Source organism: Zingiber officinale, chromosome 10A (genome assembly GCF_018446385.1).
Source record: "Zingiber officinale cultivar Zhangliang chromosome 10A, Zo_v1.1, whole genome shotgun sequence".
NCBI lineage: Eukaryota > Viridiplantae > Streptophyta > Magnoliopsida > Zingiberales > Zingiberaceae > Zingiber > Zingiber officinale.
Window position 1 is genome coordinate 95,785,348 of NC_056004.1, and position 72,089 is coordinate 95,857,436.

At 38.2% G+C, this 72,089-nt stretch overlaps 3 protein-coding genes and 1 long non-coding RNA gene across 8 annotated transcripts; 3 read left to right on the forward strand and 1 right to left on the reverse strand.

Annotated features, from left to right (window-relative positions):
- Positions 1–20,185: 20,185 nt before the first annotated feature.
- Positions 20,186–26,011, forward strand: LOC122027851 (ERAD-associated E3 ubiquitin-protein ligase HRD1-like). 4 transcript variants are annotated; one of them, XM_042586863.1, is made up of 8 exons: positions 20,186–20,353; positions 21,121–21,663; positions 22,771–22,947; positions 23,057–23,206; positions 23,286–23,488; positions 24,272–24,422; positions 25,213–25,399; positions 25,667–26,011. In XM_042586863.1, the coding sequence occupies exons 2-8, from the start codon at positions 21,131–21,133 to the stop codon at positions 25,793–25,795; spliced, it is 1,530 nt and encodes a 509-aa protein (XP_042442797.1). In that variant the 5' UTR covers positions 20,186–20,353; positions 21,121–21,130; the 3' UTR covers positions 25,796–26,011. The 4 variants fall into 4 exon arrangements, with proteins under 4 accessions (XP_042442797.1, XP_042442796.1, XP_042442794.1 ...); XM_042586862.1 differs by having other exon boundaries at positions 20,187–20,349; positions 24,269–24,422; XM_042586860.1 differs by having other exon boundaries at positions 20,190–20,353; positions 24,269–24,422.
- An 852-nt stretch (positions 26,012–26,863) lies between these two features.
- LOC122026269 (ADP-ribosylation factor-like) lies at positions 26,864–33,001 on the forward strand. Its single transcript, XM_042584936.1, has 6 exons — positions 26,864–27,094; positions 27,700–27,790; positions 28,787–28,902; positions 30,679–30,738; positions 30,827–30,892; positions 32,679–33,001. The coding sequence occupies exons 1-6, from the start codon at positions 27,038–27,040 to the stop codon at positions 32,853–32,855; spliced, it is 567 nt and encodes a 188-aa protein (XP_042440870.1). The 5' UTR covers positions 26,864–27,037; the 3' UTR covers positions 32,856–33,001.
- On the reverse strand, positions 32,523–33,370 carry LOC122026270. Of its 2 annotated transcripts, none has more exons than XR_006124088.1 (2): positions 33,228–33,370; positions 32,523–33,060 (listed from the first exon to the last, which is right to left on the reverse strand). It is a non-coding gene; the product is annotated as an uncharacterized LOC122026270 (long non-coding RNA). The 2 variants fall into 2 exon arrangements; XR_006124089.1 differs by having other exon boundaries at positions 32,932–33,060; positions 33,200–33,342.
- Positions 33,371–33,629: 259 nt separating this feature from the next.
- On the forward strand, positions 33,630–38,338 carry LOC122026268 (MOB kinase activator-like 1A). Its single transcript, XM_042584935.1, has 8 exons — positions 33,630–33,771; positions 33,899–34,268; positions 34,905–34,953; positions 36,117–36,225; positions 36,417–36,510; positions 37,623–37,756; positions 37,864–38,027; positions 38,123–38,338. The coding sequence occupies exons 2-8, from the start codon at positions 34,246–34,248 to the stop codon at positions 38,189–38,191; spliced, it is 642 nt and encodes a 213-aa protein (XP_042440869.1). The 5' UTR covers positions 33,630–33,771; positions 33,899–34,245; the 3' UTR covers positions 38,192–38,338.
- Positions 38,339–72,089: the final 33,751 nt, after the last annotated feature.

Consider the following 72,089-nt stretch of genomic DNA (forward strand, 5'->3'; position numbering starts at 1 on the left):
ATACCTTTTAGAAAGACCTCTTGATCTTCTACCGTATTCCTCTTCTAACCTCGGACGTTGTGTGGGCAACGATCTTCCGAGATGAGAACCACCAAGCACCTTCTTCTTCCTTACAAGTTTCGGCCATCAAAACTTCTCCTAGGATAAAGAGGTTCGGCCACCACCACCATGCTCCAAGGGATGCTAGAAAAGAGGCTTCTTTTCTCTCCTTCTTCTCCTTCTTAGATCCGGCCACCAAAGCTATCTCCACCATGAGAAGGTTTCGGCCACACAAAGGAGAGGAGAGGAAAGAAAGGGCCGGCCACACCCAAGGAGAAAAGAGAGGAAAATAGAATAGAGTCGTTAGCCTTGAAGCCTCCTCTACCCCCTCTTTTATAATCCTTGATCCTGGCAAATAAGGAAAATTTAATAAAAACTTCCTTAATTCTTTTGCCATTGAAAAGGAAAATTTATTAATTAAAATAATTTTCTCTTTTCAAATTATAATGGCCGGCCACTCTTCTCCCCAAAACAAGGAGAGTTTTAATTAAAACAAAAATTAAAACTTCCTAATTTATTTCTAGAAATTTATAAAAATTTCTCCAATAATTTTAATCCCTTTATGATTGGTTAATAAAAAGAAATTTTATAAATTAAAATCTTTCTTTTAAACATGTGGATAATTTCCAAAAAGGAAAGTTATCTCTAAAAATTAAAATCTCCTTTCAATCTACAAATAAGGAAAGATATTAAATCTTTTCTTAATCTTTTGTAGAAACTAATAAAAGAGAATTTTTAATTTTTAAACTTTCTTTTAAATCATGAATATAATTAAAAGGAAAGTTTTTACCAAAATTAAAATCAACCTTTTAATCTACAAATAAGGAAAGAGATTTTAACTCTTCTCTTAATCTTTTGTAGAATCTTATAAAAAGAATGATTTAAATTTTTAAACTCTCTTTTAAATTATATTATCCACATAAGAAAAATTTTAAAATTAAAATTCCTTTTTATTTAATAGGGTCGGCCACATGAATTCACCCATGAACATACCCATGGCCCTAGCTTGGTCTCCAAGCTAGCTTGGTGACCCCTATAGGATGGGTAAGAAGGTGGGTATAGGTGGGTATAGTACTTATAATTAAGAGACTACGATAGGGACCGAGAGGAGGAATTGGTTTTGGTCTCCCGATAAAATTAAGCATCCATGCTCGCCCGAACACACAACTTAATTTTATCAATAATAATTCATTCCACTTGAGAACTATTATTGAACTATCGCACCAATCCCAAATTACATTTTGGGCTCCTTCTTATCATGAGTGTGTTAGTCTCCGTGTTTAAGATAACAAATGTCCACTAATTAAGTAAGTTATTGACAACTCACTTAATTAATATCTAGCTCCAAGAGTAGTACCACTCAACTTCATCGTCATGTCGGACTAAGTCCACCTGCAGGGTTTAACATGACAATCCTTATGAGCTCCTTTTGGGGACATTCTCAACCTAGATCACTAGGACACGGTTTCCTTCTATAATCAACAACACACTATAAGTGATATCATTTCCCAACTTATCGGGCTTATTGATTCATCGAACTAAATCTCACCCATTGATAAATTAAAGAAATAAATATCAAATATATGTGCTTGTTATTATATTAGGATTAAGAGCACACACTTCTATAATAACTGAGGTCTTTGTTTTTTTATAAAGTCAGTATAAAAGAAACGACCTCTAATGGTCCTACTCAATACACTCTAAGTGTACTAGTGTAATTATATAGTTAAGATAAACTAAAACCTAATTACACTACGACCTTCCAATGGTTTGTTCCTTTCCATTATGGTCGTGAGCTACTGTTTATAATTTATAAGGTACTGATAACATGATCCTCTGTATGTGACACCACACACCATGTTATTTACAATATAAATTAATTGAACAACTTCATTTATCATAAATGTAGATATTTGACCAATGTGATTCTTATTTCTAGATAAATATTTATACCAAAAGCTAGGCTTTTAGTATACACTCTAACAGCATCTTCAATTTATTATCCTTTAAGTAAATATAACCTTAAATTATATTAATACTAAGTGAAAAAAATAAATTGTTTCTAGCCTCATTAAAGTGAGTTTTAAATATGCCTAAATTATGTTTTAAATTTATAAAAAAAATCATTTACTTTCAGAATTAATTAACCAAAACTCAAACACTTAGATTGTAAAAAAAAATAATAATCATAGTTTGTATACATGCTTAGGTTATTAATATTTATAAATAATATTCATGAACAATATTTATGAATAATATTCATGAACAATGTTCGTGAATAATATTCATGAACATTCACAAATAATATTTACGAACTATTTTTATTAATAAAGCTCTTATCAACACCTAAATAAACAAAAAAAAAAAATTAAAATGAACAAATAAGTTTAAATTATTAACCTCAATAATCGATCAAATAAATAAAAGATTCAATAATCAAACAATCTTAATTGAGAGCTCGATAACATCTAAATGAATCAAGCTCAAATCAAGATTAAACCAAACTAAAGCTCATAAAAAAAAACAATTCAAGCTTGATTCATTTTAGGTTCGGTTTGGTTTTACTCGATTATCTTATTAAAAAAATTTGAACTTTCTAAATCTTAGATCGGCTTAGTTTATTTACAACCCTATATTTAAGTACTTGTAGGAGAGATAACCATGATGTATGCAATAAAAGATAGGGAGAGAGATTCAGAGAAACTTATTGAACCTACAAAGTAGTGTGGGGATGAAGTTGAAGAAGCAGGCATGCCTTTTGATGGTGGGCTCATGAAACTCTCCCCTCTCGCTCTTCTCACTATGTAATATCAAGTGGGAGTACAAAGTTATATTATTCTAACACTGCCCATCTGTGACTGTGACCACCATCAAGGTTTAGGGTGTACCCCCACAATGTATATCAAACACCTATAGGTCTTGGACCACAGTACTTGCAAACCCTATCTATCTATACCTTTTTTCACCCATCCCTTTCTTTGTTTTGCTCAACACCTCCCCTTTGAATCTCTTAATTATTGCTCTTTCTCTATAATTTAAGTGGGCAAAAAATTATTAAAAAGATTAAAAAAACAACAAAAGCACACATATCAATTTCTCATATAGAAGATATCCTTATTCCAGGGTTACTACTAGCAGTTATGAACTCACTGATATACCATGTAAAAGTAAGTTAATTCAATTTGCTAAAAAATTATAAATAGAGGTCTTTTATAATATATATATATATATATATATATATTAAAATTTAATTACTCGAACTTTATTAAAATCATTTCTAACTATAATATTAGTAATGTTATAACATTATTGTAGCCAAGTAATAGATGTTAAATTAATGGCTAGTACAATAATATCTACTATATAACATTTTTAAAATGAATTTGACTATATTGAAGAAATTTTATTAATTTTAACTAAAATAAAAACTCCTTTTTATTATTGTTGTCCCATTTGATCCCCACAGGGATCACTGAGTTACTGCAGTGAACTAGCTAGGAAAATGCCATTCTCTGTACCGGCTGACTGCTGTGGGAGTGGGACTAGAACGGAAGGTTACTGCAAACAGAAGCGGACAAACAAAGGAGGTTCCTCTTTCTCTTCACCAGTGGCTAGCTTTTGCCTGTGTCATCGAAATCCAATGATTCTGGAGAGAAGAAATAAGAGACAGATTTTTCGTAGGTGCTGAGGTAATGATGTTGTACTCTTTTTACCAATGGAAAAAGGGAGATCCCAAATTATTCAATCCTATGAAATTCTATGGAGATCATGTGGTAAAGGTGATTCATTCGTCCCAATATTTCTATTAATTCGTCCCTAAATCGACATAAAAGAAGTAAATTATAAGTGACTACTAGTTATTAGTACAAGTAGTCAAGGTATGGAAGAGGACATACACAGACACGTCGAATTTTGACTCTAAGGGGGCGTTTGGTTCTTTCCTAGGAATAGAAATCGGAATGAGAATCATTGTATTGTGGAATGAGAATGGGTATGAGCATGGATATCACTCTTAAAAGTAATGTTTGGTTAGTTGTATATTTTCTATCGGAATAAATCAAAATTTCCCTTTTTACCCTTAAAAGAAAATAAGAGAAAAAATTAGATGTGAGAGAAAGTTGAATGTGAGAAAAAAATATGATGAAAGAGAATGATGAGAGAGAAAGTCTCATGAGAGAGAAAATGTGATGAGAAAGAATGAAGAGAGAAAGTGTGCTGAGAGAAAATGATAAAAGAGAGTGTGATAGGAAAGAGCATGATGAGAGAAGATGAGAGAGAAAGTATGATGTGAGAGGATGAAGAGAGAGAAAATGTAATGAGAAAAATGAGAAGAGAGTGTGTGATGAGAGAGATTGAGGAGAGAAAAAGTATGGTGAGAGAGAGAGTATGATGAGAGAGAAAGTGTGATAAGAAAAAAAGAGAACAGTGAGTGTGATGAGAGAGATTGAAGAGAGAGAAAGTGTGATGAGAGAGAAAGTGTGTTGAGGAAAAAAAAGGAGGGACTGTGACAAGAGAGATTGAGGAGAGAGAAAATATGATGAGAGAAAAAGAAGGAAGAGAGTGCGATGGAAGAGATTGAAGATAGAGAAAGCATGATGAGAGAGAAAGTGTGATGAGAAAAAAAGAGGAAAGAGAGTGTGATAGGAGAGATTAAGGAGAAAGAAAGTGTGTGATAAAATGATGAGAGAGAAAATACGATGAGAGAGAACAAGGAGAGAGAAGTGATATGAAAGAAAAAATAAATAAATATATTTTGATATTTGATATTAAGGGAGAAAATTTTAGTTTTAGGTTAAAGGTATTTTTGGAATAAGGAAATATTTTGATTGATGAAAATAGGGTAATGACTCATTGAAAGGGAGGTACATGGGAATGAGTTATTACCCAATTTCAAAGATTCATTTCCTTATTTGCATTCCTATTCCTATAATTTAAACATTAACAATGACAATCAATGATTCTCATTCTCATTCCCCACTCCTATTCCCCTAAACCAAACACCCCCTAAAATTTCATATAATAGCATCCCATGTCTCAACCACTATACCATCCTGAAAGGACGAATTCTATGAAAATCATGCTCTATGTATAACAGTAGGACCAATTCTATTATCAACCCATCGTAATTAATAACATAATAAAATTAACACATTTGGTATATAAACTCACATCCAATAATATCAATCTACAATCAACATGAATTAGAATTTATCGGTAATGACATAAAAATATGTGTTTCAAAACATCATGCAAATCCACGGAATAGTAAGATTAATGGGGAGTTTGGTTAAATGATGGGAATGACTATGGGTATGGATTTGATAGTAGGATGGAATGAGAATAGGAATGGAAATGAAACCCATCAAGTTATATGGGTTTGGTTGATTCCCATAAATCTAGTAATCATTCCCAAAATGTCATTCCCAAACCCACAATCCAAACATTATTTTTTACTATCATTCCATTCCCTCATTCCCAAACCCATCAACCAAACACCCCCTAAATCTAACATGTTTTGCATACACAGATTGCATTTTCTCCTCTGAAATTTATAGAACGAGAAGCCGAGGCACATTTATGAAGACCCAAATCGTATTCTATGTTCATTCATCGATGTTAGGATGATAAATAAATTAAGCGTTCATGAATAAATTTAGTATTTGATTTAGTAAAAGTTTATTTATGCTCGTTTAATATATACAAGATTAATTAAATAAACAAGTTTAAACAGCTCGTTGAACTAAACAAATAAACTTGAACATATATGTGTTCAGCTCGTTAACGTTCGTGAACAATGTTCACAAACTATATTCATTAATAAAACTCTTTTTAATATACTAAATAAATAATAAAATAAATAAATAAATAAATTTAAATTATCAAGCTCAATATCCAATCAAACAACTAAAAGTTTCAAACAATCAAACAAGCTTGAATTGAGAATTCTATAACATCTAAACAAACAAAGCTCGAACCAAACTTAAATCAAGCTTGAATATAATTGAGAGTTCGATAATATCTAAACGAACTAATTGTTCAACCTAAATTTCAAATAAGCTCAAGCTCATAAAAAATAAACTAAGTCAAACTTGAACAATTATTTTAAAAACTTAGTTCATTTTAAACTCGACTCATTCGGTTCGATTACCTTATCAAATAAATTTGAACACCTTAAAACTCGATTCAGCTGGACTTATTTACAACCCTAACCAAGGTTGAGGAACAAATGAGCATTTGGAAAGCCAAACAACGAGCTCGACTCAACTTGTCCTAACTCACGGTCAAATTGAGTTATGTTGGATCAGCCCCATTCAAGACATAGCTCGAGTCAAATTGGCCTAGCTCATGGTGAGTTCGGGTTATCTCTAGTCTGCCCGACACTCATCCAAATTTATTTGGCTCAACTCAACAAGGCATCCAAGCTCAAGGCGAGTCAATCCGAGTCATGTCTGAGTAAAATCGGACTAGTCAAATTTATGACTGGGCTCAACCCATGCTTCGCCCGAGCTCTGATGCAATGAGGCAGTTACAAAGAAACCGTCAGCTACAAAGGAGAGGTTAATTACGAAGAAAGTGTCTGTCAAGAAGATGTTTTTTACAAAGAAAGGTCTGTAAAAAAAAATGAACGTCGCATATAAGTGGTGACGAATATAATTTTTTTTATTTGATAATTTAGATATTTAATTCTTCCCACTGATTAATTTTAGAAATGATATTAAAAAATAGTTATAGAGCCCATTATTGTTAGATTCACTTTTTCTGAGAGAAAAAATTATATACAGTGTGCTATAGCTTAACTTGGACCTATCCTCCATTTGGTATGTATGATAGAATAGAATTATATTTTTAAAAAAAATTTAACCAAGTGTTTGCTAAAGTTGATTAAAGGTAGGATTATAGATGATTAAAAATAGGATTCATAATACCTTGACCTCAAGAAGGATTATTTATCCTACCTTTAATCCTATTCTAATCAATCAAATCCTATCCTATCATGCATACCAAACATAGCCTTAAAATTTTTAATTATCTATAGGATAACTTAACCATTGCACTATTATTATAGGATGTGGTGATGATTATAATTGTAGCAAAAGATGATTATACTCACGCTATGTGCTCCTCGCAGTACAACCACTAAATTGGCTAAGAGGCGAGAGAGATTTTTTTTCATTGAGGGTATGTATCCATCAGGAATTGATCTTGATCCTGTCCGAAAATCATGGAGTTGAAAAGTTGAGGATGTGACTGCTATGTTGACTGGATGTAGATCACGCTCCGACCTGCAAGCACAAGAGCAGTCAGTACCGAGCCAGGGAAGGGGGTCATTGGCGTTGGCTCTCCGACGTTCAAGTCAGACACTGGAAAGAGGAAAAAGGTGGAGCAATAGTAGATACAGACATGAATAGTGAATAAGTGAAAGAGCTCTCAGTCACCAACACTTGGTCTAGAGACAGAAGCTCTCCCTTCTCTCTATAATTTCTAGAGAAAAGTTGATTGGAGGTTGGTAGGAACAACGGAGTCACTCTCCAGCGACCTGTGTGGACGCTTTCATCCCCCCTACTCTTCCTCCTCTTTCTCTTTTTCATCACCGGTAGGGATGTAAATGAGTCGAACAGTATTAGGCTCGAGCTCGGCTCGTTTAAGTTATATTCGGACTCGAGCTCGGCTCGAGCTCGAATCGAGCTTTTATCACAAGACTCGAGCTCGGCTCGTTTTAGAATTATCAAGCTCGCGAACAGTTCGAGCTCGGCTCGTTATTAGCTCGATTATCAAAGTTAACGAGCCTAACTCGTTAAGCGAGCTTGGGCTCATTTTTGGGCTCGTTTAGAGTTCGTTTTTGGCTCGTTTTAGAGCTCATTTTTTTGGCTCATTTTAAGGCTCGTTTTAGAGCTCGTTTTTTTGCTCATTTTAGAGCTCATTTTTTTTGCTCGGTTTAAGGTTCGTTTTAAGACTTATTTTTTTTGGCTCGCGAGCCTATAAACAAACATGTTCGCGAGCTCACGAGCCGAATATCCTTAAGCTCGAGCTCGGCTCGATAAAACTGTCGAGCTCAAAATTGAGTTCGAGCTCAGCTCGATAAGATAAACGAACGAACTCGAACGAGCTTTTTACCGAATCGAGCTCTGAATAGCTCGCGAACGTTTGGTTCATTTACATCCCTAATCACCGGTGCAAGATGGAGGTTTTTCCATTCGTTGGGTTTCGGTTGTCTTGTCCGGCCAAGTTTTGCCAAAGAAGGAAAGTATTCAACGACAAATATTTTCATTAATTTGCATTCATTGCATTAATTAATTGCCAAATATCTTCCCATTGATTGGCAAATCTTGGATGGGGCCACTTTCCTAGTTTCAACGGCAAATCTTTATTCGGTGGCTTTTATTTGAGAAGCTAATTTTTTTGAAGTGTGCTTAGATGTCAACTTTCCCCAATGGGAAAAAAGAAAAAGAGACTCAAGTACTCTCCCTTGAGTCAAGCACGTGAATTGCAAATTGCCTCATATGAAGAGCAAAGATTTAGCCACATTGAAGCAGTCAACTTGGCAGCCAATGGATTTCATGAAGTGGCCTAGGAGTTTGAAGTGGACCCTCGTTCTGGTGAGGTGGACCAATCTGTGAAGGACTTTTTTGATGGCAAGTCTTCTAATCTCAAAAATGGTGCTGAGGTGGATGAACATGGAAAGTCGGAGGTTGTTGGTGAGACTATCAACGTAAATGAAGCTGCACCAATGGAGGGGGTCACGCCGAATTCGGTACCAGGGGTTGGAGATGGTGATAATCAGAAGGATGTTGTTCCACCTACCCAACCGGCACAGGCGACACAAAAGAAGAAGACTTGGGCAAGCTTATTCAGAAACAAGCGGAAGGCAACATCAGGCGTGTCTCTGGAGCAATATGAAGCTAAAGGCGAGAGACTATCTTTCGATTTTGATGATATTGATGACATTGAAGACACCATGAGTTTTTGTCTTGTTGGTTGTTTCATGGGCCAACATCCGGAAAGAAATGGAGTCTATGCAATTGCCAATCAGTGGAGGGTTTCCTATAAATTTTTTATGCACAAAAGTGGATGGGTGGTCTACCGTTTTGATACAAAAGAGGATCGAGATGTTGTATTGCAAGGTGAGCCTTATTTTGCTTTTGGAGTTTCCATTTTCTTAAAGCTTATGCCAAAGTATTTTCTCTTCCATGAGGATAGTCGACTGGTTCTAGTTTGGATTCAAATCCATGTGTTATCACCAGATTGTTGGTCACGGAAAGAACTGAGTATGATTGGTTCAGAGATAGGGAAGCCTCTATACATTGATAACTTGACGTGATCAAGGGAGCGGCTGGAGTATACTCGTCTCTTGGTGGAGGTTCTGATCATTGGCGATAGAATTTATGAGGCACCAATCACGTTACCTACTGGAGCATAGGTTGATCTCAGGATTGTTTATGAAATGTTGCCCGAATATTGTGAAGTTTGTAAGAAGATTGGTCATCGAAAGGAGGACTGTCAGCGTGCATCTCAATCAAATATGAATGTGCCTCGTGCAGGAAGGCCGAGGTCCAAATCAGCGGGTCACTGGGGGAGAAGGAGATCACAACCGAGATATAGAAGTCGGGCAAGACAAATCAACCAACAACCGCAGAATGTGGAGGAACTGGCGACACAGAATGAATTGGCAATTATAGTGGTTCATAGTCGGGTCCATGCCTCTTATTTTATTTCAGGTATAATTAAAAAAATGGGCCCTTTATTGAGTTGGGCCTTGAGATGGCTGTCTCTCTGGCCTCATGGAAATTACAACTCTTATAGTAAATAGGAAAAGACAAAGACAGATACTCAGTTAATAATCAAGATTTAACTCCAAATTTTATGATGACGATACTACTACACATGAGTCAATTGTACGTCCAAGGTGAAAAAAAAATAAATGCAAAAGATGGTGACGATTATAATGATGCTAAAGGAAGGGGTGCATGTTAGATATTATTACTTTTCATTTCACTATTTTCGTTAACATTTGTTTCCTAATCAGACTTAATGTCGGATCTTGTTAAATTGTGCCTTGACAGCTTGACCCTTCTAACTGGGTTTTATCAACCCTCAATAAAGGAAATGTTGACGATAAAATTCATATACTTTATTAATGATAATATGTAGTATATAAATATAAAATATTATAAAGTAAAAAATAGAAAAATACATAAAATAGGAAAACATATAAAATACTATAAAACAAATAAGTATTTCCTAATAATAATTATTCTCTAATAATTAGGAAACAAATAAGTATTTCCTAATAATAATTATTCTCTAATAACTAGTAAACAAATAAGTATTTACTAATAATAATTATTTCCTAATACACCCCCTCAAGATGGTGCCCTAGAAATGACACCAATCTTGCTGCAAATAGCAAACATGTGAGGTCGAGAAAGTGACTTGGTAAGTGCATCAGCCAACTGATCCTCAACAAGAATATGAGCTCATAGTTCGGAGGCATGCACCAAATCACGAACAAAGTGATAGTCAATAGCCAGATGCTTCATCCAAGAGTGAAAAACAGGATTAGCTGAAAGATATGTGACACCCAAATTATCAGTGAAGAGCACAGCAGGCGTGGTAACCAGAAGAAGTAGGTCTGTCAAAAGTGACGTAATCCATTGAATCTTAGATGTAGTAGAAGAAATGACATGATATTCAACCTCAGTCAAAGAGTGTGTAACCTTGCGTTGTTTGGTAGATTTCCAGAAAACCGGATTAGCACCCAGAAAAATAATAAATGCACCCGTAGAACACTGATCATCTGGATCTCCTGCCCAGTCTGTATCGGAAAACCATGAAGAGTAAGAGGTGTATCCGCAAGAAGATGAATGTCCAGATCCCTAGTACCATTAAGATATCGAAGTAGACACTTCACAACGCTCTAATGCGTCTCTGAAGGAGCATGCATAAATTGTGAGAGCTTATTGACCGCAAAGGAAATATCAGGATGAGTCATACGGAGATGTTGTAAGCTCCCAACCACTTGTCGAAACTTAGTCACATAAAAAACATAGACTCATCATGTAAAGTAAGACGAGAGCTAGCAACAATAGGAGTGGAGACCGGCTTAGAGTCAAGCATGTGGTGTTTGGAGAGAAGATCAATGGCATATTTTGCTTAGACAAGAGAAGACCATTTGAGGTTGGACAAATCTCAACACTGCAAAAGAGGGAAAGAGCTCCAAAATCCTTAATCGCAAATTTTACATGAAGTTTACATACTATGACATTAACAAAAGAAGCATCACTCAATGTAATGATTAGATCATCAACATATACAAAGAAGTAGATAAGAGTATCATCCCGAAAATAAACAAATAAGGAGGTGTCAACCCGAGATGCGATAAAGCCAAAAGAGACCAAGAAAGTGCGGAGCTCCAAATACCAAGCAGGCGGAGCCTGCTTCAGGCCATAAAGTGCCTTATGCAAACGACATGCATGATCCGGAAACTCAGCACTGCACATACCTGAAGGTTGCACCATATAAACCTCCTCTTCAAGGCGATCATTAAGAAACACATTGTTGACATCAAGTTGGTGAAGACACCACCCTCGATTCACATCCAGACTAAGAACAATGTACATTGTTACTGGATTAATAATAGGGCTGAATGTATCATGAAAATCAACACTAGGACGCTGATGAAAACTCTTAGCAACAAGGCGAGCCTTATACCGATCAATTGAGCCATCAGAATTACGCTTAATACAAAACACCCACTTGTTTCCCACAAGATTTTGGTTTGGCGAAGGTGGGACAAAAGTCCAAGTCTAATTACGAAGAAAAACATCATACTCTTCATGCATGGCCTGCACCCAATTTGGATTTTGGAGCACCTGCGTGACAGAGGAGGGTGCACAGGGTTGTGGAAGTCTAGTATGAAGAATATACTTTGGATTGGGTTTGTAGATGACATTTTTGGAGCGAGTTTGCATGGGATGTTGGTTTTGAGAAGCGAGAGGGAGATAGAGAGGTGGTGGGTTAGAGAGTCGGTCGCCACCAGGCAGCGTGGATGGCTCGACAACAAGAGGCGGTGATGGTGGCGACAATGATAGCGGTGAAGAAGTCGTTGCGGGCGACTACAGCTAGTGACAGGTTACGAAACCGGTACCGGAGGGTCCCATGAGAGGACTGGTGCAGCAGAGAACTCAGAATCAATGTCTATTACTGTGAAATCCAAGGAGGAGGTGATGAAAAATAGAAAAACATGCTCCACAAACTTAATATGACGAGATACAAAAACTCTTTTGAGAGTGACATCATAGCACATGAAAGCACTCTAGGTGAGAGAATAGCCCCGGAAGGCACAAGAGGTTGACTTGGGATCAAGCTTCTGGTGAGAGTAGGGGCGCAACCATGGAAAGTATAGACACCCGAAAACTCGAAACTTAAAAAGATCAGGAACGGTGGTCATGAACTATTTTTCAAAAGAGGATATGTAAAATACGGCAACAAAATAATAATAAAAAATAGGGTTATTTGACAAATAATCTTATTGGAATTTTTAGAAATTTTGTGAAATTTTTCTAGAATTAATCGGAGCTTGTATGATGTATTTAGAGGGGATGTACTAACGGACCTGATAAAAGCCTGTTTGGAAAACCCAAACATGAGAGTTGATTGAGGAATAAACTTAGGTCTTGATTTATCAAAACCTAAGTTCTAAATATAAATATCTCTCCTCCCCTAAGCTCTCGGCGCAAAAACCCTTGCCTTTGCCCGTGCCCTAGCTTCCCCTCCTCCCCCTCGCGGTGCCGAACTCCCCTTTTCCTCCTCACTGCCGCCCGACGCCGCTCCCTCCTCAATCGCCGACCCCTCCATCCTTCCTTTTCTCCTCAGCCGACGACACCCTTGCAATCTTGAAGTCGCAGCGCCGCCGCCTCCTTTTCTCATCGCGGATGCCAAGTACTCACCGGAAGCCGAAGCCGCCACCATCTCCCTCTTCCGTGCCCTAGTATCGTCTCCTCTGCTCTAGGATTGGTCTTCACTCTCGACCTACCCTTCCTTCAATGGATCGCCGCCGAGCAGTAGAGATTCGGCTTGGGACCGAGTTCACCTACAAAAATTCCCTTCTCCGCTTGATCTGAGCCGCGTGAGGTGGTTCTGTCATCGAGTGCCTCACCATAAAGGTTCGGCTGCAAATTTCCAGCAGCAGGTATCACCGGCGGGGAGCCTCAGCAGTTGTTTTCCGGCCATGAATTAGTAGAAACTCCGGTTGTGGATCTGTGGCAGAGGGCAACACCACTGTGCTTGTGCCGGCAATAACACCTCCTGGCAGTGGGTCAACCGAGGATTTTAATCGAGGCTGGTGTCGTGACGAAGTTGATATTTGATTCGATCTACATATAAGGCGGGTATTTCTTGCTTTGTCTCTTTAGTCCTTTGAACTTGGTGCATGAGCTATTTTTGGATAAGAACTGCCTTATCTTGACTCCACTCATAATTTTTCCTATGCTTGATACTTCCACTCAAAATCTTTGAGTTACTCGTTTTTATATCTATACAGTCTCTTTTGTTATCCATGATCAGTAGCAGATACTAGATACCATGTTTGTATGCTTTGACTGTTATTTATTTATATATTATGTTGAGCATGCTGGCTTCATGTAGCATACCTGTTTCTGCTTATATATATATATGATGACTGTTGCATTGTTCGCATCATGTCATTGCATGCATGCCGCATCCTCGGCCACTCGAGAGAGTGGTAGCTGGAGTTGATGCCGCTTGTCCTGTCGTGCCACACTCGGCCATTCGTGTGAGTGGTAGCTGGAGTATGAGCAGCAGGGACCCCACCGCAGATGTAGCTAGTTAGCTACTATGCAACTGTCCCCTCGGCCATTCGTGTGAGTGGTAGCTGGAGTGGTGTACAGTCTGTCACTGACCCGGCCTCTCGACCATACAGGGGTCATGGTGCAGAGAGGTGGGCGGGAGTGACCATCCGTGCATACGCTGTTGTTATTATATTTGTTTTGGCTGCTGCTGTCTATATATGCTGTTATTGCTTACTTACTGCTGTTGTATACATACGCTGTTATTGCTTGTATATACCTTGCTTGTTGTCTATGTAGTTATGAGTAGTACTGTAGCAGATTAGTACCAGTTCTGTCCTACTATACCTAGCCTAGGATATGGTTTCAGGTATGGGTAATTATTTTGGTTCTATTGTAGTATCTGCTATCTTGTATGAGACTGTATACTCTTGGCTCGCTTTCTACTTATATGTTATGTTCATGCACTATCTCTCTCCTTACCCGCTGAGTTCCAATACTCACCACCCCGCAAAATGGTTTTTCTTTCGCCAGGTAACCGGTAGATGAGTCATGGATGCTTGGAGAGTCCTAGCTGTCAGTCCCACGACGCACTCGAGGATAGTTTCTTTTCTTTTGGTTTTGGTTGCTAACGCTATTTATGTTTTGGTTTTGTGAACTTGGTATTGTATGCTTCGATATGGATTTTGGAGTCTAGTCCGGTGGTTGTAGGTAATTTAGTTAGTGACTTTGTCGGTCATACATTTGTTTTCTTTTTTGTGTTTTCCGCTGCGTTTACATCCAGCCGTGTAGGCTGAGTATTTATCGTTCTGTCTTCCGCTGTGTGTGTTTCTATTTTGTTCCAGCCGGTTAGGCTGATGGTTATAGATGGTGGTTGTGTTATTTCATTTTGTCCAGCCGGTTAGGCTGAGTATATTAAATTGCATGATCTGTTATTTATATTTTGTATATATATTCCAGCCGAGTGTGGCTGATGTATATTTTGCATGTAGAAATGTTTCAGATTGTCACCCGTACAGGGGAGATGTTGTCGAAATTTCTTCGGACAGAGACTCCTCTGGGGGCGTGACAATTTAGTGGTATCAGAGCCATAGGTTTACGAGTCTTATTTTCAGTGTTTTGGATTTCATATTTTGGATTTCCGAATGTTAGGTTGTGTTTTTCGGATTTCGATCTTGTTCGATTTATGATTTTTGGTGTTCCGATTATTTTATTCTCCCTTTGTAAGTTGATACCTCGATATGATTCTCGAGTTGTGGGACCAGGCAGCGGTAGGAATCTCCAAGCTATAGAAGGTATGTTTGTCTAATGTCATCGTACATATTTATTATTACTTGACCAGTGGTTTATACCATGTATGATTTGTGTTGTGTCAGTCATTGGTTAAATCAGATATGGTGATATATTGTCTTTTGATGATCTATTAGTGGATATTAGACTTGATGGTTTATTATTTAGCCTTTGATGTTGATAGTAACTTAACGAGTATAATGCCTTAATATTTTTGGAGTTGGTGATTTTAGTTGAAGATTAGATTACAGACTTTGTGCTAGTGATCTTATTTTTGGGTATGTTTGTTATACGGACATGAGGTGTCCTTGATATTGCTATTTAGGTTTACAGTGCCCTAGATATTTCTATGAACCTGATGTATAGAGTATAGATTTATTCGCGTTAGTTTGATTAATGGAGGACTAATTTACTCTTATTAACTTGATCAGTAGGAGACCGACGTACTCTTGCATAGGTCTTAGGCTCCCTGTATATATATCAATTATGGAAAGGGAAAATACAAAGGACAATATTGTGAACTTTGAAGTCTGATTCTGTGTGTGTCAACAAGTGAAGGTAGAATATTAGAGTGGCGCAGTGGAAGCAAGATGAGTCCATAACCCATATAAGCATCCTTTTCGGTTAAGGATTTGATCATGACACTATAATGGATTAGTATATGAATATGTTGCTTGGTTATTTCCTTTAGGTGAGGATCCTTAAGTGAGAAGTAAATTTGGGGACCAAATTTTTATTAGTGGGGGAGAATGTAAAATACGGCAACAAAATAATAATAAAAAATAGGGTTATTTGACAAATAATCTTATTGGAATTTTTAGAAATTTTGTGAAATTTTTCTAGAATTAATCGGAGCTTGTATGATGTATTTAGAGGGGATGTACTAACGGACCCGATAAAAGCCTGTTTGGAAAACCCAAACATGAGAGTTGATTGAGGAATAAACTTAGGTCTTGATTTATCAAAACCTAAGTTCTAAATATAAATATCTCTCCTCCCCTAAGCTCTCGGCGCAAAAACCCTTGCCTTTGCCCGTGCCCTAGCTTCCCCTCCTCCCCCTCGCGGTGCCGAACTCCCCTTTTCCTCCTCACTGCCGCCCGACGCCGCTCCCTCCTCAATCGCCGACCCCTCCATCCTTCCTTTTCTCCTCAGCCGACGACACCCTTGCAATCTTGAAGTCGCAGCGCCGCCGCCTCCTTTTCTCATCGCGGATGCCAAGTACTCACCGGAAGCCGAAGCCGCCACCATCTCCCTCTTCCGTGCCCTAGTATCGTCTCCTCTGCTCTAGGATTGGTCTTCACTCTCGACCTACCCTTCCTTCAATGGATCGCCGCCGAGCAGTAGAGATTCGGCTTGGGACCGAGTTCACCTACAAAAATTCCCTTCTCCGCTTGATCTGAGCCGCGTGAGGTGGTTCTGTCATCGAGTGCCTCACCATAAAGGTTCGGCTGCAAATTTCCAGCAGCAGGTATCACCGGCGGGGAGCCTCAGCAGTTGTTTTCCGGCCGTGAATCAGTAGAAACTCCGGTTGTGGATCTGTGGCAGAGGGCAGCACCACTGTGCTTGTGCCGGCAGTAACACCTCCTGGCAGTGGGTCAACCGAGGATTTTAATCGAGGCTGGTGTCGTGACGAAGTTGATATTTGATTCGATCTACATATAAGGCGGGTATTTCTTGCTTTGTCTCTTTAGTCCTTTGAACTTGGTGCATGAGCTATTTTTGGATAAGAACTGCCTTATCTTGACTCCACTCATAATTTTTCCTATGCTTGATACTTCCACTCAAAATCTTTGAGTTACTCGTTTTTATATCTATACAGTCTCTTTTGTTATCCATGATCAGTAGCAGATACTAGATACCATGTTTGTATGCTTTGACTGTTATTTATTTATATATTATGTTGAGCATGCTGGCTTCATGTAGCATACCTGTTTCTGCTTATATATATATATGATGACTGTTGCATTGTTCGCATCATGTCATTGCATGCATGCCGCATCCTCGGCCGCTCGAGAGAGTGGTAGCTGGAGTTGATGCCGCTTGTCCTGTCGTGCCACACTCGGCCATTCGTGTGAGTGGTAGCTGGAGTATGAGCAGCAGGGACCCCACCGCAGATGTAGCTAGTTAGCTACTATGCAACTGTCCCCTCGGCCGTTCGTGTGAGTGGTAGCTGGAGTGGTGTACAGTCTGTCACTGACCCGGCCTCTCGACCATACAGGGGTCATGGTGCAGAGAGGTGGGCGGGAGTGACCATCCGTGCATACGCTGTTATTATATTTGCTTGGGCTGCTGTTGTTTATATATGCTGTTATTGCTTATTTACTGCTGTTGTATACATACGCTGTTATTGCTTGTATATACCTTGCTTGTTGTCTATGTAGTTATGAGTAGTACTGTAGCAGATTAGTACCAGTTCTGTCCTACTATACCTAGCCTAGGATATGGTTTCAGGTATGAGTAATTATTTTGGTTCTATTGTAGTATCTGCTATCTTGTATGAGACTGTATACTCTTGGCTCGCTTTCTACTTATATGTTATGTTCATGCACTATCTCTCTCCTTACCCGCTGAGTTCCAATACTCACCACCCCGCAAAATGATTTTCTTTCGCCAGGTAACCGGTAGATGAGTCATGGATGCTTGGAGAGTCCCAGCTGCCAGTCCCACGACGCACTCGAGGATAGTTTCTTTTCTTTTGGTTTTGGTTGCTAACGCTATTTATGTTTTGGTTTTGTGAACTTGGTATTGTATGCTTCGATATGGATTTTGGAGTCTAGTCCGGTGGTTGTAGGTAATTTAGTTAGTGACTTTGTCGGTCATACATTTGTTTTCTTTTTTGTGTTTTCCGCTGCGTTTACATCCAGCCGTGTAGGCTGAGTATTTATCGTTCTGTCTTCCGCTGTGTGTGTTTCTATTTTGTTCCAGCCGGTTAGGCTGATGGTTATAGATGGTGGTTGTGTTATTTCATTTTGTCCAGCCGGTTAGGCTGAGTATATTAAATTGCATGATCTGTTATTTATATTTTGTATATATATTCCAGCCGAGTGTGGCTGATGTATATTTTGCATGTAGAAATGTTTCAGATTGTCACCCGTACAGGGGAGATGTTGTCGAAATTTCTTCGGACAAAGACTCCTCTGGGGGCGTGACAGGATATGTGGAAAAGACCAACCTTAGGCATGCAGTTTATCAAATAGAACGCCGTAGCAAAGGCATAAGGCCAGAAAGTGAGTGGAATAGACACTTTATGCAATAAAGTGAGACCAGTTTCGACAATATGACGATGACGCCATTCAGAGTATCCATTGTGTTCAAGAGTGTGTGGAGGAGTGGTAAGGTGACTGATACCATGAGTAGCAAGAAAGGAGCGAAGAGCTAAGAATTCACCTCCATTGGTAGTGAAGAGTATTTTGATAGTCATCGAGAATCGATTTTCAACAAGAGTTTTAAATGCAATAAAGGTAGAGTATACATCCGATTTTTTACATAAAGGATAAAGTCATATATACTTTGTAAAATGATCAACAAAGATAATATAATACTTGAGTCCATCAAATGATGATATAGGAGATGTCCAAATATTTGAAAAGATAATATCCAAAGGAGCACGAGACGAAATACTAGATTTATGAAAGGGTGATTTATGACTCTTATTAATTTTACATGAAGTGCATGAAAAATTAGACAAAATATCCGCAGAAAACGAAAGACCAATGGATAACAAAAAACGTTGCAAAACATCTAATGATAGATGACCTAAACGATTATACCATAAGGAAATAGATGACGAGACAGACACAGAAAAGGCGGAAGGGGATGATAGCGGAGACGCAAATTTTGTCCAGTAATAGACACTATCTCTATGGACCCCGCTGACCAGTGTCGCTCCTATACAATGATTCAACACCTGAAAATAGGAATCAAATAAAAGAAATGTAATAAGATTAGTAACACAAAGTACAACGATAAAAATTAAATTTTTTAACATATATGACACAAATAAAAGTAATACAATTTATTAATGATAATATATAATATATAAATACCATTACAGAGTGAAATATAGGAAAACACATAAAATAAGAAAACATATAAAATACTATAAAATAAATAAAGATTTAATAATAATAATTATTCTCATAATTAAAAAATAAATAAATATTTCTTAATAATAATTATTTTCTAATAATTAGGAACAAATAAATATTTATTAATAATAATTATTTTCTAATAGGAAACCTGCTAAAATCCTCCTGTGGCTCTATTAGAACCCGATCCGATAAGGACTGATCGATATAAACATAAACTGATATGATAAAGACTGATTGATGAAAATTGATTTTGACAGAAGTCAATCTCAATATATTCATAACAAGGGCTCTTATTGTCTACATGGCTAAGGAGAGGGAGCTTCCTCCTGTAGTGGGAAAAGGCTCCTTCGATTTAATGAAGGAGCGGCTCCATATTTACCGAATGTCTATTTATTTATTTTTTTTAAAAAAAAAGAGTTGTTGAGAGAGTTAAATTTATAAATGAGGTGTTGAAAGATTTTTAACCGTGGAGAAACGTATAGGATTTTTTTAATTTTGCTACAATGCTATGTGATATAAAAAAAGTTATACGAAGAAGTTTCATGATGGTTAGACTCTCAGACGAATGAACCAGATTCACATTGGATCTCTGGAAGGGAGCTCGGTCGTGGATATAGTTCGTACAATTCTCCAAATAAAATAACATATTTTTTTAATCATTTTTACAGTGATTAATTTTTATTCTAGTATTATTATGTTACATGTATTTTGTACTTGCTATAAGAAATACGATTGTTTTTAAGGTGTAAATTATAACGAGCTACTTTGTTAAAAAAAAAATTAAGAAAAATAAAGGCGCTAACTAATTAGTTTTAATTCTTTTATTATATTATTAATTGATTTTTCTTTTGTTTTGTTGTAGGGCGACTTGGACATTTAACTCGATTTAAATAAAATTCGACCGACCCGGTTTGATCGATGCACGCGTCGCCTGGCGATTCGTCAGGACACGAAGAACAGAACTCTGCGGGAAGTGGAAAAAGGCAAGTTTATCATCGACGTCGACGTCCGTTCCGTACCGATTTATACGGCCGCTGTTGATTCCAGATTATTAACGCGATTGGTAGGAGTTTTCGATCTTACCCGACGACAGCCGGCGAGGAGCGAGCAGGGACGCTAAACGAGTAGGTTCGTCGCCCTCACGAAATGCCTGATTACGTTTTAGATCGCATTGGTTGCAGATCGGGATTCGGGATCTTTTTGAAGCTCGTCTTCCTCCTGCGCACTGGCAGCGCCGACTCTTTCCTTCACCACACTTCGCCGCGCCTACCTTTACTGCTCTTCAGCCTAGACCTAGCCCACAAGAGGCACAACCCGCGACCTACCTCGTCGTCCGCTAGTGCCGCCGGAAAACCAAACAAACCTCGCCATAGAACTGCCGGATCCCAAATCGAAGAAAAATGAGAAAGCATGTTTTTGTTATATATATCCAATGTGTTAGCAACTTGTTTTGTTTGGTTGAATTCAACCATACACTCTTGTGAAGATGAAATTAGGGTTCTTTGTTTGACGACAATACATGGTGGAATGATGCACGATGCAGCCTTAATTAAGGTTGAGTTGATGATATGTTGTGATATCTGATATCATCCATTTGCATCCATCCAGGTTTCAATGTGATTTCTTTTCTAATGATTTAGGATTTGTCGTTATTACTTAGGTCAGCCAGGAATTAGATCTGTCATTATGCCATAAGATTATTGCCTATTGTTTTTTTTCCCTTTCTATTTGGAGACCACAAGTTTTTGTCACAAAGCCATAATTTTGTTGCAAGTTATTCTTTCTCTGCTCTTATCTAGACTGTTGTTTGTGTTGCTCGATGTCAATCTTTTTTAATTCCCTTTCGCCTTCATTTTTGGTGAAACGTTGTTTAATCATTGTTGTTGTTGTTGCAGCTTTTGAAAGATGATGAGGCTTCAAAATTATGCTGGATTTAGTTTTTTAGCAACTATGAGTGCTATCTGCTATGCATTTAGTAGCAGAGGGCAGTTCTATCCTGCCACGGTGTACCTCTCCACTTCCAAGATTTGTTTTGTCCTTCTGCTGAACATGGGTCTAGTCATCATGTGTATAATGTGGCAGTTAGTGAAGCGTTTATTCCTGGGTTCACTCAGAGAAGCAGAAGCTGAAAGACTTAACGAACAATCATGGAGGGAGGCCATGGATATTCTTTTTGCAATTACCATATTCCGGCAAGACTTCTCAGTTACTTTTCTAGCTATGGTCACGGCTCTTTTGTTGATCAAGGCATTGCATTGGTTGGCCCAGAAGAGAATTGAATATATAGAGACAACTCCATCCGTTTCTATGCTGTCCCATGTACGGATAGTTTCATTTATGTTTTTCCTCCTCATTGTTGACTGTCTTTTCTTGCACAGTTCTTTGAGGTCTCTGATACAAACTCGGCAAGCATCAGTTGCACTCTTCTTTACATTTGAGTAAGTTAATCAAATACTACAATTTGTGGCATTATATTCATATTACTTGTTTTTTTGCTGTATTTTGTGCATTAATTTAATGAGATACTTTCTTTCGATTGATGCTTTGCTGGGTCTAAAATATTAATCAAAGAAAACCTACACCTAGAGTTTTCCAAGGGAGAGTTATATTATGCCCAACTAGTAGTTATCATATACTTCACAGTTTCTTTTCTTGCTAGAAGATTGACTGAGGGAGAATATAATAAGTCAAATAGTTATATGATTTCCCTTTCTACTTAGAAATGTGAATAGACGCCAAACCATGAGTTTGTGAAAGTCTAATGTTTTCTTAAATCACACTCACTCTTCAACTATAAGGTGCTCGAAACTTCAACACTGCTCAGACAATTTTATGAATGTCCTTTTACGCACCTGTCTAAGAATATTTAGTCATGAAATTCAGAAGGAATTTACAACAAATTACTTCAAAAGTTAGTTTGAAACTTGGACATCAGTCAGGTGCCACCCTTTAATTCAACTTCTATATACATGCAATGTTTGTACTGTCTTCGTTAGCTAGAAAATCCATCTCATTTACTTGCATTTATGTGCTTGCACCAACCTGGTTCAGTGCTTATTTGCTAGTTGCATAAGCTGAGTGATTACACAAGAACTAACTAGCAATGGAGTTCATTTAATGGAGCACTTTAGCAAGAACAGTCTTTATACTGATTTTTTGTCCTCTAATAGGCAAAGGGATGACCTCTAATCAAATTTTTGTATCCCCTCAAAGGAGTATGGAGAGTTTGATTTTTTTCCAAGTACACACCCACATTTGTGTTCATTCCACTGTTGCACAATATCAATCCACCACTACATTTCCAAATATCTCCATGAATTAGCATCTGTTAGCTTTTGCATAATTTTCTCTTGAAGTTATTTTAATTAAGATGGTTTATGTTTCATGTGAAGCATCTTCCACCTGCACTACATCTTGTGTGTAATCTAGTGGCCGTCTTTCTTTGTGGGTGACTTGACAAACTGACAACAATTGAGTTGTAATATCTTCTAGATTGCATTATGTTGGTTGCTTATGTACTTTTGATTCTTCTTATGATTTCTCAGATATACAATCTTAGCAACAACAACGGTGTCAACATTTGTGAAGTATGTATTCTATGTAAGTGACACGTTTATGGAAGGGCAGTGGGAGAGGAAGGCTGTTTATACATTTTACCTTGAGCTTGTTCGGGACCTTCTTCACCTGTCTTTGTATATAGTATTTTTTCTAGCCATCTTTGTGTAAGTACTTTTTTAAACAATATCTTAATTCTTTAAGTTCACCTTGGGCATTTGTTTCCTATTTCAATGACTAAGTTGACCAAATAAAGTTTGTCTTTACTAATAACAGGAGCTATGGTATCCCGTTGCATCTGATACGCGAGCTATATGAGACATTTCGCAGTTTTACAAAGCGTGTAACAGATTATGTTCGATACCGCAAAATTACCTCAAATATGAATGAGCGTTTCCCTGATGCAACACAAGAAGAACTTAATGTGTAAACAATTTACTCCCAATTCATTTGAAGTCATTTCTGTTGTATTGGTAATTTAGTCACTAGTAATTCTTAAATACAGGACTGATGCAATATGCATTATATGTCGAGAAGAGATGATCACAGCAAAGAAATTGTTATGCGGACACCTTTTTCATGTCCGTTGTCTAAGGTCATGGTTAGAGAGACAACATACTTGCCCTACCTGCAGAGCTTTGGTTGCACCACCTGAAAATGGGCCTGCATCTAGGCAGCACGGAATTCCATATGTTCCAAATCAACCTAGTAAGGTTTTTATACTTGCTTGCTTCAGATATTTCACTTTACTTTTTTTCCCTACAAATTCATTTATGGGCTTTCACATAAATATGCCAATTTCTTAAGGCCCCTCAAGTCAACTGAAATTATGAATTGTTGTAGAGATTGAGGTTTGATTTACTTGGATGGAAGACTAGGAAGGTGAAGGAAAAGGAAAGGAAAAGAAACACAATACATGATTCTTGCACAACTATTTATTTTATTTGCATTCCTTTTTTCTTAGTTGTGTATTCCCTATCCTATGCATGGGACCAAATCCACTTAGCAATGGGACAACCACATCGGGATCCACTATACTGGCTATTGGACTATGTAGAGCATGTGCATTAGGTTTTGCATGCCACATGTCATGACCCAACACCAATTTTTAGCATAGAGAGAATTGTAAAGGAAAAAAAGTGTAGAGAAAAGATGATAACTTTCTAAAGTTTTGAAATATATAAGTAAAATCATCTTCAAGTACATACGAAGTAGATGACCCAAAGCAACGTTAGCAGAAATAATCGAAATAGTGTTGCAAATTGGAAAATAATATTTGAATTTTAAATTTTGGCTCGTTTGATAATTAGTTAAGTTATTTGCTAATTCGTTTGATTTGGTAGACAATTATTAATGATGTATTCCATGAATCCCTTATTGGTTTCTTAGTTTTCATGAGACCAAGTATATAAAAGTGTCCCAATACAAAAGTATGCCATTTCTCCTATATTACTTTGGTGGTTCTTACTTGTCACTTCTTTTCTATAGTAGTTGGATCAGCGGCAACTTCATCTTCACAGAGTCTCAGTGGTGCAACAGAAGATGCTAAATTAAGCCGGCATCAGGCCCTGCTTCAAGCAGCGGCAATGGCTGCATCCTTATATGAAACTTCATTCATCTACCGTCCACCAAGTTCCTTCTGGTATGCATCAACCAGCTTACAGCCAGCTAATTTTTTTTTGGTTTGTCTTCAATTTAATGTGAAAATGATATTAAGTATATTGAACATTATATTTATTAGCAAGTCAGAAGCAGATTTTTGCATTGATATGTGAATATGCTCTATAACTTTCTTGTGTTCTTATAAAATAGGTCGTATTATACATATCTATTGCAAATAAGCATCGTGTATCATTATGATGATCATCTATGCTATTCAGTTTATGGTGTGAATATCTGTTAAGAGTATGGATCTAGGTGTTGACACATGATTTCTAGACATGTGTTTCCTATGAAGGAAAGAAAGAGGCTAAGTAAAATACGGCAAGACCTAGATTTTGCGGGAAACATTTCCCCAATTTTTTTGGTTCAAACTGCTGCAGAAATCAAGCGGATGGGTCACATTAAAGCTAAATGCTGTTAATCTTAGGAAAAAACTAAATTATTATTTTTTGCTTTCTTTTCCTCCAAGGAAATTGTGAAAAAATAGGAATGTAAACAAGACAAGTCAAGCCAAGCTTGACTGAGTTTCAATTAGGTTGATTGTCTTACAGAGAATTGGATTACAAAGAAGGTTGTCCTTGTATATTTAGTTAAAACATAAATCCAGTAATGAAATTTATATTATTATTATTATTATTATTATTATTACTATTTTGATAAATTGTGTTTCTGTTACATCTTATTCAATGGATTTATCTTAGAAAAATATACTGCTTGAAAAACTTGAAGTTGGTGAGCAACTCAGGAAACATTCTTGTGTCTGTTTTCAGGCCTCCAGGTCATGGATCAAATCGGAATGATAATCCAGATTCAGAGGCATTCAACCGGACGACAGTGGCACTAACTGGAGAAGTAGCTGCTTCCGGACAATCCACCGATGGCGAGGTATCCGCCAATCAAGTTCTTCAAGCATCATTATTGAAGGCGCAACAAGATGTCATCCGAAGCCAGATTCAGGTAGTTCCTGGGCCTTGCCAGTCTGCAATAGCAGTCTTACAATTACAATATGACATTTTAGGTTCAAGATTTAAGGCAAAAAAAAAAGAAGCTTGCACTCTTTTGATATTGTCTTTTAGATACGCTTTTCAGTGTCGGAGAAAATCAAAATACGAAACTATAGAAGTTTACAATGTGCAAAAATCTTCAATAAGCTTCCTTTTTATCGAATGTTTGTTTATATTTTTCTTATATCTTGAAACCTTCGATTCATTTTCTTTTCGACAGCTTCTGCAAACTCAACTGCAAGCTCTACAACAGCAGGTACATCAATCCAAACCTGGTGATGCTGATCCAAAGGGAAAGTCTACTATCACATTCGATCCTACCACATCTACATCATCATCAAGTTCGTAGGACAGGATCCATTGGGAGTTTGTGTTCTAACTTCTGCTTATTCACTGGAAGGCGAGATAGAGAAATACATTGTGACAAGAGGAAGAAGACTTTGCTATTTTACTCTGTCTATTTATGATCATCTGTATCCTAATTATCGCATCGTCTTCTACATGGTTCATAACAAAGACCTCAAATGTCTATTGCAACAAAAGTCGAATATGTTGAAAATTTTAAGGTTCGAATTCGGTTCGAAATAGGTATATTCGAGTTCGATTCAAAGTTCGAAAAATTTAAAATTTTGTGTTCGAGTTTAGTTCGAATTAAGGCTTGAGTTCGGCTCGAAAGATTCGAATATGTTCGTGAATTATTCGAATTATTATTCAAAAATAAGTATTGGAAATTTATTTATTTAATATATATTTAATTTATATTAATAAAATATTAAGACTTGCGAGTAATTTACGAACTTTCGAATAATATAATTTGGATTCGAGTTCAGTTCGAAAAAAAGGTTCGAACATATTCAAGTTCGGTTAGAATTCGATAAATTTAAATATAAATCAAATATTTTTTAAACCGATTTGAAAAATTCACCAACCAACTTGATTCATTTACCGTCCGACAGAGTCTGAGATATAGTCTATCCCAACATTAGTTGGGTGGTAAGATGGGGATTCGTGATATTAAAAAATTAAAAAAAAAAAAATACACTGGGTTGCATTTAATATCTGGAAGAGATAAATAGTGTGCCTAGAATTAAGCACTATTTAATTTTTATAATATTATTGTACGAGTGTTAGGATTAAAGTATAATTTTGTTAAAAAAAACTAAAAAATTAATGATAATATAAAATTTATTTAAATATAAATAATATAATCAATATATTAGGTGTTTAAACCAAACCATATAATTCTTATCAATTTTCTTTTATTAATGTATTATCCTGCAGATGCAATCATGGCCATCCATTTCCATCTTAGTCGTCGATGGATCCAGATCAGCCGTTTGATCCAGATAGCTCCTGCGAACGCAGATACCTCCTCGCATCTAGCTATCAAGCCGTTGCACACCCACCAGCCACCCGTACAAAGCCCGACGCGTCACTTCCATTTCTTTCCTCTTCTTCGTCGCTTCTTCCATTCCCAGATCTTCTTCGTCTCCGTACCCTCCTCCTCCCTCTCTCGCCGATCCGTGGCCGATCGAGCCTTTTCTGGATAGGCAAGGATAACGAAGGCGAGGGGGCGAGCAGCGAGTCGGGCATGGGACAAGCCTTCCGCAAGCTCTTCGACAGATTCTTCGGTCTCGTCGAAATGAGGGTCTCTCACTCGCAATCTCTTATTTATTTTGCTCATGAACGTCGGATTTTTCGTTTTCTCGATAAGCACGCGCCGGTAGTCTACTTTGGTTCTCTATGATCGGTGAGAGATGCAAGATCTGATTTTAAGTTAGGTAAATAGAAACTGCGATCGATGAACTATGAAAAGGATATCGATATTGGAAAGAACACGAATGTGCATGTCTAGAGTGCACATGAAATTTAGGAGTCAGTTTCTGGAAGCGTGTTTGGAAATTTTAGTATGACAAAGATTGTTGACAGATGTTGGTTTTGAATTTAGTTTATTTGTCCTGAGATCTATGAATACATAGATTGAATATTTCAGTGATAAAGTTGCCGGTATGGTTCTATTAATCTGATAGTTTTGAAACATTAGGAATTAGCAAATAATGGAACACGAAAGCTAGATAAATTCTAAGGATTGCATTCCTGTTCCCCTTTTTTGTGTAGGTTTATCATGTTGTTGGTTTGGTTTGCTTAAGGAATCTGGAATCATACTCTTTGTTTTTCATCAGAAGCTCTTCATTTTGATGAATTAGCTCTAAGCATATTTGTGACAGATTTTTTGTATTTGAACTTTTGTAGGTTGCAATGCTTGGATTGGATGCAGCTGGCAAGACAACGATTTTGTACAAGTTGCACATTGGAGAAGTTTTGTCAACTGTTCCAACTATCGGTAAGTTATCTTTTACTGTTACATATAATAGGCATCATGCAGAACCTTTCGGTTTGCCATTATTAACTGGGAACTGATCAATAAAGGATCTAGATTGCTTTCACTGATATTGATCGAAGTTAGTTCTGAACTAGTATTGCCTTGTTTAGTATAGCCTTTATTGAGGTTGTTGGTTTCAGCTTCTAGACCCCCCATATTAGCTCATGGGGCTTTGGTTGTGAGGTTTTGCATGCTTGTTTGTCTCTGAAAGATCACTATGCATGAATAGAATCGTGTATTACAACTTATTGAATAATATCTGCTGATCTTTCTTTTTTCCTTTCTTTTCAAAAAAGAGGATAATTTAAATTTTACAAGGTGAAATGAGGTAAAAAAAAATATTGGGCTAAACATTGTATAAATGAAATTTGTAAATTTCTCCGCTTGATCTTGTTGAATTGTGGGATGAACATACAGGATCTTCTCGCTTGAAACTAAATGTTTCAGCCACTAATACTCCTCTTACCATCAACACATGCTCAAATTCCCTAATAAGCTTAGTAAAACTATGATACATAATATTTTGGCTTGAACATTCTAGATATTTGATGATCTCTATGAATCTCCAGAGGTGTAACCTCACATTACACTGCAACATCCAGTCTGATCCCAACTATTTTGGCGCTAGCTACATGAGTCTTATCTAGCCATTTCAATCTATTGCCACTTATACATTATATTGGATTAATTTTGGTTGGTTAATATTAATATCATAGTGGTAATTAAAGCAAATAAGTTTTTGTAACCTGTATGTTTGGCTCCTTGATATAGAAAATATTTTGCTTATGCCTCTTCTCACTTGATTGATGAATTATGTGTTTCCCTATGATATCGAGTCTTATGAGTATTTTTTTATTTAATTCGTACTGATGATATTTAATATAATTGCTAATTTGTCATTTAGAAGATATAGTTTGATAGAATTTCCAATCTATATGCCTTTTGTCTATTCTTTAGGCTTCAATGTGGAGAAGGTCCAGTATAAAAATGTGGTATTTACAGTATGGGATGTTGGTGGACAAGAAAAATTAAGACCCTTATGGAGGCATTACTTCAGCAATACCGATGCTTTGGTAATTTGTCATGTTTTATAATTTAGTTTGGTATGTGATAGTAGTTTAGTGTATTGACATTAGAATTTTTCAAATTAAAGAAGCATTTAAGGCCCAGCAACCAGTTAAGTTAACTACGAATATGCATTTAACTCTACTTGGTAAAATGACATGTTATGATTAGCTGCTCCAAATTAGAAAACTAAAAGAAGTTTAACTGACTTGATTCTGAGTCAAATATTAAACTTTCCAAATATTCAAAGTTATGAAAGTAATTTCTGAAATTATTAATAACTGATTACTGAAATTAATTATAGAAATCTAAATTAATCATCAAAATTTTAAAAATCCCCAAAAATATTTCTTAAATTTTTTTGTAAAATCAAATAAAATTTTGGAGATTGTCTATTCAATTTTGAAATTATTTGAATATTTAAAATTAATTAGAGTTATTTTGAAATTATAAAAAGATTATCTATTCAATTTTTGTATTATTCGAAAACTTAATTAATTTTAGGATTTTTCTTCTTTGGAATTATTTGAAAATGTGCAATTGATTTTAAAAATGCAGCATTGTATTTAGGATTATTTGTGAGTTTATAAAATTATTTTTAAAAAATTGAAATAATTTTTAGAATTTTAAATTTGTTTTTTTTGAGATTTTTGGAAGATTTGGAAATTTAAATTGATTTAATTTGGTTCAATCATGGTTCCAATCAAGTCCAAATCAAACACAAATCACCCAGTTAAATTTAATTGAACCTAATTCAAGTTACACCAATATGACCCTTAAATTCCTTTTATCTAATGTCAACAATGGAAGATGGTGGTCGGTCCAACGGATCATTTTTTTTTCTTTGAGGGGGTGGTTGTTTTGGCCACCAGTGGATGTTTGTTGGTAACAAAAATTATCTACCCGCTTACGAATCAATTTCATTATTTTCAAATAATTCTAATATTGAAAGGGAGCCTTGGCGCAACGGTAAAGTTGTTACTTTGTGACCAAAAAGTCACGGGTTTGAATCCTGGAAACAACCTCTTGTAAAAAGTAAAGTAAGGCTACCTACAATGGATCCTTCCCAAGGATCCCGCATAGCGGGAGCTTCATGCACCGGACTGCCCTTTTATTAGTTTAAATATTCAGAAATTTAATTTTCGACTTGATTAGTTTCTGCTCTGAATAGACATTGACTCAAATTTTGGCACAACTGATTGTAACATGTCATTTCACTGGGTAGGATTAAATGCAAACGTGTGGTTGACTTACATGGCCACTTTGAGCCCTAAATATCACTTCCTTTTCAATTTTGATATCAGCATAGTGTTCAATGTGCACGTCTTATAATTAGTGAACATGTGGTTGACTTACATGGCCACTTTGAGCCCTAAATATCACTTCCTTTCCAATTTTGATGTCAGCATAGTGTTCATTGTGTTTAGTCTCTTATAATTAGTGTTCAAAGTTGGTTTGATTTTTTACTTGTTTGAACAGTGGTTTCTGAATGACTAACCACAATGCATTCCTACGATCATCTATTTTTTATTGCATAACATTTAGAGGTCCTTCAGTCAGTTGTTAAGTTGCTGGTACTCTCATCTCTATTTCTGCGTTACAAAGATCAACAGCATACTAAATTTAGTTCTCAGTATCAAGTGAACAATTTCCATGATGAGCTTTGAGTCTTCTGTTTTTCTTGGAGAGCCTTTTAGTTAATTTTCCCTGCTGTCAGAGTAATCTCTCGGCATTGCCTAATCACTAAGTAGTTCCAATGCTGTCTTTTGATGTTTTGCTTTTAGATCTATGTTGTGGATTCGTTGGATAGGGAAAGGATTGGAAAGGCTAGAGAAGAATTTCAGGTACACAGTATGGTGATTAGATAATGTTGTCATAATTTAGCTTTTCTTCTCCTGAAATGTCTAATAATTGGTTTAATACTTCTTTCAGACGATTATCCGAGATCCATTCATGTTGAACAGTGTCATATTGGTATTTGCTAATAAGCAGGACTTGGTACGTTTGCAGCGTAATTTTTTATAACGACTTTTTTTACCAAAAGAAGCGGCCACGTTTTTTTATTTACCCAAAAGAACATCTTAGTTTTAAAACTATCAAAAAGAGTACAAAAAATAGTATTATTTCCTTCTTACCCCTTCCGCCAACCTCCTAAATCCCTTCTCTCTCTCGTCGTTTTCCAATGCATCTCCTCTCTCCAGGATTAAAAAGGACCTTATATGTTCCCATATCATATTAGACCCAAGACTTGATATTTTCCCATATCAGACTTACTCTGGATCTGACATTTTCCCATATCAGGCTTACTCTGGGCATGATATTTTCCCATATCAGGCTTACTCTGGGCATGATATTTTCCCATATCAGGCCTACTTTGAGTTGATATGGTCCAATATCAGGTCCAGCGTGAAAATATCAGGCCCAGCATGGGATATGATGTTTTCCCATATCAAGCCCAACCTAGGCCTGATATTTTCCCATATCATGCATGTTGGGTATGATATGGAAAGTATCAAGCCCATGCTGGCCTGATATGATCCAATATCAGGCCCAGTGTAGGTCTGATATTTTCCCTTATCAGACTCATGCATTGAAAAACAACATGGGATTTAGGAGGTTGACGGGAGGGGTAGGAAGGGAATAACACTGTTTTTGGTGCTCTTTTTAGTAGTTTTGAAACTAGGGGGTTTCTTTTTTGGTAAATAAGGAAATGTGGCCGCTCCTTTTGGTAAAAAGCCGTTTTTATAATGTCATCCTTAAGAACATCATATTTTTATTGCAAACATAAGCTTTGAGTTATGTTATCTTTTGATATTTATCTAGTTTTAAGGGAAAATTGACACCATAGAAACAAAGGTTATTTTAACAATTTGTATCTTATTATGTGAAGATCTTTTATCAACTAATCAAAGTAATTGCCTTACTGGATGAATGTTAACAATAGCCCAATCTTTACTGGGAGGTATCATGCTTGATCGAATATCTTCCACATCAAGACTTGTTTGGCAATTCCCATTTGATGATTTAATAATTTAACTCTTTGCTCCTGAGAAGTTCTTCCTTGTCAGATTATATCATACAGAGACTTAACATTTACTGCCCTTCTACTTAATTACTTCATAGATGGCAATAGGCAGATCTTGGTAGTCTCAGGCTGGAGAGTTTCTTTCCCTCAAGTGTACTATTTTTCTAAATGCTTCATGCAGATCTAGCAATTATTATTGAAAGTCTCCAGTCAATCCTTCCCTTTCATGTCTGTTCTCTAGATCAACCTTGGCTCCGTGCCAAATTTACTTTTATTAAGCTATTCTTTTGTAATTTTATTTACCTTTCATCCTTAATTGATGCTAATATATATTAGAATTCTAAAAAGTGATCTAGGTAGAGACGAGATCACATTCTGCATCACATATCGTATGCAGTGGTGCATGCTGTGAAAATCAAACAAACTGGTTCAGTTTATATGATCTATAACTTAATTAGGAACTTTCCATATGTAGATGATGTTGATCGACAAGCTTCTAAAAGCAAATTCACTATACCGAAAGACCATAGTAGGAAATACATGACTTCGATCGATGATTACTATCCCACTGAATTCTCCTTATAAAGATTATGTAGATCGACAACGTTCTAATAAGCTGCTTTTTTCATTTCGACTTAAGATTTTGAAGTTACATTTGCTTCTTCTATAAAGAAGCCATCTATCTTGATACCTTTTACAGTAGTATTTATTTACAAGTCAGATCAAACTGGAATTTAACTGCCTTATTATTTCATTCAGAAAGGTGCAATGACTCCAATGGAGGTATCTGAAGGGTTGGGTCTCTATGATCTGAGGAATCGAACATGGCACATCCAGGGAACTTGCGCCCTTGCCGGAGATGGTCTCTATGAGGGACTTGATTGGTTAGTCACAGCTTTGAAGGAGTTGCAAACCCCTGGCCGAATTCTGGCTTGATCCTTATCAGCTGTCTACAAAGCTTAAGATAGACTAATCCCGAAGACGACTGTATATTTCCTTCCTCTCTTTTCAATGTCTTTGGCTTTGTAGCAGATGTAGAACGATTCATGAAAGTTGTGATTTATTTTCCTGTTCTGCTTCAATGGCTTCCGCATAGTAAAAGAATTCATCATAATTCATTTCATTTGTTGACGGTCTTTGGCTGTAAATGAGCAAGTCAAGCCAATAAAAATAATTGAAACAAACTGAATTGAGTCTAAAATAACCAAGTCATTAAAATGATGGTTCAAATTTATTGTTTGTTCACACTGTCATAATTCATAATGTGTAGCGCTATTTACCCCTAGGTTCCGGTGCAACTCATCCCACCTGTCATTACTGCGGCTGTTGATGGTCTTTTGCTATAAAAACTGCAGCTTTTTAGCACTTTCTCTGATGTCCTTTAATGGCGGCGTCGAGCTTCTTGAGAGGAGCAGCAGCCGGAGATGTCTCCGGCGAGAGCAGAACGGGAGTGGGCTCACTGATTGAAGCAGGAGACGATCGCACAGCGGGGACTCAGCAGTATTTCGAAGGAAAAGGAGGCCTTTTGACGATATCCCACTGGCGATCACAGTACATAGAAGAAAGTAGGAGAATTTTCATTACCGATGGCGAAAAATCCTAACTCGCAGATTAGGGTTCTTGGCCCTTGTTCGGTGGGCGATCGGTGAAGCTTGCTCAGGGTTAAGGATTCGCCATCATACTCTTCCTTCTCTACCTCCACCCTCCGCTGACGGCTCCGACTCTCCATCCATCGCGTCGCCGATCTCCTTCCTCTCCTCCGAGCATAATGCCGCTTCTACTTCAGAGTCGAAGCCACTTGATGATCCCTCGATCCCTTCTACTGTCCGTGGGAATCGACCTTCTACGCCTGGTGAGTCTTCCTGAACTCCATTGCTCGCCGCGTTGTTGATGCCTAAATCGCCATGCCCTCGCCTTCTCAACATTCCAATAATTAATAAAATTACCATTTTTTTATAATTATTTATGGTGCGATCCAGCCAGGCATTTGAATGAGACATGCACGGCGAACATCTGGAGGTCGCTGCATTGGCTGAGACTGGGAACAGGCTTTCCGAGTAATGATGTCATTCTATGATATCTTCGACCAGCGTTAGTTGCCTTTAAGTGGACAACGATCCTACTTCCTGTCTTCGCAGATACAGTGAATCATAGACACAAGCATCAGAACGAGGAACGCCGGGCTCCCCTCCATTTATTTCTATTTTTTTTTTATATCTTTTCGGATCGCTAAAGGTCTGAGCTCGCTCCGCGCCATCGGCCCATCGACGACAAGGAGGAACGAAGAAGAAGAAGAGATCCGGTAGTCGATCAGATCCCATCGGCCATGAGCCTCTTCGGTCTCGGAAGGTACCTGCTTCCTCAATTTCGATTGAGTTCTTTTAATCGTTTCGATTTGATCGTTTTCTTGGCGCATCTCGTCAATTGTGCGTCTGCAAATGGAAGAATTAGGTTTTTTGGTTGCGTTTCATGATCTGCAACATTTCCTGATGGATTGAATATCTTTTTTCTTTCGTTTTCATTATTTCCTCGGTCCATCTCGTTAAGTCTTCCGTTTGGAAACGAAGTGATTAGTCTTTTTATGGCGTCGCAGTTTAGGTTACGGGATGAGTTCTTTTCTTTCCCTTTTTCCTTTCTTCTAAAGGTGCATGGTATAACATTCCCGTAGAATCTGTGTCAAGGGTTGATTTGTGGAATTAGGGACCAACTTCTATGATTTTGTAAAAAATCTGCATACACTTCTCATGCAACTCTAATTGAGAACTGGGAAATGGAATATTGTATTTTTGATTCAGTTGGCTATGTATTTGTTGTAGATTTGGATATGCAAGTTGTTACAACAAATTTAAACAGTTTGCTAGAAGTATATGGATTTGTAGATTGGGGGCTGCGTTTTTTCGAAGCACATGAAACTTTTTAAGCATATTTTTTGTTCTTTGAATTCATCAGATGTTCTTCTGCTTACATGAACCTATTGTCTTCCAGGAACCAACGGACTTTTAGACCAAAGAAGAGTGCTCCTTCAGGGAGTAAGGTAATGACTCCATGTGCTTTCTTCTTCATGCGTAATTTAATTACCAACATCACTTTTCTATAAGAATATATAAGATATTGACATAGGTGTGCCTAGGGTGAGCGTAATCACCTTTTGCTAAAATGCTACAATATAAGATATTGACATTCTCATCTCATAATTCTTATGACATTTGTTCTGCTAAAATTAATTTTCTATTCTAACTTCAGTTATTGAAGGAAGACTAGGCAGTTCCATAGAAATGGAACTTTTTTAAACTAGGTAGTTCACTAAATATTAGTGCTGTAAATCACACTCGTTATGTAATGGTTCAACAATGAGAATTCATCTTGCTTATTTCGTTTTTGGTATTAGGCTATTGGTAGTAATAATACCATTTTTACATTGAGTGTAGAATATGCTATACCAGAATTATTTTCATTTCTAATCGTACACCTGTGTTCTTTAATCCTAGTTATTAATTGTTTGCGGCAGTGTCAATTGCCTTTTCTAGGATTATTTTCTTTCTAAAATTTCCTGTTTAGGCTGAAGAAGAGAAAGAGGCTCAAAGAAATTGAAAATGAGGGCAGAGTCATCTGGTCCTCGTGTTTGATCGAACACTATCTTATTCATAGTGAACTATCTTTTGCAAAGCTATGACTCAACATGTTGTAGAGTTGTAGTCCCTGTGCTTTATGCTATCCAACTTTTTTTTTGTTTTTTTCTTTTGAAAACTGAATCCATTTGATGGTTTCTCTTTATTGTCTGGCTCACATGTATTTTGTCTCTTTTATGCAACACAGTCTTTTCTTGCTTGGCAGTTTTGTTTTGCCCTGTTTAGATGTCTAAGTCATATCCAAGGGAATTGCCTGATGGGGAAAATTTTCATTTCAGTACTGGTTCACATGTGTTTTGTCTCTTTTATGCAACTCAGACTTTCTTTTCTTGATCGGAGGTTTTATTTAGCCCTATTTAGATGTCAAATTCATATATAAGCTGATGGAGAGAAATCTTATTCCAGTGCAAGATAGGGGCCATTTAGATAGTCAAGAGAGCATTGAAATGGTTGCTTAAACTTCTTCTGGTTATGAGATTAGGCATAGATGTTTCTTTTTCATAATAATTAGTCTCAGTAATGCTATGCTATTGGACCTATAATCCTTTTTTGGCTCTCTTATTTGTAGGGAGCCCAACTCAGGAAACACATTGATGCAACATTAGGCAGTGGGAACCTCAGGGAAGCAGTGAGGCTTCCACCTGGGGAAGATTTTAATGAGTGGCTTGCTGTCAACAGTAATATTCTTAATATTTTTAAAACTACTATTTTACTTCAGTAGTGTTTTTTTTTATCCTCTGATATTGTGTGTTTATATTGCTTTATCATGTGATACTAGAAATTTGTTTTGATATATCTCAGAAAAATGTTTCTTAAATCTGTGGGACATGAAAATAAATGCTCCTTTTTTTTGGTGGTGATGTTTCAGCTGTGGATTTCTTCAATCAAGTGAATTTGCTTTATGGCACTCTGACAGAATTCTGTACAGCAGAGAATTGTCCTACAATGACTGCAGGGCCAAAGTAAGCTAGATAAAATCTTTTCCTTTCTCATTTTAGCTTCTGAAATGTCTAAGAGCATTTAGAGTGAATAAAGAATATCACATGCACAGTTGGAAGCTTGAGTGACTTGACCAAGTTAATTGTTCATTGCCTCAAAAAGAATCATTTAATTAAGGGTTGATGCTAAACAAAGAGAAAGCAGAGGGAAGTCTTCCAGCGGGCAGACAAATCCAAAAAATACAAAGAAAATTACGAAATAAGTACTAGATGGAAGGAATCAATGACAAAAAAGACATTTACTTGCTCAAAGATGGTGTTTCCTATCCTTCCAAATGCATCTTGTGAAAGCATTGCCAGAGTTATTCTTTGTCGTTAATTTTGTCGCTTTCACTGGGGTGTCACTCCAATTCAATAAAAGGATCTAGATGATAACTTTATTGTCAAACTGAATCAAGGCTAAGACAAGCTATGCTAGATATTACCTTATACTGACTATGTAAATTTACAAATCGCTCATTTGTTGGATTTGTTCCACGTAACTAAATTAAATAATTATGGACATATGGCTTCTTATACACTAACTAATTGCCTACACAGATATTAAGTAGAGCTTAATGACAGGATAAGATTTAGGTTCAGTATGCAGTTGGTCTCAATTGGTTCGGATATGGTTTGTTGGTAAAGTTTTTACTTAAATTCAACCATTATTTTATTAAAGCTTCTTTTATGGTTCTTTAGCATCAAGAGGTTTACCTTGTATTGAAACTTTTGTTGCATATATTTCTTGATTCATAAATTTTCAGTGTGTATATTTCTAATACTCTTGAATAAATTCCATTAATGCCTCCTTATTGCAAGATACTAGTTTCAGTGAATCTAACTTGTTATAATTTTTCCTTTTTGTCATAACCAGATTGAAAGTTCCTGATACTTTACCTCCCTTAGGAATCATCATTAGCAGAGTTACCTTTGTCGGTCATGATCCATACATGTTTCTTAGAAGAATTGCACCCGATATCATCCAATATCATCATATGGAAGCAAAATATCAAATTTTGCAGATAATTTACTTTTGTGATCCCGCAATGAGTTGTATTTGTATCATATGTTTATTTGCAGATTTGTACTTGTAGGTACGAATATAGATGGGCGGATGGTGTGCAAATAAAGAAACCTATTGAAGTCTCAGCGGCAAAGTATGTTGAGTACCTGATGGAGTGGATTGAAGTTCAGCTCGACGATGAATCAATTTTCCCTCAAAAGCTCGGTAGAGCCTGTCGATCCAAGTGTTCAATTAATCATTCTTCTAGTACAACAGCAACTAAGGGAGCTTAAATTGCTGATCTTCATTATCTGATGTTTTTTTTTTTGTAGGAACGCCTTTCCCTGCGAACTTCAAAGACGTCGTGAAGACAATATTCAAGCGGTTGTTCCGTGTTTACGCACACATTTATCACTCTCATTTCCAGAAGATTGTGAGCCTCAAGGAAGAAGCACATCTTAACACCTGCTTCAAGCATTTCATTCTTTTCACTTATGTAAGTGCCTACCTCCGCTTAAAATTTCATGGCTTTAATTCGTCAACCTTTCGTACCCATTTGAGAACCGACATGTTCGCGTTATTGTGACGCAGGAGTTTGGGTTGATCGACAAGAAGGAACTCGCCCCGCTGCAGGAGCTGATTGAGTCCATCGTTCTATAAGTTTGTTGCTAATCTAAAGCACTTAAATGATCTTTCAGGTAATCAATCTTATTTCACTGCTAAGTTTCTCTCGAGTGGCTTGTATGTTGATGATGCATTGTTTATTACACATAATTAATGAGTAAATATTAATATAATTTTGTGTGACCCACCTCCACCACCTGTTCCTTGTGGCTCTGAATCAAGAAATTTTGAGCGTGGTGAGGGCTCGAGAGAGAAAGAGGGAGGCAGAAAGCGGTAGAATTGTATCATTAGAGTAAAGTTCGAATCCTTTGAGGACGCTTGGGGCCGGCAATGGAGAAGACACTTGGAGTGAGCGTAATCGAACCCCATCACATAGAAAGCGTGGGGTTGTGGTTTGGGCCCTTGATTATGATTCAAATAACCGCGCTCTTGCGTAGGACAATGGCTCCACCTCTCACATTGAGATGATTGGATCCATTGATCTCGTGTGAGTCTCATCATCTCAATATGAGAGGTGGGGGGCGTTGTATAGAAAGTGATCGTTGTTTTGGTTGTACTGAGCATTTTACTGAACTCAATTAAATAAAATTGAATTAGTCAAATTTGTCACATTTTTTAACTAATTAAATCGATCAAAGTTTGTCATTAAAATGGAATTAATTAAATTAATTAATTTAGTGATTGACGAATAATTTTTTTTTAAAAAAATAATGATAATTTATGGAATTAAGTAGTTAAATTTCTCGAATATTTATATTGTATATTTAACATTTTATATTTATTTTTTATTATATCTCTTCTATAAATGGTCGTTTATTTTTTTTTTATTAATGCAGAGTTTTTAGATTGACCGTTTGTTAATAAAATTGATCTGTTAATTTATTAAAATAAAATTTGATTCTTAAATATTTAAAAAATTTAAAAAACACTGTCTGAGAAATTGAAAATATGTCTTGACACTGTACTATTATATGAAAAATTGAGAAAGTGTCCTATATTATTATCTTGAGTTGATTTTAAATTTATTATATTTTATTTATTATAATAAAAATAATTATATTTATCCAGACATCTTTCACAGTTTATCCTCGTATTATATAAAAAATAAGATAAATTATATGATCTTATAGTGACGGTTAAATAACTAAAAACATGAAAAGAGTTTTTTCTGGGTATTACGTTCTGCGCCACTGGATTATCTATGATTTTGAGCCAACGGATTATTATGCGATTTTGAGTTGTCATAAATTTAAATTATCAGTGATCGATAATGCATCACTCATTCAAAATTAGAAGCCAATTGATAATGCTCACTGTTAGTCGTTTATTTTTTTTAAAAAAACTTGAGTTCTGTTTAATTAAAATTTAATTTTATAATCCAATCAAATAAACTGAAATAATTAAGTTTTTTTTTAAAAAAAATCTAAATAATCAAAACGAATTTCAATTGATCATTATTTTGATTCCCCAAGATTCTGCTCCCATCTGTCTGTCACCGTCGGCCAGCGTTTTGGGTTGGCGCCCGAGCCAGCTCAGCTGGTTCGTTCGGTCGTTGGTTCTTGGAATACGCGTGGGCTCCACTGATAGTTCATTTATTCGATTTCGAATAAAGTCGGTTCAGATCTGTATCAGGTGAAATCCTCTGACCCCACTTGCTTGGTCGGCGGTGATAAGGTCTCTACTTATTTAGTAGGTTGGCCCATTGAATCTATCTAATATTGTATTAGATCAGAGTCCTGATTTGTTAAATGTGGATCAAGGATCTCTACTCAGAATATATATATATATAGCTCACAATTCTGGGTACTTGGATACACCCTGGGTGTCTTGATTCTTAAAATTGAATCAAGGCGTTCGAAGATACATCCGGGCATCCGAGGATACATTCGGGTATACAAAATTATGAGGGTCGTCCAGAAGCAAGGGCGTGGCGACCTTAAGGAGAGGGGGCTTGACCGACCATCCCATATTTTATTATTAGGCTTGACCGCTCTAATTGACATATGTTTTACTATTGGAGAGAAAATTTCTTCATAGTCAATCTCCTTTCTTTGTGAATACCCCTTTGCTACCAACCGAGCCTTGAACTTCACTTCTTCTCCTTTTGACATTACTTATTTCTTCTTAAATATCCACTTGCACCCTATAGCTTTCTTTCCATTAGGAAGTTCCACTAGATTCCACGTTTGATTCTTATGCAACAGCTCTATCTTCTCTGCTATAGCACCCGTCTACTTTTCCTTCTCAGAGCTGTGTATCGCATCTTGAAAAGACGTAACGTCTCCGCTACTAGTAATAAATGCATAAGATACCAAGTCTTCGAATTCGTATTTGGTGGTTGGTTTTACAACTCGTCTCATTTTGCCACTCGCTATAGTGCGATGTTCCATGTGCTCTGAGCTAGAATCATCGGAGTCATGAGTCTCTAACTCCACCTATACAACATCTTTCTCCATGTTTCTCTATGATATATTATTTTCTTCTTCCTGAGTAAGTTGTAGCATGACCTTCTTGTCAAACACCATATATCTGCTGATCACCATCTTATTTGCCTTAGGATCTCAAAGCTTGAAGCCTTTAATTCCTTTATGATACTCCAAAAAAATGTATTACTTTGACTTTGCATCTAGCTTTGATCTTTTCTCACTGAATATGTACATATAAGCTGGATATCTAAAAACTTGAAGATAAGAGTAATCTACTGATTTCTTATCCATACTTCCTCTGATACTTTGTCTTTTAGTGTTGTCATTGGTGATCTATTAATGAGATAACATGTCATGTTGCCTGTTTCCGTTTAGAAATTCTTTGCTAGCTTTGCATTTAGCCTGAGACATCTTGCCTTCTCAATGATTGTCCTGTTCAACCTTTCTGCTAGCTCGTTCTGTTGAGGTGTCCTACAAGTCGAGAAATGCCTCATTATCCCATGCTGCTTACAAAATTCTTAAAACTTTGAATCTATATACTCAGTCCCATTGTCTGACCTAAGACATTTAATCTTCATTTCTGTCTGGTTCTCTACTTTAGTTTTCCACAATTTAAACTTTGTAAAAGTTTCCAACTTGTGACGCATAAATTATACCCAAACTTTTCATGAGTAATCATCAGTAAAACTCATAAAATACAAGTGCCCTCCACGTGATGCTACACTGGCTGGTCCCCAAAGATCCATATGTACGTAGTCGAGAATCCCCTCTGTCTTGTTTGTTGATGTCTTGAATTGTATTTTGCTTTGTTTCCTAAGAACACAGAATTTATAGAATTCAAGCTTACACGTCTTGACACCCTTCAACAAATCTCTCTTATAAAGTTCTAGCATCCCATATTTACCCATATGCCCTAGCTGCATATGCCACAAGACTGTACTGTCTAATTCAGACTCCACCTACAATTGTAGTCCCTATCAACTTATAAATGTTCCCTGCTAACTTTTATTCTTTCATTACTGTTAGAGCTCCCTTGATGACTTTTATCACCCCGCTCACTTATTTGTAACTACAACTAATATCATCTAGTGTGTCTAGCTAGATCAAGTTCTTCCTTAGCTCTGGTATATATCTGACATTACATAGGGTTCTGATCACACCATCAAACATCTTGACTCTAACGTTCCCTATGCTAATAACTTTGCATGACGCATAGTTTCCTATCAACATTGAACCAGAATCCGCTGCCTTACAGGTGTTAAACCAATCCTTGTTTGGAGTCATGTAATATGAACATGTAGAGTCTAAAATCTATGCATCCGTCAGCTGCTCCGAACTCGACATAACTGATAGCATATCTCCATCACCACTCTCTAAATTTTCCTCTTCAATTATGTTTACAGACTTTGCTGAACTACCTTTGTCCTCTGCAGTATATTTCTTTATCTCTGGATAATTTCTTTTGATATGACCTTTGCCTTTATAGCACGTGATCACCTTCTTCCTTATCGACTTAGAATGAGCCTTGTTGTTGTTACCCGATCCATGTCGATATTTATTCCTACCATGCTCTTGGTTGTTATTTATAGAGCTGTCAGACGGGCTAACCCATGGCGCGCGGGTCAGCCCATGGCGGGCCAACCATTTGGCGGGGCGGGGCGGGCCGACCCGTCAACATGGTGGGTTGGGAAATTTCCAACCCAACTCAATCCAAGGCGGGTTGCGGGTTTGGCGGGCCAACCCGCGGGCCCATCAAATTTAAAAAACAAATTAAAAATATTTCATATCTTCAATGTTTTACTTCGGAAAGATTTCATCAATTAAATGTATTTACAAATATGCATTTTAAATATAAATGGACACAAACAAATATTTATGTTGGATGAAAAGTACTATTTTTATTTCAAAATTATAACAAAGAAAGATAATAAAATGACATAAAACTTAGTTTACATGTGTTTCTCAACCCAAGCCCGTCGCGGGCCGACCCGCGTGGGTCGCGGGCCTAGGCGGGTCGACCCACGGCGGGCATGGGTTGATAAAGTTCCAACCCAACCCGCTTAAATTGTTTGGCGGGGCGGGCCAACCTAACGGGCCTAACCCAAATTGACGGCTCTAGCTATTTACCACAAGTCCTTCTCCTTTAGAAACTTCATCGCTTGTTTTCTTTCTTTGGTAAAAACCTAGCAACGCATCTGTAATCTCCTCCAATTTGAGAGTTTCCTTACCCCCACATCAAAGTAGTAACTGAATTCTTGTATATAGGAGATGAAGGTAGAGAATTCAACAACACAAGCACCTTGTTTTCATCTTTGATCTTCACATCAACCCACTTCAGATTACTCACAATCTAGTTGAATACGTTGATGTGCTAACTCAGATCGGTTCCTTCTGTCATTTTCAGCCCGAATAATTTCTACTTGAGATACAACTTGTTTGTCAATGACTTTGATATATACCGACTTTCCAGCTTTTGTCAAACTACCACCGGTGACTCTTCATCCATAACATGGTACATCACATCATCCATAAGACAAAGTCTGATTGTTGCTACTACCTTTGCCTAAAGTTCTTCCCAATATGATCTCTCCATGCTTTTCAATTTCTTTTCTCCTACAGTCTTCACCATGCCTTATTGCACCAAAAAGTCCTTGACCCGTCTTTACCATAATTTGAAGTTTCCGGTTCTATCAAACTTCATCATATTAAACTTCGCAGAAGTCGTCCCCGACATGTTTAAGAAATCCATCAAACCCCGTAGCTCTGATACCAATTATTGCGCAAAGAGGGGGCAACACCTCTCAACCTCTAATGTGGAAGAAGAGAAAGAGATCGCATGGAGCAACAAGACAAAGACACGCAAAAGGAGCAAACACAAGGAAGGAGAAGCAGAAGAAAAAGAAGAAGAGTTACCGTGGTTTGATAGCGTGTCTACTCCACAAAAACGGTCGAAGCTTTATTAGAATTCTCTCTACTCAAGATAATCATATTCAATGATTCTTGTGATTGTACAATAAATTTACAATGATCCCTATAAATAGTGCATAAACTCCAGACTTGATAAAATCGTAACAGAATTTTATTATAAAAAATCACAACAGAATTCTATTATAAAAAACTGTAACATAATTCTGTTATATAAAATTGTAATAGAATTTTATTACAAAAAATCTTAATAGATTTTCTTCATTTGTCTTCATCCAAATATGAGTATATATAGGGGCCATGACCCCGCTAGAAAATAGAGGGAGGAAGAGAGTAGAAGAATATCAACTTGCAATGTACATATATCACCTTAAAATGAGAACTAGCAATGTCCAAAAGAGAGCAGTCCAGTTGTTGTTGCTCTGCTTTAATTACTTTCCTCTTCTTTCCATCAACATCATGCTTGCATGCTAGTTTATGAAATTAAGGGGTCTGGAGGATGCATCAGACAACATAGACATGTCCTCCTCTTGCTCCTCCTATTAGGGATTAGCATGCCCCCCCTGTCGGCGGTGGAACCCCTAGTATTATGGGGTTCCACCAATGGAGATAGAGGATACCGCCCCTTGTTCCGTGTAAAAATCACTCCTCCATTCTTGAATTCCTGGATCCGTCATGACCACCACTGCTTTAAGCTTATCACATCTTCTACCACCTCTTCATCCATCATTGAAATATTCAAAGGAAAAAAATATGAAGAAGAGAATGAGGGCGAAATCCAAGAAAGTAAAGATTACAATGTGAAGAAGAAGAGAGCGAGGGCCATATCCAAGAAAGTAAAGATGGTATTGTTTGAATGATGAAAAGCGAATTGAAGGCATAATGGAAGGAGAAGTGGACCACATACAAAACATTTAATCATTAAAGTGGTGCCTTTCGATCTAACTTACAATTTATATACTGATTCTATCCGATGGTGCGAAGCTGGAAAGCCGGGGAGGTGGTAGTTCCGCTGACTAGATGAAGACCTCGCTCTTCTCTACAAAACAAAACCACGGAAGGAGTCTCTGCGTTGGCCCTCCGATGCTCAAGTCAAACAAAGAATGAGAAGAAGCCACGAAACAATAGAAGAGAAAGTGACTATCACGAAGAGACCAATCTTGCCTCTTTTTATACCTATCGTACTCTTTTATATCTATCTTGGCGACCCTTCACATGCCCCTGTTTTAATGCTATTAACTGCAAGCAGAAAACATCTTTGTCTTGACTTCTACTTATTTAATGATGGATGGAGTGTTCTCCTTCATTTTCTCTTCCTCTTATTAATTATTTATCTTTTCCCCTTTTATTATTTTATCGATTCATTATGTGTACAAATGCCAACATCAAACCTCAAGTCGGACGGGTGCCCCGCTTGGCTTGGGCTCCTGTTCTGCTCGGCTTACTCTCATGTCGACCAGGCTGACCAGAAATTGGTTTACTCAGATGGTCGATCAGGCAGTGATTCCTCCAATAGGCTGATGTAACCACTTACTGCTCGGCTGCAGCCCATCCTTGCTTAAGCTCCGGCATTGACCACCTTGACTTTGACCTACATCGTGGCAATTGACTCGTGCCAGGCAGGCTCCTCCTTATCTCCATATCACAAGCCTCCCCTTTAAGTCTAGTCGAAGGAGGCTGCAAATCTGACTGACTGGACAAGATGTGTCTTCGGTAACTCTGAGACCTGTTCGGCCCAAACGACCTAGTGTCCGATCGGACTGTGATTGGTATGTAATCACTGATTGACCCACAAGCAGATGTCACTTGGCTTCACTTTGCCTTTTCCGAGTTCAGTCTTGTGACACGTTCTTTATGCCAATCGGGAAGATGATCAGCAACACTGGCAAATTTTCTTAATTTATCTACATTTCCTTGGGTGAGCTCGGTTGTGGCTGATGTCATCTAAATTTCTTGAAGATAGTGCAAATCCATGCTAATTATGACTGAGCATGCGGCCATACCTTTGTGATTAAATTCATTAAATGCTATCCTGTGAGCGTAGGACACGTGCCCCTTACTACCGCCGCACACTCGATGTGACAGGCAGATAACCGCTTGTGACGAGATGTGCGCCTTTGCAAAATCAATGGTTGTTTCTACTTCTAGGTTTCCGTAACCTTGGATCAGACGGTTGAGGTCGATTAGCCATGAGGTTTATAAGCCTCGCGTGCTTCACCGTCCTCCTCACTTTGCATTTTCGTCTTCGTCAGTGAGCATCTTGGCGACACTGCGTCCTCCGCTTTTTCCGTCAATCTCAGCGATTTCTCTAGTAAGTTCTCGTCTCCTTTCAATTGAATATTTCTATTGTTCTTTCTTAGTGTCCTCTCTTTCAGTCGAGTTTGCGCTCCTATCGATTTTTGTTTCTAATGGCGAGTTCCTCTCAACTTTCTACCCCTGCTCCTGGCCTCTAGTACACCTCCGTCGAATCTAGATTTGATGGGGGTGACACAGAAACCCTGAACTTTGTTTATGAAATTCCTCTGGGCTATGAAATTGCCCTTCCTTTTTAGTCTAATCGGCCCCATGAGCCACCTCCGGGCTATGTATGTTTCTTTAGGGACTAATTTACCGCCGGTCTGCGGTTCCCTATCCACCCCTTTTTTCTCTGTAATTTGAAAATACTTTCATATTTCTCTCCACCAGCTAGTGCCAAACTCCTTTCGGTTGTTTTGCAACATCGAAAGCGCTAGAGGGGGGGGGGGGGGGGAATAGCGCTCGTGGCTTTCACAATTTTCATATTTGGAAATCGTTCAAAAGTAACGCAGCGGAAATAATAAGGAGATAATAAAAAAAAAGAGACAAACACAGAAGACACCAGAGGTTTACTTGGTTCGGAGCCTTGAGCGACTCATATTCCAAGGCCCGCGATCGTAGATCGCTTTCGGTGGGCAACAACTATAATATCGCAAAGTTTACAATTGATTATTACAATAAGTGCACTAATGAAAATATACCGACAGTACAAGAGATGTAGACGTAGTCGCTGACTGTCGGAGTAGCAGAGCGTCGCAGAAGCGTTTGGAGCAGCACACGGAAGAGGGCAGGTTCTTCTGTTCGAATTGATGTTGTTTGAAGCTGCACCTCTAGGCCACCTTTTATAGCTCTGCAAAGTTTGATCCAGATCTCCAAGCTTCGGGATCAAGTTTGACCCGAGGCGGATCGGTCGACTGATCCCCTTTTCGATCGACCGATCAAGCGATCTCTTCCTATCTGATCCGCCCGATCCTCTCGCTCCGCTTTGTTCTGGTCAAACTCCATCCAAGGTTCGATCGACCGATCAACAGGTTCGGTCGACCGATAGGCTCTGACTCAGCCCAGTTAGCCTGATCCAGTCGACACCCAACCCAGGTTCGGTCGACCGATCCCCTGGTCGAGCCCGGTCCAACCTCTGGAGATCTGATCTGCTGGTTTGTGGGTTCGGTCGACCGATCTCGGTCACTTTTAACTCTGCACAAAAATATTTGTTTCCTGTAAAACAGAGTTAGAACACAATAGATAATATGTAAACAAATAAACTGACATCCTTCGGATTATCTGGGTCTGACTTCGGGTTTCCAACCGAAAACCCTAGGTCGACCCGACGCCTACTGTTCCCTCTATGGGGAATGCGTCCTCACCTACTCCACTCAGGAGATTTACCTATTGCCAGTGCGATCCTCCAGATCGACTGGACTTTTGCTCAGTGCTCGATGCCTCCGGACTTTCTGCTGGATGCCCGCTTCCCGACCCGTCCAGTCTTTCACCTGGTTCGCGACACCAGGACTTTCCACCTAGGGTTACCACCCCCTAAGATTTTTGCCTGAAGCACTCGACTCGCCAAGACTTTCCGCATAGGGTTACCGCCCCCTATGACCTAGGGTTACCACCCCCTATGACCTAGGGTTACCACCCCCTAGGGTTTTCAACCTGCCTAACCGCAGCTAGGACTTTTGCCTAAGTATCACTTAGGACTTTCCTGTTCCTGCAAGCTCCATGAACCTTGTTAGATAACGACATAACCTTAACTTTGAATTCCTTTGCCATTATCAAAACAACGGTTCGATCGTCGGATGCTTCCCGCACCAACAATCTCTCCATTTTTGATTATGACAACCAAAATTCAAAGTTAAGTCAAGAATGCAATTAAGATAAGCACACATATGCACAAGCATAAATACAGTATAAGCACATACAAAGCTCCCCCTTAATAGAAGCTCCCCTTTAATAGAAGCTCCCCCTTAACAAACATTTCTTTTTAATTTTCTTTGAATTTTATTTTTTTTTTATTTGAATTTTCTTGAATTTTTCTTTGAATTTTCTACTCTCCCCCTTTGCCATATATAAAAAATATGTTTGATAATTAAACACTTTAGTTGAAAATATTGAATTTTGAAGGGTCCTAAGAGGATATTATTAGTTTGATAAGATGGTTTAGCACAAAACTAAAAATATAACTAAAGTTGAAAAGTATTTAGCTTGATAACAACAATTACAAATTATTCAATTTACTTGAGAGAGGTATCAGAGCCCTACAGTTCAAGCATGCTTAGACTTAAAATCTTGTTTACCAACTGTCTAACCTTTAGCTACTGGCTGATTGCTTAGAGGGCAGCAACTTTCACTTGGTTAGTCAAGTTAAGTCATTTGGTCCAGTTAGATTTGACTAAGACTGGAAGACTTGACTTGATTACTGTTAATAAGGTATTTAACGCCTAGACTCATATTGATGCACAGATATAAGCATTCTTGAGTCCAAGCTGTACCCTATGCATCTCACGCAGTTCTATGTTTTTCAACCACAAGCAAGGTAAGCCTAGGTGTTTGTGAGATGCTCTGGCTGAAACTAGGGGAACATGATTTCTAGGGTTAGAGCATAGACTAAGTCCAAATTTTGAAAAACTAAGAAGTTGGGATTTTGAAAATTATTTTTCCTATTAGCTTAAAAATAACAGGTTAATTTTGAACATTAAAAACATTTGAAACATAGAACTATTCTATCCAACACATTCATATTTGCCGTCTAAGTGTACTAAACTCTAGTTCAGGTAAGGGTTTTGTGAAGATGTCAGCTAGGTTTGATTTGGACTCAACATGGTTAAGTACAATTTCCCCTTTAGCTACATGATCCCTTACAAAATGGTATCTTACCTCTATATGTTTGGTCCTAGAGTGGTGAATTGGATTTTTGGTGAGATTAATTGAGCTTATGTTATCAATTAAAATTTTTGTATTATTATATTCCAGTTGGTAATCTTTTAGAGTATGCATCATCCATAAAAGTTGAGAAGCACACTCGCCTAGGGCTATGTATTCAGCTTCAGTAGTGGATAAAGTAACACAGTGTTACTTTCTGCTTGACCAGCTTACTAGGCACTGACCTAGAATCTGGCAGCTACCACTTGTGCTTTTTCTGTCTAGTTTGCACCCGGCATAGTCTGAATCAGAGTAGCCAAAAAGATCAAGGGAGCAAGTTCTTGGGTACCAAAGTCCCATATTTATGGTGCCCTTAATGTACCTAAGTATTCTTTTTGACATAGGTTAGGTGTGACTCTTTTGCACAAGATTGGTATCTTGCGCACATACCTACTGCAAATAATATGTCGGGTCAGCTTGCAGTTATGTAGAGTAGGCTACCTATGACACTTCTATAGTACTTTGAGTCTACAGGTTTTACTTTTGGGTCAGAATCAATGTTAATGTTAGTGGCCATTGGGGTATTTATAATTTTTGAATTTTTCATTCCAAATTTTTTTAATTAGTTCTTTAGCATACTTGGTTTGATAAATATAAATACCATCTTTGGTTTGTTTAATCTGTAAGCTTAAGAAAAAGTTGAGTTCCCCAACCAAACTCATTTCGAATTCATTTTCCATTAATTTAACAAATTCTTTTAGAAGTTTGGAATTTGTTGAACCGAAAATTATATCGTCAACATATATTTGGGCTATAAAAATGTCTTTTTCTAAGGTTTTGACAAATAAGGTTTGATCTATTTGTCCTTGGTTAAAGCCCTTGGATATTAGGTAATTAGATAATCGTTCATACCATGCCCTAGGAGCTTGTTTTAGTCCATATAAGGCTTTTTTCAGTTTAAATACATGGTTAGGGTAGTCTAAGTTTTCAAATCCTGGGGGTTGACTTACATAGACCTCTTCCTTAATAAACCCATTAAGGAATGCGGATTTTACATCCATTTGGTATAACTTAAACCCTTTATGTGTTGCATAGGCTAACAACATCCTAATGGATTCGAGTCTAGCTACTGGTGCGTAGGTTTCATCATAGTCTAAGCCCTCAACTTGACTAAACCCTTTGGCTACTAGTCTAGCCTTATTTCTTATTATCTCACCCTGATCATCCAACTTATTTCTGAATACCCATTTGGTGTCTATTACTGATTTATCTATGGGTTTAGGTACAAGTTCCCAGACTTGGTTTCTATCAAATTGGGCTAACTCTTCCTGCATAGCAATGACCCAGTCTGGGTCAGGTAGGGCTTCTTCTATAGTCTTGGGCTCAATCTTTGAAATAAGGGTAATTTGGCTATGGTTTCTATAAGATGACCTAGTTCTGACTCCTAAAGTTGGGTCACCCAAATTTTTGGTTAGATGGGTGATTTGTGCTTGTTCTTGTTGGTCGTATATCATTTGAGTTAGTGATTTGTTCTTCAGATTCAATAGGTTCAGGTTGAATTTCATCATCTTCTCTATTTCTTGGGTTAATGTCAACATTTTGATCTATATTTGGTAGATTATTTTCATCAAATATTACATTAGTTGTTTCTTCAACTTTTAGGGTATTTTGATTATAGACTCTATAGTCCCTACTGGTTGTAGAGTACCCTAAAAAGATTCCTTGGTTTGATTTGGGTGTAAACTTTCCTAAGTAGTCTTTAGTGTTTAAAATATGAACTTTACATCCAAATACTTTTAAATAGTTTAAGTTGAGAATTTTATTATAATATATTTCATAAGGGGTTTTATTATGAAGTTTGTTAATTAGAATTCGATTTTGAATATAGTTTGCCGTATTTATTGCTTCAGTCCAAAATTGATGATTTAAATTATATTCGTTTAGCATGGTCCTAGCGGCTTCTTGTAGGGTCCGATTTTTACGTTCTACTAGGCCATTTTGTTGGAGGGTCCTAGGGCAAGAGTATTCATGTTTATACTCATTGATTTTACAAAATTGGGTAAATTTATGATTTTCAAATTCCCCTCCATGATCACTTCTTATTCTTTTAATTTTAATATCTTTTTCATTTTCTGTTAATTTGCAAAAATTACTAAATACTTCAAAGGTTTCATCTTTTATTTTTAGAAATTTTACCCAGGTGAACCTGGAGAAGTCATCAATTATAACTAAGCAATACTGGTTCTTGCTTAGTGACTTGACTCCATGTGAATCAAATAGGTCTAGGTGAAGGAGCTCAAGTAAAGAAGTAGTTCTATCTAGATTGGTTGACTTGTGGGTTGACTTAGTTTGTTTTCCTTGTTGACAAGGATGACAAATTGTATTTTCTAGGTTTCTTAATTTGGGCAATCCTCTAACTAAGCCATTTTGACTCATTTTGGAGATGAGCCTAACATGAGTGTGACCCAGTCTTCTGTGCCACAATTTGGTTTCCTCTTGTTGTGTCAAGAGACACTTTATCGAGGGTGTGGGTAGGTCAATGGTGTAGATATTATTTTTTCTAAGTCCTTTAAGCATGATTTCAGGGTTTTCAATATTTTTAACTAAGCATCCAGAGTTATCAAAGGTAACTAAGTATCCACTATCACACAATTGGCTTATACTTAATAGATTAAAATTGAAATTTTCAACTAATAAAACTTTTCGAATAAATAATCGGAACTAAATTCGATATTACCTTTTCCGATTACTTTCAGTTTACCATCGTTGCCGAATGCAACTGATCCTAGGTTCTTTAGTTTTAGCTTAGTGAACTTCAACCTATCTCCAGTCATATGTCTGGAGCATCCACTGTCTAACATCCATTGATCCAATTCCTACACATAAAGTAGTTGAATTGGATTTTTTCGATGGATCAAAAGACAGTTTGATTGAAGTACGCTCCTTAATTTTCCATCTCACCCAATCTAAGTTAACAATTAGTTAATCCTATGAGTGTTTGTGAGATGGTTTGACGTTAATTGAAGAATTTTTTAAAGTTATTTCAAGTTAAATTAATTTTAAAAAATATTTTAAGTTAATTTAATTTTGAAAAATATTTTAAGTTAATTTTGAAAGATATTTTAAGTTAATTTAATTTTGAAAAATATTTTAAGTTAATTTTGAAAAATATTTTAAGTTAATTTAATTTTGAAAAATATTTTAATTTAATTTTGAAAAATATTTTAATTTAATTTAATTTTGAAAAATATTTTAAGTTAATTTAATTTTGAAAAATATTTTAAGTTAATTTTGAAAAATATTTTAAGTTAATTTAATTTTGAAAAATATTTTAAGTTAATTTTGAAAAATATTTTAAGTTAATTTAATTTTGAAATTGAGTTTTTTAATTAATTTTTATTTCTTAGTCATCTCACCTGATCTAAATTTTTAATAAGGGAATCCTATAATTTTTGTGAGATGAATTATGGTTCATTTTAGGGTTTGGTTTAACTTTGTGTTAGATTCAAGTTTAGCTTTGGGTTCAACAAGTAGGCATTCTTTAGATAAACTTCTGGGCTATGGTGAGTCACAAGGACATCATTAAAGTAACAATGCCTTCGAGGTTTTCCAAATAGTCCTACCCATTGGACTTAGTACAAAACCTTGGTCTAACTGGCTAGGATCCATAAAGGGTAGCTTCGGTCAGTTCCACTTAGCCAAATGCACCAGGTCGAAGTCATATCTTCCTAGACATGCGATGATTAAGCTTCTCCAACGTACTATCATCCAATACTTCACCAGTACCGTGATTCAAGTTAATCCTAACCCGTTTTTAATCTAACCTTAATTACCCTTGTCGGGTAGTTTACTCTTGATTACCCTAGTCGGGTGAGTTAAGTTTGGAGGTGCCAACTATTCTGGAGCCTTCCCTTGTAAATTTTAATTTTAATTCGGAATTTGATTCTTATTTTAATTTTTAATTTAATTTCATATTTTAATAAAATTTTTTTATTTTGATCTCGAGTTTTAATTTTAACTTCATTTTTAATTTCAAATTTTAATTTTAATTTTAATTTTAATTTCAAATTTTAATTTTAATTTTAATTTCAAATTTTAATTTTAATTTTTCTTTTAATTTTTAACTTAATTTTTAATTTTATTTTAATTTCGAATTTTTATTTTTATTTTAATTTTGAATTTTAATTTTTAATTTGATTTCAAATTTTAATTATTTTTGTGTTTACTCCCCTGGATCATAGCCTCGATATGGTCTATCGAGGTAATGTATTTGATCCTTGGGAACCCAGTATTGACCAAGTCCAACTTGATTGATCAGGTTGGACTTGGGGACCCATGCTTGGACCATTTTTCTATTTAATCTTTGTATAAGTGATAAATATGATTTATATTTCTTTTTTGGTTTGAATCCTAGTCCAGTTCTATTGTAGATTGCCCTTTGTGTCCCAAGAATTAGATCAAGGTTCTTGGAACCCAAAGAGAATCGTTCTAGTGTTTTCTCCAGATCCTTGACCTGAGTTTTCAGGCTGGAGTTCTCTTCCTCAAGTTTTTGGACTTGAGTCGAGTTTCCAGTCTGAACTGGTTCAGTCAAAGATTCGGAGTTAGTCACTTCTTTAAGGACAGCTACTTCCTTTAGAAGTGACTTAATTCTAAGATTAGACTTAGCTAATTTTCGTAACAGATAATTGACTAGATTGTTTAGTCGAGGGATACTTACAATAGGATCGGGCCCTTCGGAAACAGATGCGGATCCATGGCTTCTTTCCGATTCTGCTTCCGACTCGCTCTCAGACACATCGATCTGGTCCCGAGCCATCAGTGCAAGAAGGCTCGTCTGTTCGAGCTCGTCGTCGGTATCCTCCTCTGAAGATTCGTCCCATGTCGCCTTCAGGGCCTTTTTCTTCCTTTGTTTCTTCGGATCTTTCTGATTTGGGCAGTTCGCCTTGATGTGCCCCTTTTGATTGCACCCGTAGCACGTTACCTCGAACTTCGCCTTTGATTGAACTTCCTTGGACTGAACTGCCTTCTTGAGGTCCTTCTTGTTGAACCCCTTCTTCTTCTTGTACAATTTCTTTACAAGATTGACGAGTTCGGTTGTTAGTTCATCGTCTTCATCGTCTGAGTCTGGTTCTGGTTCCGACTCCGGTTCAATTCTTCGTCGTGATCTTTGTTCACGTGTTCTACTGGTACCTGCAAGCAAAGCTACACCTTTCTCAGGTAGCTGTGTATTAGTCTGCTCATGAAGTTCAAATTCAGAAAATAACTCGTCTAATCTAATGGAAGATAAATCCTTGGAGACTTTGTAGGCATCTACCATTGATGCCCACAATGTGCTCCTCGGAAAAGCATTAAGTACGTACCTTATGATGTCCCTGTTCTCGACCTTTTGTCTGATCACGTGGAGGGAGTTTAGGATGTCTTGAATACGAGCGTGAAGTTGACTGACCGTCTCGTTTTCATGCATTTTTAGATTATACAATTTATTAAACAGTAGATCACGCTTACTTACTTTGGTTTCGGAGGAGCCCTCGTGCAGTTCAATTAACTTTTCCCACAGCTCCTTTGCAGCTGAGAATAGACCAACTCTATTGAGCTCCTCCTTGGTTAGTCCACACTGGAGGGTGCAGGTAGTTCTTGCATTAGCTTCCACCTTCTTGATTAGGGTCGGTTCCCATTTTTCGCAGGGTGTTGGCTCGCCATCTTTATCGGTTGGTAGTTGAAGTACGGTCTTAACGATCATCCAAGTTTCGAATTGGATTTTCAAAAAATTCTCCATCCGTCCCTTCCAGTATCCGAAATCCTCTTCGGTGAAAAGTGGGGGACGAACGGTGCTATAACCCTCTTGTTAGGACATTGAAACCTTGCGTGGAAAAATAAACAAAGAAAACTATTCCAAGACTAAGTCTTGGATTAGTAGTGCGGGAGAAAAGATAAAAATATTGCGAACTCGATTGGTGTTGCACCTGATTCGAGCAAAACCGATTTGAAAAAAGAATTAGAATGTAGCTACAAAGCTAATTCTAATTGACTCCTAAAAGATTAAAATGACCACGTAAAATTGCTTTGAATGGTGGTTGCACCAATTCAAAATGACCCCGCTCTGATACTAATTGTTGGATCGAAAGCGCTAGAGGGGGGGTGAATAGCGCTCGTGGCTTTCACAATTTTCATATTCGGAAATCGTTCAAAAGTAACGCAGCGGAAATAATAAGGAGATAATAAAAGAAAAGAGACAAACACAGAAGACACCAGAGGTTTACTTGGTTCGGAGCCTTGAGCGACTCCTACTTCAAGGCCCACGATCGTAGATCGCTTTCGGTGGACAACAACTATAATATCGCAAAGTTTACAATTGATTATTACAATAAGTGCACTAATGAAAATATACCGACAGTACAAGAGATGTAGACGTAGTCGCTGATTGTCGGAGTAGCAGAGCGTCGCAGAAGCGTTTGGAGCAGCACACGGAAGAGCGCAGGTTCTTCTGTTCGAATTGATGTTGTTCGAAGCTGCACCTCTAGGCCACCTTTTATAGCTCTGCAAAGTCTGATCCAGATCCCCAAGCTTCGGGATCAAGTTTGACCCGAGGCAGATCGGTCGACCGATCCCCTTTTCGGTCGACCAATCAGGCGATCTCTTCCAATCTGATCCGCCCGATCCTCTCGCTCCGCTTTGTTCTGGTCAAACTCCATCCGAGATTCGGTCGACCGATCAACAGGTTTGGTCGACCGATAGGCTCTGACTCAGCCCAGTCAGCCTGATCCAGTCGACACCCAACCCAAGTTCGGTCGACCGATCCCAAGGTTCGGTCGACCGATCCCGGTCACTTTTAACTCTGCACAAAAATGTTAGTATCCTGCAAAATAGAGTTAGACCACAATAGATAATATGTAAACAAATAAACTGACAGCCTTCGGACTGTCCAGGTCTGACTTCAGGTTTCCAACCGGAAACCCTAGGTCGACCCGACGCCTACTGTTCCCTCTACGGGGAACGCGTCCTCACCTACTCCACTCAGGAAATTTACCAGTTGCTAGTGCGATCCTCCAGATCGACTGGACTTTTGCTCAGCGCTCGATGCCTCCGGACTTTCTGCTGGACGCCCGCTTCCCGACCCGTCCAGTCTTTCACCTGGTTCGCGACACCAGGACTTTCCACCTAGGGTTACCATCCCCTAGGATTTTTGCCTGAAGCACTCGACTCACCAAGACTTTCTGCATAGGGTTACCGCCCCCTATGACCTAGGGTTACCATCCCCTAGGGTTTTCAACCTGTCTAACTGCAGCTAGGACTTTTGCCTAAGTATCACTTAGGACTTTCCTGTTCCTGCAAGCTCCATGAACCTTGTTAGATAACGACATAACCTTAACTTTGAATTCCTTTGCCATTATCAAAACAACGGTTCGATCGTCGGATGCTTCCCGCACCAACATGACATTCCTCTGTCCACCCAGCTCTTTCACTATTTTTATTACCCAAAACTGTCCGAGCTGGGGACCTTCCTATTCCAAGCTTGAGTGGGCTTGGTCTTTTTCGATAAGATGTCGTCCTCCAATAAACATTGAAGGGAATATTATTTTTTTTTTGTCAAATTCCCTGATCGGTCCCATTTTCCTACCGGCCGAAAGCTAGAGGTTGCGAATCCACCATTGCTCGGCAGGTATAAGGGCTGATCATACTACCTTCAAGCGACTGTCAGCTTGGTTGGCTAGAAGTACGACATCCACAAGCTACTATTAGAGGGTGTCCTCTATATGTTCGGCCTGAGCCCAATCCGCACAAGGCTTCCGTCCAGCCTAGGTATGCTCCCTCTTGATCTAACTTTTGAAACTAACTGACTTCTCCTTTTCTTTTACAGCCCAAGTCATATTATGTGCCCGTCTGGCCGGCAAAGCTAAACTCGCGGACGCAGAGATTAATATTGTGACTGTGGCTAAGTTAGAGAGCCGCGACTTGCATCCGGTCGGCTCTCAGGAAGATCCACTCGGAGAGAGCACAGGAGCCCCAACCCAAGAAAGCGATAGAGCTTCCATCCATACGGTGGGTGGTGAAGCGATTGTGGCAGTGAATCCCATGCCTGAGCATCTTCCAGTAATTTCAGTCACCGAGGCCTCAGAATCAGCTTCTTCCGGGGAGCCGTTGATAATCCAAAAGAGGCGCCGTGTGGAAATTACCATTCGATCTACTACCTCCACCACATCGACTCCAACCAGGACTAGCCCACGTCTCTCATTCGAGCGGGGTGAAATCTCTATCCCTGTGTCCGAGCAAGCGACGACCATCCTACTTCCTTTGATTTCATCCGATCCGACGCCGTCTTTCTCCAAACTACTGCAAGGGACCATCTGTGCACCACCTGTTTGTTGGTTAGTCCTAGGAAGATCGTACCAGTTCCATTGTATAAAAATTTTGTACAAGTGTTAAACCTTTCCTAAATAACCTATTGTGTTCTTTAGAAGTTAAATTAGGAATCGCAAACGGAACTTAACATTATTGATTCCAAATTTAACTTATCTGTTCTTAATGGTTTAGACTTGGATCGCAAGCGGAACTTAACACTATTGATCCAAATCCACCTATATTATAAATTCAATTAAATATTAATTTTCAAAATTGGCTTCCAAGTTAAACATGGCGAGGCACTAGGCCTTCTTGGATATGGGAGCAACCACCACTTCCTAGACAAAGCCTTTTAAGGAAAGCTAATATTTAATTTCCTTATATAACTCTAGGTTTAACCAAAAGGAACAATCGAATCACATATTTGAAAAAAAAACACAAACTCGAATAACAAATTCGAAAAACTAGAATATAATGCCTCTTGTGTTTGGAATTCATACAAAGAAAAATAACTAGCATGATGCAGAAGAAAATTACTAGTTATACCTTCTCTTTGTATATAATGACCTCGAGATCTTCTGTCGTATTCCTCGCCTCGCCTTGGACGTCGTGTGGGGGACGAACCTCCAAGATTAACACCACCCAAAGAGCTTCTCCATCTTCTCTATGTTCCGGCCACCACCATCACCAAGGAGCAAAAGAGAGCAAAGGGAAAAGAGAGGGAGAGAGGGCCAGCCACAAGAGGATCATCAACTAGAGAATAAGAATTGTTATGTCATGAGGCCTCTCCTCCCCTTCTTTTATATTACTTGCCCAAGGCAAATAAGGAAAAACTTTTTACAAAATTAAAATCTTCCTCTTGTTTTTCCTTTTTCCTTTTTATTTTTTCTTTTCTTTCCTCTTGATTGAATCAATCACCAAATCAATGATTGGATGATCTATTGATTGGTCGGCCCCTTGCTTGGGCACTAAGCAAGGGTGGCCGACCACTTAAAAGGAAGGAAATACTTTTGTAAAAATTTTATAAGCAAAGAAGAAAATCTCTTATAAAATTTTACAAGCTCTCTTTTTAATTTCCCAATGTGGATGTTAAAAAAGGAAAATTTTAAAAATTAAAATCAAGTTTTAAAATTTAAAACTTCTCTTCTAAAATTTCCTTTTTTAACATGGTTACAAAAATAGAAAATTTTAATTTTAAAACTTCTCTTCCTTTTTTCTAAAAACCATGAGGATGGTTAGAAAAGGAAAGTTTTAAAACTTTTAAACTTTCTATTAAACCATGTGACCTAATTCAAATAAGCAAAGTTTTATATTTTAAAATCTCTCTTTTAAAACTTGTAGTTTCCTACAAAGAGAATATTTTAAAAATTCAAAACATCACTCCTTATTTAACATATTATGGTCGTCCCCTCTTTGCTTGGACACCAAGCAAAGGGCTGGCCCCTTTGTGAAGGAGATTGGCTGGCCCCTTTGGCTTGGTCACCAAGCCATGGGCCGACCTCTTCTTGGACACCAAGAAGGGTTTTATATGGGTGGACTTGAGGCTTTAATGAGGCTACGACAGAGACCTAGAGGAGAAATTGGTTTTGGCCTTCCGATGCACTTGAGTATCCCGTGTTCGCCCCGAACACACAACTCAAGTTTATCAATAATAACTCATTCCACTAGAGAGTTATTATTGCACTACTGCACCAATCTCAAATTACATTATGGGCTCCTTCATATATGAATGTGTTAGTCTCCCTGCGTTTAAGATAACGAATGCCCACTAATTAAGTAAGTTACTGACAACTCACTTAATTAATATCTAGCTCCAAGAGTAGTACCACTCAACTTCATTGTCATGTTGGACTAAGTCCACCTGCAGGGTTTAACATGACAATTCTTATGAGCTCCTCTTGGGGGCATTCTCAACCTAGATAACTAGGACATAATTTCCTTCTATAATCAGCAACACATACTATAAGTAATATTATTTCCTAACTTATCGGGCTTATTGATTTATCGAGCTAAATCTCACCCTTTGATAAGTTAAAGAAATAAATACTAAATATATGTGCTTGTTATTATATTAGGATTAAGAGCACACACTTCCATAATAACTAAGGTCTAGTTCTTTTATTAAGTCAGTATAAAAAGAACTTACCTAAAATGATCTTACTCAATACACTTAGAGTGTACTAGTGTAATTTATTAGTCAAGATAAACTAATACCTAATTACACTACGACTATTCCAATGGTTTGTTCCTTTCCATCTTTGTCATGAGCAACTATTTATAATTTATAAAGAACTGATAACATGATCTTCTGTGAGTAACACCACACACCATGTTATCTATAATATAAATTAATTGAACAACTACACTTAACAAATAAAATGTAAACATTTAACCAATAAATGTTTACAAAAGCTAGGCTTTTAGTATACACTCTAACAATCTCCCACTTATACTAAAAGACTAAGCTGCCATATCTGCTACCATGCATTTGATTTTCATCCCCTCCACATGCCGATCAAAAGCTTTCGCCGGAAGGGCCTTAGTGAAAGGATCTGCCAGGTTATCTGTTGATGCAATCTTGGCGACGACAACTTTTCCTCGCTTGACTATATCTCGTATCAGGTGGTACTTGCGCTCTATATGTTTACTCGCCTTATGGGCTCATGGTTCCTTCAAGTTTGCAACTACACCGCTATTATCACAATAAATTATAATGATTTGGGGCAAACCAGGAATCACATCTAAGTCCATTAAGAAGTTCCTGAGCCATGCAGCTTCTTTGGCTGCCTCAGAGGCTGCCACATACTCAGCTTCCATGGTTGACTCAGAAACGCATTTATGCTTAACACTCCTCTATGCAATGGCTCCACCTTCTAAAGTAAACACGTAGTCTGATGTAGACTTACTGTTGTCCCTATCTGATTGGAAGTCTGAATCCGTGTAACCCACAGGAAGCAAATCGTCTGCTTGGTAAACTAGCATATAATTTCTAGTCCTTCTCAGGTACTTCAATATATGCTTTACAGCAATCCAATGTCCTTTTCCAGGATTACTCTGATATCTGCTAACCATGCCCACGGTAAAACAGATATTAGGTCTTGTACACAGCATTGCATACATTAGGCTTCCCATAGCCGAATCATAAGGAACTGCTTTCATGTCCTCTATCTCTTTTGATGTCTTCGGAGACATCTCTTTAGATAAGGCTACTCCATGTCTAAAAGGTAAGAAACCCTTTTTGGAGTTTTGCATGCTAAAACGAGCAAGGATTGTATCTATATATGAAGCTTGAGATAGGCACAACATCCTTTTCTTGCGATCCCTTATAACTTTGATCCCAAGAATGTGTGCACATTCGCCTAAGTCCTTCATATCAAATTGTTTGGATAACCATACCCTTACGTCCGATAACACTTTAACATTGTTACCAATTAACAAAATATCATCTACATATAGTACAAGAAATACCACCACGTTTCTGTTACACTTCTTGTATACACAAGACTCATCCGGACACTGAATAAATCCATATGACTGGATCACTTCGTTAAAACGAATGTTCCAAGATCTTGAATCTTGCTTCAGTCCATAAATAGACCGATTCAGCTTGCACACTAGATGCTCTTTGCCCTTTTCAATGAACCCCTCTGGTTGCTTCATATGGATGTTTTCTTCAAGACTTCCATTAAGGAAAGCTGTCTTGACATCCATTTGCCAAATCTCATAATCCATATGAGCGGCAATGGATAAGAGTATCCGGATAGACTTTAGCATAGCTACCGGCGAAAAAGTCTCCTCATAATCGATTCCTTCTTTCTGAGTATACCCTTTCGCAACAAGTCTTGCCTTGAAGGTTTCTACCTTCCCGTCTGTCCCTCTTTTCCTTTTGTAGATCCACTTGCATCCAACGACTTTTACATCATCTGGTGGTTCTACAAGCTCCCAGACCTTATTAGAATACATAGACTCTATTTCAGAATTCATTGTCTTTTGCCAAGATACTGCATCTATATCTTGGAGTGCTTCGTCATATGTCCGGGGATCAGGTTCATGTTTATCTGGAATCAAGTCCAAAGACTCTCCCAAAAACATGAATCTCTCAGGTTGCCTTACAACCCTCCCACTACAACGAGGCACTGTCTGTGGTTGTGTATCATGTGTGACACGTATTGCAGTCTCTTGTGGTACTTCATCTTGTACTGTTGGTACTGAAGTAGACGTGTCCTCTCTCATCTCTTCTAGAACTATTTTACTCATGGGCTTATGGTTCATTACATAATCATCTTCTAAAAATCGAGCATTGGTGCTAACAATAATCTTCTGATTTTTAGGATTATAAAATAAAACACCTTTCGTTCCCTTAGGATATCCCACAAACAGACAAACTTCTGTACGTGATTCCAACTTGTCAGCATCTCCCTTCAGCACATGTGCTGGACTACCCCATATCCGGATATGATTCAGACTAGGCTTACGCCCATTCCATAATTCCATGGGAGTAGAAGGAACTGTTTTAGAAGGTACCATATTCAGAATGTACACTGCTGTTTCTAAAGCATATCCCCAAAATGAATTTGGTAATTCTGAATAACTCATCATCGATCTAACCATTTCCATAAGAGTCATATTCCTTCGTTCTGCCACACCATTCTGTTGGAGTGTACCAGGTGCAGACAATTGGGATTGAATCCCGACTTCTGATAAGTAATTCTTAAACTCTCCAAAGAGGTATTCGCCACCACGGTCAGACCGTAGTGTCTTGATACTTTTACCAAGACATTTCTCCACATCAGCCCTATATTCTTTGAACTTATCAAAACATTCAGACTTGTGGCCCATCAAGTAAATGTATCTGTATCTTGAATAATCGTCTATAAAAGAGATAAAGTATTCATAACCACCTCTTGCCTGGATTGACATAGGACCACACAAATCAGAATGAACCAGTTCTAACACATCTTTGGCTCTATACCCCTTGGCCTTAAAAGGTCTCTTGGCCATTTTTCCTTCCAAGCAAGATTCACAGGTTGGAAAGTTTTCCAACTCTAATGAACCCAAGAGTCCATCGGCTACAAGCCTTTGAATCCTACTTAAGTTAATATGACCAATCCTTAGATGCCAAAGATATGTTTGGTTCATTTCTGAAGGTTCATTTCTCTTATTAGAGTTAGAAGATGTGGTATTAATTTTCATATTTTGCATTGTGGGAGAAATTAGATTTAGAGTATATAAATTGTCAATCAATGCACTAGAACATATAATAACCTTATTTCTCTTTATAATCACATTGTTACTAAAAGAAACAGAATATCCATCCAAATACAGTTTAGAAACTAAAATTAAATTCTTTCTAAAACTGGTACATAAAGACAATTTCTTAAAATTAAACTTCTATTCCTATCAAAAGATAAGTAGACATCTCCCACTGCAACAGCCGCCACCTTAGTAGCATTGCCCATGTAGACAGTTATCTCTCCTTCAAATAGTCGTCGAGTTTCCTGGAACCCCTACAAAGAGTTGGAGACATGATCAGTGACTCCCGTATCTACATACCAGGTACGGGTAGATAACACCGCTAAACATGTTTCAACTACTAAAGAATAAGATATACCTTTATTATTCTGATTCCTACGAGGACAATCTGTCTTCCAATGTCCACTCTGCTTGCAGATGAAGCACTTGCCTTTCGGCTTCTTCATTCCAGCTTTTGGTCTTGTCCCTAGAGGTTTATTCAACTTCTTTGCTGAAACAACTTGTTTCTTCTTCTTCTTGCCTTTTGACTTAGAAGTAGAACCATTTTCAGCATAGTGAATTTGAGCACTGTTACGAAATATACCTTCTGCTGCCTGTAGTTCTGTCAGAAGTTCCGCCAACGTATACTCCCTTTTTTTCATGTTATAGTTCAGGCGGAACTGCTCAAAACTTCTGGGTAGCATTTGGAGAATAATATCGACCTGGGTTTCCCCATCGATTTCACCTCCAAGAACTTGTATTTTGTTCAGATAAGCCATCATTTTGAGAATATGATCCCTAACGGGTGTTCCCTCCGACATGGTGGCTGTCATTAACTTTCTCATTGCCTCTTGCCTAGCAGTCCGACTCTGGTGTCCAAAGAGTTCTTTGAGATTGTTCATTATATCATAAGCTGTTAGTAAGTCCTGATGCTGATATTGCAATACATTTGACATTGAAGCCAAAATATAACACCGCGCCATCTCATCTGCCTTTACCCATTTCTTATGATACTCAATCTCCTCTGGGGTAGAATCATTGTTAGGTGTTTCTGGGCATACCTCTGACAGTACAAACTTATAGCTTTCAGCAGTTAAGACAATATCCAGGTTTCTTTTCCAATCTATATAGTTGGGACCAGTAAGTCTGTTCTCTTTCAATATAATGTATAGTGGGTTGAAAGTCATCCTAAGAATCACAAAATAAACTTTGGTCAGAACTCTAAATTTAGAATAATATTAATTCCTCAAACAATACTATTTAAATTTACCAACACCTCAAAACATCATGAATATTGCATGCCACATTAGTGTGGACGTATACAAATTCAACATTTGTAAGAGGAGGGTGTAACCCATTAATTTTATTATCTTGTCATCATAACTTTATGACAAATAAAATTAATAGTTGGTTTTACTTTGGTCACGCAAAACAATAGTGTGACTCCGTTGGGGAGGATACTATTGAATGCGTTTAAGTGTATACCATTACTTGATACTTAGTCCATTAAATAGGATTGTATCCCTTCAGTTAGAGAAGATCATACGCTCCTAAATAATTTTCTATAACCATCCATAAAGGAAGTTTGATCTAGTGATCCACAACAAACCCATCCGTTGTGGAGGGAGGCACTAGAGCCAACACGCAAGCTTGTTGCATCACTTACAAACTAGTAATGGAGACCGTGGAATTTATTTAAAAATCCCTCTCCCACTTAGTTATTTAAGGTGAGGAATTTTAATCTATGCTAGCATACATCACATGCACATATACATCACAGTAAATAAAAGCAATAAATTTAGAAATTAATTTTCCAACTATTATGACATTTTCCATCACTGTCTTTAGTATGCTCCAACCCTAGCTGCTGCCATCTTTAACCACCGCCATCGGGTCCAGTTGTCACATCTATCTTGCTTCTTATTCTGCTGCGCCTCTGGTCCTCCAATAGCACCACGCCTCGCAAAGATACAATCCGCGACAAAAATAGAATTTTACATATATCGACCATATATTCCATAAAGGAATGTACATGTACTCTAGATCGAACAAAAAAGTAAAATTCTAAAACTAATACAGCTCCTGCTGTATTTAATACATACAATCATGCACACACAAAATAATGCCCTTGACATGTCCAAGGGTCCAATCACACACAATATCTATATGCCATAATAGTTAAAGCCTGTAACCACAAAGTTAGCACATCCTACTATTATCCTGCCTAAATTATGCATGACATGTGTATAATCTATTTGAAAACCAAACACATAGAGGCAAACCCTTAACTTTGATACTAATTATTGGTTAGTCCTAGGAAGATCGTACCGGTTCCACTGTACAAAAATTTTGTACAAGTGTTAAACCTTTCCTAAATAACCTATTGTGTTCTTTCGAAGTTAAATTAGGAATCACAAACGGAACTTAACATTATTGATTCCAAATTTAACTTATTTATTCTTAATGGTTTAGACTTGGATCGCAAGCGGAACTTAACACTATTGATCCAAATCCACCTATGTTATAAATTCAATTAAATATTAATTTCCAAAATTGGCTTCCAAGTTAAACATGGCGAGGCACTAGGCCTTCTTGGATATGGGAGCAACCACCACTTCCTAGACAAAGCATTTTAAGGAAAGCTAATATTTAATTTCCTTATATAACTCTAGGTTTAACCAAAAGGAACAATCGAATCACAAATTCAAAAAAAAAAATACAAACTCGAATAACAAATTCGAAAAACTAGAATCTAATGCCTCTTGTGTTTGGAATTCATACAAAGAAAAATAACTAGCATGATGCAGAAGAAAATTACTAGTTATACCTTCTCTTTGTATGCTAATGACCTCGAGATCTTTTGCCATATTCCTCGCCTCGCCTTGGACGTCGTGTGGGCGACGAACCTCCAAGATGAACACCACCCAAAGGGCTTCTCCTTCTTCTCTATGTTTCGGCCACCACCACCACCAAGGAGCAAAAGAGAGCAAAGGGAAAAGAGAGGGAGAGAGGGTCGGCCACAAGAGGATCACCAACTAGAGAATAAGAATTGTTATATCATTAGGTCTCTCCTCCCCTTCTTTTATATTACTTGCCCAAGGCAAATAAGGAAAGACTTTTTACAAAAATTAAAATCTTCCTCTTGTTTTTCCTTTTCCTTTTTTATTTTTCCTTTTCTTTCCTCTTGATTGAATCAATCACCAAATCAATGATTGGATGATCTATTGATTGGCCGGCCCCTTGCTTGGGCACCAAGCAAGGGTGGCCGACCACTTAAAAGGAAGAAAATACTTTTGTAAAAATTTTATAAGCAAAGAAGAAAATCTCTTATAAAATTTTACAAACTCTCTTTTTAATTTCCCAATGTGGATGTTAAAAAAGGAAAGTTTTAAAAATTAAAACCAAGTTTTAAAATTTAATACTTCTCTTCTAAATTTCCTTTTTTATCATGGTTACAAAATAGAAAATTTTAATTTTAAAACTTCTCTTCCTTTTTTCTAAAAACCATGAGGATGGTTAAAAAAAGGAAAGTTTTAAAACTTTTAAACTTTCTATTAAACCATGTGACCTAATTCAAATAAGAAAAGTTTTATATTTTAAAAACTCTCTTTTAAAACTTGCAGTTTTCTACAAAGAGAAGATTTTAAAAATTCAAAACACCCCTCCTTATTTAACATATTATGGTCGGCCCCTCTTTGCTTGGACACCAAGCAAAGGGTTAACCCCTATGTGAAGGAGATTGGCCGGCCCCTTTGGCTTGGTCACCAAGCCATGGGCCAACCTCTTCTTGGACACCAAGAAGGGCTTTATATGGGTGGACTTGAGACTTTAATGAGGCTACGACAGGGACCTAGCGGAGAAATTTATTTTGCCCGCCCATGAGCTTGAGTATCCTGTGTTCGCCCCGAACACACAACTCAAGTTCATCAATAATAACTCATTCCACTAGAGAGTTATTATTGCACTACCGCACCAATCCTAAATTACATTATGGGCTCCTTCATATATGAGTGTGTTAGTCTCTCTGTGTTTAAGATAACGAATGCCCACTAATTAAATAAGTTACTGACAACTCACTTAATTAATATCTAGCTCCAAGAGTAGTACCACTCAACTTCATTGTCATGTTGGACTAAGTCCACTTGCAGGGTTTAACATAACAATCCTTATGAGCTCCTCTTGGGGACATTCTCAACCTTGATAATTAGGACACATTTTCCTTCTATAATCAACAACACACACTATAAGTAATATTATTTCCCAACTTATTGGGCCTATTGATTTATCGAGCTAAATCTCACTCTTTGATAAGTTAAAGAAATAAATACTAAATATATGTGCTTGTTATTATATTAGGATTAAGAGCACACACTTCCATAATAACTAAAGTCTAGTTCTTTTATTAAGTCAGTATAAAAAGAACTTACCTAAAATGGTCCTACTCAATACACTTAGAGTGTACTAGTATAATTTATTAGTCAAGATAAACTAATACCTAATTACACTATGACTATTTCAATGGTTTGTTCCTTTCCATCTTTTTCGTGAGCAACTATTTATAATTTATAAAGAACTGATAACATGATCTTCTGTGAGTGACACCATACACCATGTTATCTACAATATAAATTAATTGAACAACTACACTTAACAAATAAAATGTAGACATTTGACCAATAAATATTTACAAAAGCTAGGCTTTTAGTATACACTCTAACAATGTTGCTTTCATACGCCACTGCCGAAGACTCGGAAGTCGAGCATCCGGCCAGCGTCATCATCTAGGTCGGCTGGCAAGGCAACCTCATCCCCATTTGCTCTGAGTGGCCAGCGCCATATAACGGCGGTCATTCACCTGCCCACAGATGAGTGGCATGACTCTAATAGCGCAGAATCTCGAGCCCTCGAGTATCAAATAATTATCCAAGGGCCGCTCGTACATATATGGGTCGATGCTAGGGCCCGTGTAGTAGTCATGCCTCTAGGGGGCGCTTGCAGACAGTCATACTCAGATGTCCACTGGGGTAAGTTTTTCACAATTTGCTATTTATTGCCGCTCAGTCTAAAGAATGTTTTACTTTCTCGCAGTATTGGGTGGAAAGCTTGGCTATGTGACAAAGGCTTGCTTTTTTGAGTAGGAAGTTAAGCAGCTGTGAGCCCTGAGTGACCAATCATCAGCTCCCCAGGCGCAGCTAGAGGAGATGAGTGCTGAGATGGCTCAACTAAGAGCCAATCTGAATAAAAGCTCCGAGTAGCTCAAAGCGGAGAAAGACAAGAGCGTCGAGCAAGCGGTACAGCTGGTTCGACTAATAAGCATGCCACCTCCTTTGAGTCCAAAATTCACTCAGCCAACACTTGGAAACTCTGAGCCATTGAAGATCTGGAAATAAAAAATAAAGAGTTTCGGGTGTTGGCTCACAACCTGAAGGAGGTTGAGGCCACACTGAAGGCCGAGCGGGAAAGACGGTTGGCAAAGCAGACTGACACGAAGACCTAGCTCGACACCAAAAATAAAGAGCTGGCTAAGTTGAAGGAAGAGTTGGAGGCCTCCTGAGCGGCCTTAGAGACTTATCAGGGAGCTGAGTCGAGTAGGTTTGATCTGATGAAGCAAGCATACATCCACTCGGATACTTTTAATTACAAAGTCGTCGATTGGGCTCTCCGTCTTTTCGACCTGGCTATTGATGGAACACTCTCTCAACTGAAGGAAGACGGCTATCTATCCACCGCCTTGACAAGCAAAGTCATCAGTTAGGACAAGTTGATTGAGTCATTGTCTGACGATATTTTAGAGTTTTTGGAGTGAGCTTGTGAATTTTGCTTTTATAAAACTTTTAAGTATCAATGAACGTACGTCTGTCCAGCGAACTGCTATTTTTCTTTGTCTCTTTTCTAGTCGTTCAACATTTTTGACTTGAATACATTGACTACAAGTGTGGCCTCGTGTTCCTCTGATAGGAAATGGGTTATCGGTTTACTTAAGCGATCAATCAATTCCAGTTTTAAGATCTCCGATCGACCGTTTCACGGCATAGGCGAGGGTTTAAGGTCGCCACTCGACCGTTGATGAGGACTAGAGTTTAAGGTCGTCGCTCGATCGCTGCAGACTAGAGTTTAAGGTCGCCACTCCACCGCTGATGAAAACTAGGGTTTAAGGTCGCCACTCGACCGTCGGTGAAGACATGGGGTTAAAGTCGCCGCTCGACCATCGATGAAGGCATGGGTTTAAGGTCGCCGCTCGACCACTGTTGAAGACATGAGTTTAAGGTCGTCACTCGACCATTGATGAAGACATGAGTTTAAGGTCGTCGCTCAACCGTAGGTCGCTACTCGACCGCTGATGAAGACAAAGGTTTAAGGTCGCCGCTCGACCGTCGATGAAAACAAGGGTTTAAGGTCGTCGCTCGACCGCTGATGAAGATAAGGGTTTTAGGCCGCTGCTCGACCGTCGATGAAGACAAGGGTTTAAGATCGCCGCTCGGCTGTCGATGAAGACAAGGGTTTAAGGTCGCCGCTCAACTGTCAATGAAGACAATGGTTTAAGGTCGTCGCTCGACCGTCGATGAAGATAAGGGTTTAAGGTCATTGTTCAACCGTCGATGAAGACATGGGTTAAAGGTCGCCGCTCGACCGTCGATGAGGACAAGAGTTTAAGGTCGTCGTTCGGTCGTCGATGAAGACAAGGGTTTAAGGTCACCGCTCGACCGTCAATGAAGACAAGGGTTTAAGGTTGCCGCTTGACCAATTTTATTCCAACCGACTCATGAGTCTGGAATGCTCGTAGTTTTATTCATATTTGTCCTATATCTGGAAGACATGCATGTACCTATAAAAAAATATATTTACGCATCTCTTACCCGGCCCTATAGGGTTGGAGGTGGTTCACACTCTAAGGCCGCTCGAGCCATCTTCCGTCTTCATCTTCCAGATAATATGCTCTTGAGCAAAGTTTTTGTACGACTTTATAGGGTCTCACCCATGGAGCTTCGAGTTTGGTGACATCTCCGACTGGCTTTATCTTCTTCCATACTAGATCGCAAACCTGAAAGAACCGCGGGATAACCCTCCGATTGTAGATCTGCTTCATCCGCTGCCGGTACGCCATTATCCGAACAGCTACCTTATCCCGTGTTTCGTCGACCAAGTCTAACTCCATCAGTCTCCGTTCGTCGTTATCCTGGTCATAACACTACACTCGTTTGTATTCCACTCCGACTTCCACCGGAACTAGAGCTTCACCACCGTACACCAGATGGAATGGCGTTAAGACGGTTGCCTCCATTGGAGCCGTGCGTAGGGCCCATAGGACGCTAGGGAGTCCGTCGACCTGGCTGCCTCCTGCGTGGTCGAGCCGAGCCCACAATTCTCTGAGAATGTCCCGATTGGCCACTTCCTCTTGGCCATTGCTTTGAAGATAAGCCACTGAGTGAAAGCCTATTGGATACTATAGCCTTTGTACCACTCTTTGAACCGTCGACCGGCAAATTGCCTCCTGTTGTTTGAGACGAGCCATCGGGGGATGCCGAACCGGCATAAGATATTTTGCAGACAAACTTAATGACCATATGCTCACTTATCTTTGCCAATGGTTCTGCCTCCACTCATTTTGAGAAGTAGTCCACAACGACGAGCAAGAACCTCCGTTGAGCTGTCGCCATCGAAAATGACCCAATGATATCCATTCCCCATTGGTCGAGCGGACATGATACTATGGATGTCTTCATCTCTTTGGTTGGTCGGTGTGGGATGTTATGATATTTCTGGCACGACAAACAGTTGGCCACCGTTCAAGCAACATCTTCTTGGAGCATGGACCAGAAATATTCAGTGAGAAGGATCTTCCGGGCTAATGAACGGCCGCTCGGATGATTCCCACAGGAGCCTTGGTGTACTTCTTGGAGGATGTACTCTATGTCTTCCGATCCGACGCACTTGAGTAGGGGTCTAGAAAAGGCTCTCTTGTAAAGTTGATCCCCAATTTGCATAAATCGTCTGACCCTTTTCATTAGTAGATGATTGGCCTCCTGATCAGATGGCGTTACACTCGATCAGAGAAATTCAATGAATGGCGTCCTCCAGTCACTTAGGAAGGAGAGACCTTCCATCCGATCAATGTGCGCCACCAGTAAAATTTGCTCAATCAGGCATTCAATCACGATCGACGTTAACGAGCTAACCAATTTGGCTAAGTCGTATGCTAAATGATTGTCTGATCGGGGGATCTTCTGTATAGATGCTTTTTGAAAACTTGCTCTCAGTTTTTCGAAGGCTTCTGCGTAGGGCTTGAGTCGGGGGTTGTTTATTTCGAATGTCCCTGATAACTGCTGAGCGGCTAGTTCAGAATTTGAGTGAATGAGGATCTTTGTGGCCCCGACGTACCGCGCTGCCTGCAAGCCGGCGATTAACGCTTTATACTCAGCTTCATTATTGGTGGCCCAGTATTCCAGTCGAACGGAGACCTATATTCGATCATCCCTTGGTAAGATCAATAGTATGTCAATCTCGCTCCCTTGCCGAGTGGAAGAACCATCCACATATATTCTCCAGGTTGCTTCTGGTTCCGCGTTCTAGACTTCTGTGACGAAATCAACCAAGGCCTGTTTTTGATCGTCATTCGGGGTTGATATTGAATATCAAACTCACTTAATTCAGTTGTCCATTTGATCAGCCGCCCGAACGTCTCTGAGTTGAGGAGGACTTTTCCCAGGGTGTTGTTTATCATGACGATGATCGGGTGAGCAAGAAAGTATGGACAGAGTCTCCGAGCAGCTAGCACCAAAACATAAGCTAACTTTTCCATACCAGTGTAGCGAGATTCAACCTCTTTCAATATATGACTTAAAAAATATACAGGTTTCTGTTCATGGCCATTCTGCTTGACCAATGTCTACCCAACCACATGTTCGGTGGATGATAAATAGATCTAGAGAGGCTCTCCGGCACTCGGCTTAGCCAGCGTAGGCAAGAAGTTAAGATACTCCTTGAGCTCTTCTAAAGTCCGTTCGCACTCTGCATTCCATTGGAATCTCATAGCTCGTCATAGGACTTTGAAGAATGGCAGGCTCTGATCTTACGTCTTAGAGATGAACCTTGAAAGTGTGGTGATCTGTCCAATCAACCATTGGGCCTCCATCAAATTGCGAGGCGAAGGCATGTCTTGCAGGGCCTTTACCTTACTTGGATTCGCCTCGATCCCCCGCTCGATCACGATAAACCCAAGAAAACGACCGCTCCTTGCGTCGAACATGCAATTGCTGGGGTTTAACTTCATTCCATATGTTCTTAAAGTTTGGCACGTCTCCTCGATGTCCGCACAGAGGTCGGTCGCTCAGATGGATTTTATCAGTATGTCATCGACATAGACATCGATGTTTCGGTCGATCTGCCTACGGAACACTTTATGTTGGAGCAATCTGGGTACCCTAAGTTTTGATGTTTGGGCAAATGTTTAAGTTAGGTTTATTGTTATATTTGATATGCATTGTGAGTGTGCAGGATATAGGTACAATAAGGAAAGTCCAAGTGTGATCTTGGTAAAGGAGGAAAGTCCAAGGATGAGTCTTGGCAGTGTAAGTCCAAGCATGTAGTCTTGGCAACGTAAGTCCAAGTGTGACTTGGCAATGGATGAAGTCCTGAAGGCGCGACCTCTTGGCAAAGGAAGACCCGACAACAATGACAAGGCCTATGGAAGCTCCAGAAGGCAAGACGTGAAGGATGGGGAGGCATCCAAGGGACGCAAGGCTGATGAAGGAGGCTAGAAGGCTAGGTCTAGGTTGGTCGGGCGAGAACGAGTGCTGAGTGAATGTACTCGGGGTAAAATCCTAGAATTAGGGTTTACTGTAGCAGTACTGCAGCGG

What these genes read in the sequence shown, in the direction of transcription:
- LOC122026269 (XM_042584936.1), top strand. Translation starts at nt 27,038, where the DNA reads ATGGGACAAGCCTTCCGCAAGCTCTTCGACAGATTCTTCGGTCTCGTC. An exon ending in GTCAACTGTTCCAACTATCG is followed by an intron (nt 27,791 to 28,786) that starts GTAAGTTATCTT and finishes TCTATTCTTTAG; the next exon opens with GCTTCAATGTGGAGAAGGTC. An exon ending in AGGCTAGAGAAGAATTTCAG is followed by an intron (nt 30,739 to 30,826) that starts GTACACAGTATG and finishes TACTTCTTTCAG; the next exon opens with ACGATTATCCGAGATCCATT.
- LOC122027851 (XM_042586862.1), top strand. Translation starts at nt 21,131, where the DNA reads ATGATGAGGCTTCAAAATTATGCTGGATTTAGTTTTTTAGCAACTATG. An exon ending in TTTTTTCTAGCCATCTTTGT is followed by an intron (nt 22,948 to 23,056) that starts GTAAGTACTTTT and finishes TACTAATAACAG; the next exon opens with GAGCTATGGTATCCCGTTGC. An exon ending in TCATCCGAAGCCAGATTCAG is followed by an intron (nt 25,400 to 25,666) that starts GTAGTTCCTGGG and finishes TCTTTTCGACAG; the next exon opens with CTTCTGCAAACTCAACTGCA.
- LOC122026268 (XM_042584935.1), top strand. Translation starts at nt 34,246, where the DNA reads ATGAGCCTCTTCGGTCTCGGAAG. An exon ending in GTGCTCCTTCAGGGAGTAAG is followed by an intron (nt 34,954 to 36,116) that starts GTAATGACTCCA and finishes TCTTATTTGTAG; the next exon opens with GGAGCCCAACTCAGGAAACA. An exon ending in ATTTCATTCTTTTCACTTAT is followed by an intron (nt 38,028 to 38,122) that starts GTAAGTGCCTAC and finishes ATTGTGACGCAG; the next exon opens with GAGTTTGGGTTGATCGACAA.